This window comes from Microcebus murinus, chromosome 10, assembly GCF_040939455.1.
Source record: "Microcebus murinus isolate Inina chromosome 10, M.murinus_Inina_mat1.0, whole genome shotgun sequence".
Taxonomy (NCBI): Eukaryota; Metazoa; Chordata; class Mammalia; order Primates; family Cheirogaleidae; genus Microcebus; species Microcebus murinus.
Window position 1 is genome coordinate 28,253,847 of NC_134113.1, and position 72,089 is coordinate 28,325,935.

General features: G+C 35.5%; 2 protein-coding genes and 1 non-coding gene across 3 annotated transcripts; all 3 read left to right on the forward strand.

The window, feature by feature from the left end:
* The first annotated feature begins 16,321 nt into the window (after positions 1-16,321).
* EPYC (epiphycan) lies at positions 16,322-45,371 on the forward strand. The gene is made up of 6 exons (XM_020287935.2): positions 16,322-16,499; positions 34,648-34,822; positions 39,483-39,641; positions 40,420-40,622; positions 41,895-41,990; positions 44,722-45,371. The coding sequence occupies exons 1-6, from the start codon at positions 16,335-16,337 to the stop codon at positions 44,890-44,892; spliced, it is 969 nt and encodes a 322-aa protein (XP_020143524.1). The 5' UTR covers positions 16,322-16,334; the 3' UTR covers positions 44,893-45,371.
* Positions 45,372-54,540: 9,169 nt separating this feature from the next.
* On the forward strand, positions 54,541-61,088 carry LOC105865378 (uncharacterized). The gene is made up of 3 exons (XR_012921417.1): positions 54,541-54,592; positions 56,766-56,906; positions 60,956-61,088. It is a non-coding gene; the product is annotated as an uncharacterized LOC105865378 (transcript).
* Positions 54,934-56,359, forward strand: CCER1 (coiled-coil glutamate rich protein 1). The gene has a single exon (XM_076006794.1). The coding sequence runs from the start codon at positions 54,934-54,936 to the stop codon at positions 56,176-56,178; it is 1,245 nt and encodes a 414-aa protein (XP_075862909.1). The 3' UTR covers positions 56,179-56,359.
* Positions 61,089-72,089: the final 11,001 nt, after the last annotated feature.

A 72,089-nucleotide genomic window follows, 5' to 3' on the forward strand; every position in this document is an offset into this window, starting at 1 on the left:
TTTTTATAAGTGAGGTTATTGTATTCCTAGGAGAAATATGGAAAGAAATATTGGACATTAACAGAAGAAAAAGAAGGGAACCATACTCTATAGTTCCTAATTCAGATTCTGACAATGATTATGTTGCTGTTCAGATCATTTTCCACTGAGCACCATCATAGTCTGGCATGGATACACTTTTCTAAAATGCAGCTTTCTCTTCATAGTCTTATATGTGCTTATGAGCATCACACTGTACAAAACTAGGTGTACAGGGAATTCCTGTAATAAAAACCCTGAGTGGGAATGTTTTCCTTATAAGTGATTCAGGGCTTGGCAGGTATCATAATTGCCATAGCGAGTTAAGTGACTATTATTTCAGATACAGAAAGTCAATTGGTTATATTTCTATCATAAACTCCAAATGTCTCACATTTATTTTAATTTATATATAATAGGTTTATAAATTATTGTTTTAACTCTTAATAAAATGACAACTATAAGACATTGGCATTTTTATAAATATAACAATATGTCATATAGTTCTATTTGATTAGGCTTAATATTAATATTTAGGGAGACTAGAAAGGTAAGAAGACAGTCATAAACAACAAATTGTCTCTTAAAGAGGAACTATTTCAATCCCTAGATTGACTATGATTCATTTCATAAAATTAAACAATTCCAGAACTATAAATCTTTGTTGAAACCAAATGTTTATGCAAAAATGACCACTTAGTCATGGAAAGGGATATAACTAATTCAACCCAGAATGATTATTATATTATTTTTACTAAATTCCAATGTACCTTTAAGTTCTGACTGTCCTTATAACTACATCTTTTAGTGTTCAAAGACAAGTATGTCAATATTTAAATTACATCAGCTAATATTTATTGGAAACATAAATATCTTAAACATAGAACTGAGTATCATCGCATAGTAGAAAAAATACATATAAAAATTAAATAAGGAGAAAAAATACAATATTTGACTGGTTTGAATGAAAAATAGGATGCCAACTGTACACAATTATGATTGCTATCTTTTTAAGTATTTTCAGCAAAACACTTAGGACCTACATGATTTGAATGCCAAGCCATATAAAAAGTAATATTCCATTCAGAAAACAAAACAACAAAACAGAACAAATCTTCCATTCCTTCCTTTCTATCCCTAAACCTAGGAAGTGCTTATCTTTGAAATCTAAATTATAAATTAAATATTCAATAATTCTGAATTTCTTGGTAAAATTAAAAGGAAATTCTTTTTCCTCAACTAAGTATTCTGCATGCATTCCTCACAATAAAAGTTACGGTTGGACTGATTTACTCACTAATCATAAACACTTGTGTAAACACAATTTTTTCCTAAAGTTCACAAAAAGTTCACCCTACTTCTCAATCTTACTCCACATGTCTGAAACGTTCCACAGCCCTTACCTTAGTGGGAAATAGCAACAGAAGAATCAAACTGTCACTATAAACTTTCCCCACAATGTTTTTAAGTTTGCATGTCCAATACAACTCCTTTAAAACAGTAGCAGTGCTACATTCATCATTTGGTTTCTTAGATGTAAAATCTGGAAAGTACTCATCTAGGAGTTACATATAATTATCTTCCACAAAGGAGAAATAAAAAATTATTTCTGAATAGATGAAGGCTTTAAGTCAACAAATAGCCCAGAATCCATTTGCTGTATTGACATCCTTAAAGGTAATATTGGTGATAAATTTATTTTCACCTAAACCCTGATCTTCTACTTCATTTCATTTTATGAAATTCTTGCTCTGATTTTGCAGTTTAAGGAACAAAAGATCTTGCAACTCAAGTCAGGAATGTCTATGAACAAGAACATGTATATTCATATGCATGTTCATATTGGGACATATATATTTTTTTGAAAATTTGTAACAAATTTTAATGTGAAACTTTACAAACTTAAAGAAAACTAATAAAAATAAAACATTGTTTATCCATATTATTTTGTGTTACTTAAAATTCACCCTGCTCTCAGGTTCTCTGTAGCAACTCTTTTCTTAAGATTTCATGAAAATTTTGTCCTCATATACTTATTACACTTCATTTCACTTTACCTTCAGTAACTCTAATTTGACTCCTGGTCCTACCATATTACTGAAACTGATATTTGCCAGTATCACCAGGGACATTCTTGTTGCAAATTTCAATCATTAACTTAACCTATGAGGCCATATTAAATCCTTCTCCAATATCCATGATCTCCTGTACAAATAGAATCTCAGTTTTCTTTGGTATAGCAATGTCCTAGCATGAACGTACCCCCAACACACATATATGTGCGTGAACACACAAGCACACAACTATATTTCCTGGCTTTCAATACAATGTCTACTATTCATGTGATAAATCTGCCAAGTGAGATGCAAATTAAAGACTACAGGAGATTTCAGAGTAGGTCTAGATTTACTGATGTAGGAACCACATCCATTGTTTGGCTGCTTCCATCTTTTCTGCTTGTAAAATGGATAGAAAGTTAGAGATAGAAGGCAAGTTTCTGACTATAGCTTGAACAGCAATTTTTTTTTCATATATAATATAACCTTAACTGATATAATTTCTTTGCTTAATTTATCATTTACAATGTCCTTTTGCTCTCAGTCACCTCAGCTAAAGGCATGCATCTGAAACCTCTCCCACATTTTCTTCTATTCTTCTATACCTCCTTTCTTTCCCTCTCAAAGGATGAATTATTTATCTGATGGTCACATTTCAGGATAATGCCTGGGATTACTCAAAAGTCTTACCAAAGATTTCAGGAAGTAGATCAATTAATAATAAAGTTGTATTTAATTTCTTATTTCTTGATGTTCCTTGTATGTGGAAGTCCCTTAGAAAACCTACCCGGAAGAGGAATAAGGGTCAATACCGAATGTTAGCATTTCTTGGTATCTAGCTGGGGTGTAGTGGTTAATTTTAGGTGTCAAATAGGCTAGACTAGGGTGCTCTGTAGTTGCTGTGAAGGTATTTTGTAGACATGATAAAATTCTACAATCAGTTGGCTTTACATAAAAAAGATTATTCTCGATAATGTAGATAGGGTTTATATAATCAGTTGAAGGCCTTAAAAGAGAAAACTGAAGTTTGCTAATGAAGGAGGAATTCTGTGTGAACACTATAATATAAAATTCTGCCTCAGTTTCCAGTTAATAGCCTGCCTTAGGAATTTGGAACTTGCCAGCCTCCACAACAGTGTAAGCTAATTCCTTCAAACAAAATTATGTAGGATATATACATATATTCTGTAAGTTTTGTTTCTTTGGAAAACTGGACTGATACAGGAGGCATTCATACTTACCCTGAGTTACATCATGTACTTAGCTAATTCTTACAGCAGGGTATTTGTCATAAATCTGCTTAAAATAGATTTTGTTGTAACAGAACTCACAAATGTCTTCTTATGTTACATACTGACTCATGCTGGCCACTGTAAACGAAAGAAAATTCTTTACCCACACTTTTCAGAAATGCTAGTCTCTGCTATGTTTTGAAACTACACTTGCCTTTTAAGGCCGGGGGTCCCCAAACTATGGTGAGTTGCATAATGATTTCATTATATATCACAATGTAATATAATATAAATAAAGTGCATAATAAATGTAATGCCCTTGAATCATCCTGAAACCGTCCCTCCACCCACCCTGGTCCATGGAAAAATTGTCTTCCATGAAAATAGTCCCTGATGCCAAAAAGGTTGGGGACTACTGCTAAGGTTTTAGATTTCAGGCAACTTGAAGGGTATCACCTAGGATTTCAGAGGATAAATTAACCTCTCCTGGCTCACTCCCATAGCCCCAAGGCTCTACAACATATGCCACCAAATCCTCCTGAATTATTTTATATTTTAATTCCCTAGATGAACTTTAAATTCCATGCAATTCTAGGTATCAAAGATTTCGAAGATTCTATGATCAATCTTTGTAATGATTTGTTGGGGCATGAGGAGATTCATTCTTCCTCTTTCCTATTCAAGTTCTGAACTAATTAGAGTCAACAGTAAAATGCAGAAAGTTCAATTAATTTGAATTTCAGGTAAGTAATGAGTAATATCACATGTAACAGTTATAATAAAAATTGTCATTTATTTGAAAATCAAATTTCACTGAGTGTGCTGTATTTTTTTGCTAAACCTAGCAATACTTGTTAGTAACTGAAAATACAATTACAGAGTAAATCAAATAGGAGAGTAAAATATTACATTTGCTATTGATATGATAATTAATATTGATAAAGTATTAATATTTGCCAGAGAGTTTTGACTTTAGTACTGCTATGAATACTATTATGAATAATAATCACAAAAACTGATTCAAAGAGCTTTGGTTTTTCCAGGTAGCACAGTTCAATAGATAATTTACTCAGATCTAGAGATGTTTGATAGTAGATAAAACTTTTTTTATAAGTACTCAAAGCTTTGAAAACTGGAAATTGTATAAAAATAAAGAAAAATGGTGTTACTTGTAATTTTAAAGCATATGCACACTATTAACATCTAGGTGTATTTCTTCATGTCGTGTGTGTGTGTATGTGCAGGTGTATATGTATGTACATTTATAGAATGAGATATAGATATACATATTTGAAATGAAGAATTGGTATCATATTCTCTTCTGCCTCCTGCCAGCCTTTTTTTCTAGCTCTGAAGCTTACCATGTTCATTCATTTTTGATCATTAATACCTATTAGTGACTGACATGTCAACATTCAATAAAAACTTCTTAAAGGAATAAAGTAAGAACAGTTATAAAACGATGAGTAGGAGAAAAGTTAGGGAAACTCAAAGTAATTACTCACTGAGTGGCTAGAATGTTACTTCATATTATCAAGTAAGTCTCAGTAAAATGTACTGAATAATCACCAGGACCAATTACTGTTTTCATAATAGAGGCTTCAAGCATATCAGGAAACAGTGATCTTAGTGGGCTTTCTGAATTTTATTTGGAGTGATGTATTTCTTTACTAATTACAATCAATGAAACTGAATTGAAACTATAAATTATTCATTAAACAAACATTGATTTGAGTCCTTTTTTGTCCCACAGACAGAGGTAGGCACTGGGTACCCAAAGGTGAGAAAATAAAACATGGTTTTTGCCTCATAGAATTCCACTTTTATGGAAATTAAACTAGATAATAATTAAACATAAAATATTCAATAAAATATATGGAAAAATAAATCAGGATGCTATGGAGGATAATAACAGGAAACATATTTTAGTTAGGAAGAAGCATTAAAGACCTCTCTGAGATGTAAAGGATTGCTGATGGTATTTTGCAAAATTAGAAAAAAACACATACACAACAAAGGGAAAGACATAGATGAAGAACCTGAAGTGGGAAAGAATTGGTTTATTGAAGGGAGTAGAAGACTAGTGTGACGCAACATATGGAATGTGAGGTGAGTGACAGGGTAAGATGAGGTTGGAAAGGTAGAGAAAACACAGTTTAAGCTATTTTCAGAAATTTCTGTTTAATTCTAAGCACATAATAGAGTCATTGCTTTGTTGTAAATGACTCATTGCTTTGTTGTAAATAAGTAACAATGTCAATAGAGGACTTAGTTTTTTACTAACAGCAGTATAAAATGATACACTGTAGACTACTTAAAGAAGCTAAGACCAGATCCAGTGCCTTAAGTAGACATATAAAATTGAAAATTTTACATGGAAAATTTCTCTGGACAAACAGAATTTCTAAATTTTCCTAACAGAAGCATTTCTGATTTTTTGACGTGTTTACTTGGTGTCTATGTTACCCAAGGCACCATATAGTCACATTTTCAAATATTTAGGTAAATATTTATAAAGCTACTAAAATCTCATTTTAAACTCTTACATATATGTATTTTCATTATCTAACATTATTAGCAATGTTGACAATATTTTTAAACTGAAGCTTAAAAATTACTACAAGTGAACAAACTTATGAGATAAAGACAAGAAAAACTTACTAGCAAAATGTAATAACTGTATGAAATGCTCTTAAGCTGCAAACACAGGTTAAAATTAATAGTTGAGGTGTAGAAAGAGTGAAAGTTGGATAATGTTTTGGGATCAGAATCAAACTTAGAGCAAACAGCCAAATTCACCTATACCAGCTGTCAAAGCCAAGATGAAAAACATACCATTTTGTAAATAAGTGCATGAATGAAATTATTTAATTCAGAACAAGTGATTTAACTAACTTAGGCAACATAAAGAAACTTCAGCCAAGAGAAGAATCACAACAGAGCCAATAAACATCAGAGTTAGAAAACTTGGGAGCTAAGTGCTAAGACTGCTGACATTTATATGCATGTGCAAACTTTAAAAGTTAGAAGTCAGAGAATATTCTGTAGTAAGAACACTGTAAATGTTCTGGTGATACAGTTTCCTGCTCTGGTAAAAGCCTCTTTTGATTTCAAATGTTTTCCTTAGCAAAAAGTATTTGCTAAAGGAGACAAAACTTATTGAGTCTATGTACAATGTACATAGTGTGCTGTTACCCTTGCAGAGTAATGCAAGGACCCATCCATAACTAGAAGTAGTAACAGTGAGAGAGATAGTACACCTAAGAAAAATTACTTCATTTTAAGATGTAGTCTATCCTTAATCCAGTCTGATATTCTATATTTGGTCTATAGTCTCACTATACCATTAAACTTTCATAAGGTCTTGTGCCCCAAGTACAGTATCTGTGATATTGTAGGTAAGGCAAATTAGTGAACAAATGGATGTGTTAGTCTTTATTATTGGTATCCAATGAAAATATTGCTTTTTTTAGAACAGTCTTAGATTTACCCAAAAATTGAGTAGGCAGTACAGAGATTCCCACAATAGCCTACCCCCTCTTGCATATCCTTCCCCTATTGTTGATATCTTGCATTAGTGGGACATTTGTTATAATTAATGAACCAATGATTAATACATTATTACTGAGTAAGGTCCAGAGTTTATATTAAAGTTCATTATTTTGTTCTATGGCTAAATCCATGTTATGGATCCACCATTACTGTATTATACAGAACAGTTTCACTGCCCTACAAATCCCCTGTGCTTTACCTAGTCATCTCTACCCATGTCTTCTGAACCTCTGGCAACCATTGATCCTTTTATTATCTCTATAATTATGCCTTTTTCATAATGTAATATGGTTGAAATCATCCAACATGTAGACTTTTCAGATTGGCTTCTTTCATTTAGCAATATGTATAAAATTTCCAAGTACTTTGTGGCTTGATAGCTCTTTTTTTTAAATTTCTGAATAATATGCCATTGTATGGATATACTACTCTTTGTTTACCCATTCATTTATTGAAAAATATCTTCATCGCTTCTAGTTTTTGGCAATTATGAATAAAACTACTATAAACAGTATTCACCATTCCCCCCTCCCATCCCTTATAACATTGTCACCATGCATTTCACTCATCCATATGTTATAATTGCCCAATATATTGTTACTATTATCATTTTGAACAAATTACTATTTACTAAATAAATTAAGAAAAAGAGAAATACAAGATTTTGTTTTACCTTCATTTATTCTTTCTCTGTATTCTTCTTTTTGTTTATGTAGATCTAAGTTTCTGACCTATATCATTCTCCTACTCTCTAAAGAAATTTTAACATTTCTTGCAAGGCAGATTTACTGTTGAAAAATTCCCTCACTTTATGTTTGTCTGAATGAGTCTTTATTTCTCCATCACTTTTGAAAGATAATGCCAAATTCTTTTTCTTATGCTTCTAAAGAGAAGGCTTTCTTGCTCAGCCTGGATCCTTTAAAGATTTTCTTTGCCTCTGGTTTCCTGCAGTTGGCATACAATATACCTAGGTGTATATTTTTCATATTTATTCTACTTGGTTTCCTGGATCTTCAGCTTGCTGTCATTAATTTTGGAAAATATTGTTATTATTTTTTCAGATATTTCTTCTGTTCCTTTCTTTCTTGTACTTCTGGTATTTCCATTATGCATGTCTTACATCTATTGTAATTGTCTCACATTTCTTAAATATTCTGTTATCTTCCTAAAAATTTTTCCTTTCCTTGTATTTCACTTTTTGAAGTTTCTACTGACTTACCTTCAAGCTCATTGGTTCTTTCTTTGACCATGTTCAGTCGACTGGTGAGAGCATCAAAAACATTTTTTTATTTGTATTATAGTATCTTTTGGTTTCTAGAATTTCCTGTTGATTCTTTCTTAGAGTTTCCATCTTTCTGCTTAAATTATCCATCTATTCTTGTGTTTTTGTCTGCTTATTCATTATAGTTTTTAACAGGTTAGTCATAATTGTTTTAAATTTTCTATCCGATAATTCCAAAATTGCATCATATCTAAGTCATGTTCTGATACTTGCTTTGCCTCTTCAATCTGTTTATTTTTTTCTTGCCTTTTAGCATGCTATGTAGTTTTTTTGGTGAAAACTTAGCATGGCATATTGGATAATAGGTACGGAAGGTAATCAGGATTTTAGTGTGAAGTTTTATGTTATTTGGAGAGAGATGGGTTCCCCTAAGAGCTCCATATTAAATAGTCTGTGTCTTGAAGCTCTCTTAGTTTTCATCCATTGTTTTTATACTGAAGTCCTGTTGAAATAGCCAATGCATACCATTCATATGAGATTTCTTTTTCTGTAAAAGGGGACATAGAAATGGGACAGTAGTAGAATGAAAATGTGGAGTCTGAGGGCCATTATTTTTTTTAATGGAGCATAATTAAAGAAGTCAAAATTGAAGGATTATGACAAAATCAAAGCTGGAGATGCATTTTTGGATTATACAATATTTTAAAATAATTTTATTTTGCATTGCTTTAGACTTAGCATGTGCTAAGTTGCTGCTTTCTATTGGCTTTCATGGAGCTCACATGGTTTATATATTAATAGAATACCTGCCTGACCCTGTGCCCAGAGGATGTATGTATGCACATGGCATTGATCTAGTAGAGGGGGAGATACTCAGAAGGAGAAGATAACTGAATAAATATAGATTCTGAGAAGAGAAAACAGAATAAAATCTTTGGTATCATTTGGGGAATACCTTTTTAACTTCTACCATCGTCACATATCAGAAGTCAAAAAAGATGTATGTAAGTGCAGGTGGATTTGATGGTGGAAAGTTATTTGAGCATTTCTCTGATGATTTCTACCCTTTAAGTGAAGAGACAAAGAATACAAGATGTTTGAAGACAGAGGCTATGCAACAAAATAGTCATCTTAGTCGTGGGAAGGGAATCTGCCTCTGAAGCTTACTGGATCTGCCAGCTAGGGTTGAAACTTATCTTCAAGAATTTGAAGTAAAACCAATTGCCATCATGTGTGATTTTCACTAGTAAGATGCCGCTTTTCACATGCGGGAGGGGAAAGATTTGGGAGTTGTGCTCAACCAAAGTTGAAGTTTTCCCAGGTGAATATGATAGAAGGGAAAAGAAGAAAGCAAGCAAAAGTGTTTGAAAGGGAGTAATTAATGATAATGGCCCATAGGATTTAAGGATAAGGAGGAAGTAAACATAGGTGATTTAATGGATAGTAAAAAATATGACATATGACGAGGTCTATAGAATGAAGGTCTCATGAGGCCAGGGCAAATGGTTACAGTGCCCTACCAGTAAGTTATGCAATGCCTGGTAATAACAAGCTAGCGGGTTCTACAATGACGGTGGGCGGCTGAGTAGGAGTATAGTAACATTATTAAACATGAGAAGATAAAGCAACCACCAGGCCACTAAATACCGTGTTTTCCCTGAAAATAAGACCTACCCATAAAATAAGCCCTAGCAGGATTTCTAAGCATTTGGGCAATATAAGCCCTACCCTGAAAATAAGACCTAGTGATGGGCATGGCTACACAGTGTATCTGCACAACCCATGCATTTCGTCGAGGAGCGGTAAAGAAGACAAGCAGCCCTTCTCATCTGCCCCATCGTGACAGCTACTATCCCACAGGTGACCAGAAAGGTGCGGGCAGCCCCACCAACAAGGTCGGCTCCCCCTGTCAGTTCCTGGCCATCCTGTGCCTGCTGCAAGCCAAGGCTTTGAGGGGAAAGTCTCCTCAGGGAAGTGAGGAACGGGATGCACTGGTTTAGTTATTGTGTGTCCCCAGGGGGAAGAAGGAAAGCTGTGGCTGCCATTTTAATATGATGATGTTCCAGAAGAAGACTACTTCACTATATTTGAATAAATGTAGATTGTTGTACCATACTTAAAACAAAATAACACATCCCCTGAAAATAAGCTCTAGGGTGTCTCTTGAGGAAAACTAAATATAAGACACTGTTTTATTTTCAGAGAAACACTGTAGATAGATCATTCATATGGAGGTTCACATCAGTGGGAATGATGACAGGATCATGTGTGGAGGGAATAAGTGACCAGGGACAAAAATCATCAACTACAGGAGGGCATGGTGAGCAGTTCAAGCTGCTGATGACAGGGAAGAGGTTGTGGGTCACTAAGCCAAATGCCATGAGTTACAGGATAGATGAAGCTTTTGAAAAAATAAAGAGAAGAAATAATTTGGGAGAGAAAATGTAGAGCAAGAAAAACTCCTCCATCCTTGAATTATCTGACTGAAAAGAAACAATCACACACCACCTTCAAAGGATGGCAGAGGAAGACCTTTGTCAGAAGACACCCAGATTCTTTTAAGGCAAAGGAATTAAAGGAACATTTTCCAAAATAAAATGAGCACAACTACTGATGTAGTTTGTAGACTGCAGATCAAACTTAAAATATTCTTGGAGAAGAAGATTGGAGAAGATTAGGGGACACATATAAAACTCATTGGAAATCAAATAAGTGAGCGTGGGGAGGAGGGGATGAGTAAATTCCCACCTAACCGGTACAATGCCCACTATCTGGGTGATGGGCACACTTATAACATTGACTCAAACCATTCAAAAGCAATTTATGTAACCAGAATGCTTATACCCATGTGATATTCTGAAATAAAATAAAATAAAAACAAAAAGATTAGAAGTTGCCAGCAGCACAGTAACATGTACTTACGGTGAAACTGAAAGCATGGAGCTTTGTACTTCTGCTCAGTAGAAATCCTCTGAGGCAACATGGGATTTATCCTAGTAGTTCTTTATATCAATAGGAAGATAGCTAATCATTTCAGGCAATGCTTTTATTCCTTATAATCAGTGGGGTGGGGCATCTATACTCTCTTGCCACTCTTAATGGTGTGACAGCCTTTTGTGGCTGGGGCATGGGCAGGCAGCCACAGCCTATCCTCAGAGTGCCTGCCACTCTCTGCCCACCACTGCCACAGAACAGAGAGAAAGCAATCATTCGGAGAAGATTTTGCTTTGTTTAAAATCAATTCTTTGTAAGCAAGCAGGACAGTGTTTAATTAATTTTGCAAAGAGTAGTAGCCAAAAAGTTTTGTAACGTGTCTGGGGGCTTACAGGGATAAAGCCACAAAGCTTCAGTTACTAGATAACCCCAGGAGTCATAATAACTGATCCCCTGAGGGTTTCTAATAACCCAGCCTGGGCTCTATTAAGAAAATTATCAAGAGACTAGAAGATATTTACCAACGATAAGAGAGGCTGGGACTGGCAATTAATCCTTCCTCACTGCTCAGTGGTGATTAGGTCCTCATGGGATTGTTATTACAAACCTGAGCTCTGACAGTTTAAAATATATTTTGAAATATTGCAAAAGGTCCAAATAAGACCAAGAGAAATTATTTAATAAATAGTCAATTACTATAAGGAAAGGGGAAAGTCTTATTTATTTGGAGGAAGAAAAGTTTCCCAAATGATAATTTATGCTTTCAATCCTATGCTAAGACAATTAGTTTGGCTTTTAAATTGTCACAAAAATTGGATTTCAACTGCATTAGTAGATAGTGTTCTGAATCCTGAGGAAGATATCATTTAAACACCAACAATTCTACAAAGGATAGTGTGAGAATATTATTTCTGAAAATAGTCTTATAGGTTTCACCAGAACCTTCCAGAAAGCAAGGGACTAGGTAGATGCCACTTCTCTGTCACCTGACAAAGTGTGCAGAGTACTAGATTAAATAATGAAGGAAGAGGAAGAAATGGTAGATATTGTCACAGATATTCTATTAATCTATTCTTCTTTTAAAGTAGGGGTCCTCAAACTTTTTAAACAGGGGACCAGTTCACTGTCCCTCAGACTGTTGAAGGGGCGGACTATAGTTTTAAAAAAACTATGAACAAATTCCTATGCACACTGCACATATCTTATTTTGAAGTAAAAAAACAAATGGCCAAAAACACCCACATGTGGCCCTCGGGGCCGTAGTTTGAGGGTGCCTGTTCTAAAGCATCTGAAAAAGCCGCCAAACTATGGGAGGACACAAAAAGGCAACAGTGGGTCTTGGTTCCTTAGATTCTCTTTCAAAGCCTGCCAGGCAAACAGGCTCAGATGGGCTCAGTAATGTCTGGAGACCTGAACCAGAGACAATCCAATTTGATTTTCAGTGTGTGTGTGTGTGTGTGTGTGTGTGTGTGTGTGTGTGTGTGTGTGTCATGCGTGATTCTGGATCATTTAACATCTGAGTCTCATTTTTCCTTGAATAGTGACAACCACACTGCTTAAGAATGTCCTGAGATAATTAACAATAATATATGAAATCACCTATTACCCAATATAGGACCTTACTGCTAACCAGAGCTAGCGTAGGAATCCCAGCTGGATTCAGACCTCTTCCCAGTGCCGCATCTTAAAGGAGCCTCTATATGATGAGGAGAGACTTCAAACACGCCAAGAAGTCCCTACCTCCAAGATGGCCTCTCTACTTAGGTCTTAGTAGACTTCATACCTTACCCACTATGCTGCCGCTTCTGTTCCAAATAAAGCCGGTCTCATGAAAAATAATGCACTCTGAGAACAAATTGTTTGCAAGCAAGTGAAGATAAAGAGGATGAATGAGGCTTCCCTGAATAAACTAGATGGGTGAAAACATTTGTTGGGGAGGAAAGGTGGAGAAGGCAAAAAGAGGAGTGAGAGAATTTTGAAGACAGACCTCGTCCTCCATTATTTTGTCCAGGACCCACCCTGTTTTTAAGTTCAATGCAGCTATTCACTTCTGGTCATGGAAGAAAGCTTCCTGGTGCACAAGTGAGAACCAGACTCCTAAATTTCTATAAAGCAAATTAGAATACATGATGCAAGTTTCATCTTTCTCTATAACTTTTATAGTGCAAAAATAGGGAATGGAAATTTAATACATATATATTTTCTCTCCATACCTGTAATAAAAGTCAGTTTCACAAATCATTTCGGGTACCAAGAGCCTAAAATAAATCTTACATTCTAGGGGAAAAATATTTTTATGTAACTGGATTTGTTTGACTTTGACAGATAAAAGAACAAAAAAAAGCCCCTTTCCTTCAAAACACTAAGATCATATTTATGCATTATTGCTGAACATATTTTTTCAAAAAATTTTAGGCAAAGGGTTCATTGTTCATTGCTATCAAAGCATTCCAAGCAATCAAAATAATTTGGATATCTTTTTTCACTTACTCAACATTAAAGAGGTAAGGTTTTTGCAACATTGACCAAATTTCAGTTAGCATTAATGAAAAGTGAAGAAAGTAATCAAGACATGCAAGATTTGGGTAAATTTTTTCTTATTAGAACATTTCTGAAATATTCATCTATAGTATCACTGTGTACATTAACTTCTTTTCTTAATTGGTGAATTTGTTGCAGATATGTTAAAACCAACTTTTTTATTTAAAATTTTTAAGGTGACACACTGGCAATTATAAGTCCATTAACATAATTTTAAGAGTTTTACATACTATGTAATTTGGATTCCACTGCCTAGTTTGGGTGACTATAAAATAATTTGGGGTTTTTAAAGACTGAGAAGTATTTCTCAAGGTTAGCTTTTCCAAACAGAAAGTTGAGTGTTATAAATTCCACCTCCCACAGACCAGAATTCACATCCATTGGTCAGGGGCAAATACCACTGGCTCTGCGTCCTCAGTCACTTTGTGCCATTTCACCAAGTCGGAGCCAAAGGTAAGTTTTTATACTTGCTTTCTTCTTGGGTTAGAGACTTTTTCCCCAACTATAACAACCTTTAAAAATAATTCAACTTGCTTTAATATCTCCTGATGAACTTTGATTTAATGGATATGGTTTAATTTTGCTATTGACTTTATATTATTCTTGCATAATCCAAAATTCTCAATTAGCTTAGGAATTAATAACATTCTGCAGAGTAGTTGATCTCAATAGTCATGTCATGACAGATGCCAATAAAATTATTGTAGTTTCCAATATATGCCTTAAATCAAGTGCCCTGACACAGACCACATCCTTTGCCAGTAGAGACAGGCACTATTGATTAATATTGAATGAAATATTATGCAAAGGGAGAAAATAGTGAAATTTCAGGTGTTTAAAAATATCCCAATGATCATTAAATTATGCATTTGGAATGTCTTTTGGGGTTATGTATTTTAAAGTTTTAAATAGACATATATTTTCAAAATATCATGAAATGGTATCAAGAGGACAAAAATTCAAAGATTCAACTAACAAACTCTATTAAGTACTGGTATCATTGTTTGAAGGATGGAACATAATTTTTTAACTAAACATAGATTTTTCTCACTATTTTAAGGTTCACACAGACTGCCTTATTGCTGATAGCATTAGAAACTATGCCAAATGCAAGTAAACTCTGATATGTAACCATTTGTAATCAAATATAGAATATGAAATAAGAAAAAGTATTATCAAATACATGATTTTTTGGAATAATGGAAGTTGCCAGAAATATACAAGGAAAATATTTTTTTAGGTTGGTAGTGGCCCCTGTTAATGCTTCCCACTTGAATGTGGAAGGATGGTTCCTGGAAGATTTGCAAATCACACTGTTTTATTAAGAAGGACTTTGTTGGTAATTGCCTAGAACAGTTCCAAATCTGCAATCCTGCAAAGACCTCTGCAAAAGCAAGTAAAATAGAGGCTTAGTTTATCCAGTGTGAATAAGAAATTTTATTTGAAGAAAGCATAAGAGGGAATAAAAAGGAGCTCCTTGTACTGCTTCTTATTCTCAGAGGAATTCATATCCTTCTACCTAAACCTGCTTCATAAAGACCTTCTTTCAAGTGGCTGAAGGTCAGTGTGTCTGCCACTGCATTCAAGTTTAAAAGTAATATTTATCATGAATTCCCTTTTATATGTGTGCATAGGTACCAACACCATACATACCATTCTTGAAGTTAACCCAAGAAGCATATCGAAAATATAAAACATTCTAAAATTACACAAGCTTGATAAAAAATACTTTGCCTGCTCAATAAATGATCACTAGGTAATATTTTTTGATAGAACCAACTTAACTGTTTAAAATTAAATGTGAAGGTCTTTTTTTCCCTAAAGTGAATATATTCATTGGAGTATATACAGAACTAAAATAATTAAAATTATAAGATCTTGATTAAACCAAAAACAAAATATGATATAATAGAAAATTAGAATTATGTTTGTTGATAATTACAAAACAAATAACTGTGCTAAGACGATGTGTGTGCAAATGCTCCTGAAAGGAAATATTGGAAAATAGTGCTTTTTGACATGTCTTTCTATGGATTGAGTTCAAATCTTAGATAGCTGTTAAGAATTAAAATAAAATGCTAAGAACTAAATGAAAAAATAATTGTGTTTTCTCTTCCAGTTATGAACATTTTAAAAAATATTGCATGAGATATTAACTTATGTACATATCAAATTATGTATGTATTCAGATACCCAGAGGCAACAAGGAAGTAGCAGAAAAAATAAAAATTCATTATTTTGTTCTGTAGAAAGCTTTAGGCTTCTGTGTACAAGAAACAGTCATGAGTCCTACTGGTATTGCTAGCCAACTTTGTCTCAGTTTCCTCATCTGTAAAATGATGTGACAGTTGTAGTCATCATCAACATGAGCTCTATATCCCAGAGTTGACATAAGAATAGTAATGCTCATTAAATGGTAAAACTCTTAGACAATCAGAGCTGTTTGTGAATAAGTGTATCACAATCTTTCTTCATTCTGTTTTCTCCATTTTTTCTCTATAAAATAAAGTCAGTTTCACTGTAATTAAAATATCCACTGTAAAAACATGGATTAGTGTGTGAATTAATTTGGACATCTGGTAGCAATGGCCTCAGAAGCCATGTAATTTCTTGTCTGTTATGTTTGTAAATTAATTATCCATATAAGGAAAGCCACCAGCTTGAATTCTTCGAGGTTGACATTGATTTATCAGTTCTATTTAGTAAAAACTATTCATAAGTTATTATCAGTTAAGTATTTATGTATTTTAATATTTTATGATTAGGAAAGTTTGAAAAATGAAGACATTAGCAAGATTTGTTCTGGGCCTTGTCATCTTGGATGCTGCTGTGGCTGCACCAACTCTAGAGTCCATCAACTATGACTCAGAAACCTATGATGCCACCTTGGAAGACCTGGATAATTTATACAACTATGAAAACATCCCTATTGATCAAGCTGAGGTAATTGATTCCTTCCACTCTTGAGACTTTTTAAAGCATGGCCTGGAGGATGATTGGGGTTTATTCTCTTCAAATAACTTTTTTTCCCTTATTTATAAGTTGAGAGGTTTTATTTTAATAAAACTACTTCTCTTTAGAACATGTTCAATCTTTGGAAGTTAATACTAGGTCAGTCTTTTGTTTCTTAGAGTTTATATTATTTCCTTCAAATTTCTTTACCAAATTGAAGACAAAAATGAATGTCTATCAAATTAAAACAAAGAAAATTAAAGGAAAAGGCAAACAGCCAGGAAGAGTTATTCATGCCATGATAAGGAAAGTTTGGGCCAAAGGAGAAAGATGTGAGATTAAAATGAATTAGTAGAAAATAAAAAAGAATGTAGAGAAAGGACAAGGGGCAGGAACTTCAGTATGTCCCAAGAGTGAATGTGCTTCCTCTGAGTGACTAATAATTTCTCAGACACTAATGTAGAAATTGGCAACTTTGTAGCCCATTACATAAATCTGATATGATGTGTTCCTAACCAAATGCTAGGCTTTTTACATAACTAAAGGATACAGGCTGATTTGTATGAATAAGAAAGCAAACAGACCTTGAAATGCTAGAGTGTTAACTAATGTGCAACATTGACAAAGACTAAATAAATAAACAACAAAAAGTTACATCATCTTTAAAGGATCATAACATGTTTTGGGCAGACTATCAAGCATGCATCTTCCTGGAATAACTACTTTTGTTAACCAGGACTATGAAATATGTAGACAAAATCATACATTTAACTTGCAATAAACTTAAATATATCTTTATTAAGAAGATAGCAAAAATTTTCAATATTGTTTGTTGCCTTATAAAATCCAAGAGTCAGATTTTCACAATAATGATAGTTTTCACAAGTCTTCTCCCCTCTTGCCTTTCTCTCTCCCTCTCCTTTGCCTCTCTGTCTCCCTCTCGCTCTCTTCTGCCCTCACCCCCTTCACTCTCTCCCCAACTCTATCTCTCCATCTCCCTTTCCTTCTTTTTAATAAAGTTTTAGGCTCCACAACAGATCACTTTTCTTCTGCACATTTGATTGTGACTCTATTTTCTAAGTCTTTACTATATTTACTGTTTGATTCATTCCACTGTATGGGCTCTGTTATGATAAGGGGATTTTCTGTTGGGAACTATGGTCATTAACACCAATCTTGCTCTACATGACTTCTATATCTCCAACCTAATGCACCAATACAGAGTATAAGATGAAATTTGTCCAGTAGTTAACTCATCTACTCTTTTCCAACTTGCATAAATACATTTTTTAAAAAAGTTCTGTCATCTTGCTCTTTTTCCATCTTGTACAAATATATATTTTAAAAAGTTTTAGGCCATATCTGAATTTATCTGCCAAATTAAATATTTTAGTACAAAATATTTGTCATTTCCCCCCCCCCAAAATACTCCATAGGATCAAAGAGATGTAACAATTACCAAAAGTGAACCCCATATTTTGAGTACGGTTGAGGAATGGATTCAAAGGTTCTGTTTATTCCTTTCACAATACCAAATTCACAATAGAAAAAAATAATATTTGAGACCAAGACTTCTCTAGGGAAAATTGTAAAGAAGATGAGCTATATTACCAGAATGCTTTTGAGCCATTCTTTGCTGTCAGGATCCTTTTCTTTGCCTATAAAGCCCTAGACATTTTCATGAAGTTCTGAAGCTTTTCCTAGTATCAAGAAATTTAAACTAAAAGACATATCTATATAAAGATGATTTAATATACAACCTTTCCTCAATATTTACATATTCTGGAATAAGAACTTCCTGCGAAATACCAAATATGTGGCACTGTATCTTTATGCTAACATCCCTAGTTTTCCACAGACTTCTTTCTAAACAATTCTAGTTCCATTAAATCAGTATCTTGATGTCAGGGACAAAATTTGGATCATGAGAGAGATTCAGTGCAAAATAAAATGCCTGCTGCTAGCTTTAAAGATAGATGGGTCCATGTGGCAAGGAATGCAGGAGGCCTCTAGATGCTGAGAGAAACTGACAGCCAGAAAGCATTGGGGGACCTCGGTCCCATAGATGAAGAACCCTGAGCTCCACAGAAGATCACAGCACTGGCTATCACCTTGATTTGGGTCTCATGAGATGTTGAGCAGAGAACCCAGTCAGGCCACCTCTGGATTTTTGAGCCACAAAAATTGTGAACTAAAAAATGGGTATAGTATTAAGCTGTTAACTTTATGGCAATTTGTTATGCAGCAATAGAAAATTAATACAACATGTAACAACTAAAACTTTTTATTTCTGAAAAAGATTTGAAATAAACTGCTGCTGCAAATCTGGTACTTGTGAGTCCAGTGATTTAGCTACTTAATAAGATAAACCACTCCAAAACCCAGTGCTAGAATCTCAATTGAGATTTGTTAATTTCTACTGGTGGTGGTATATTCATTGACTCTTCAGTGGTTGAGAAAGGATCACAAAAGTATTTCTATTTTTGAAAACTATATACATTAACAGAATTCCAGACTGATGACTTACTAATTTCTAATGATCTATAATAGAATATCTAGGATCCATCAGATTCTATGTTAGGAGAGGTTTTAGATCCAAAAATTCCATCATAGGTCTAAATATTGCCCTGTAGATAAATTTGTTGGTATGCCATAAAATGGTTACAGTTTTTACTGAGCTTTCATTTTACTTTAATGGTATGAATAGGAATTGGTTATAGGCTGTAAGATTAAAGTATAGACTTTTTTCCCTTTGTGATAAATAATAGCTAACCCTAAGTGAGCAATTTTTATGTGCCAAGTACTATATTCTAGTCATATTACATGTATTATCTCATCTATTGCTCACAACAAACTATGAATTGCTATTATTTTTCCCATTCAGTAGATGAAGATATTGAGAAAAGAATAGTAAATTAAATAATTTGACTAAGACTAACCTTCCTCCATTTTCCATCCTATTCCAAATGCCCTTTTAACTTGATATTGGTTTTAAGTGAACTAGGTGCCAGGTAACCTAACACTCCTAAAAGAGGAAGAACAGCATTCTTCTATGGGTGGATAATGTGAACTAGAAGTTACTTTTATACATAACACACTCTGTTGTCTAATCGTTAAAAAAATGGCTTAAAACTATTTCAAAGAATAATTGTGGATATGTGTTCTTCAATACATATCTAAGTTCTGGACAATAACCTAATTTTATATATATCACATATTTAGTAGTCTAGAGAAACAATCTTTTATTTGCCTTAATCATCAGAAAACTACATTGTTCTAAGGTTGGTATTCTTTGAGTGGCTTAACTTGACATTGTCTTCTTGAGGAAGGTGGTTATTTGAAGTTTCCATTTTCATGGCATAGTTTTGGGTTATTGCTATTTCATTTCCCTTCGGTTAGAGGGGGCTTCACCTTGTTTTCTAAGAAAAAGAGTGGCTCTGCCCATGAGTAATGTTTCTTTCCAGCAAAGTGCTCAGTAGTAATATTAGTGTTTATGTAGGCTCTACAGAATTATGTCAACTTCCATTCTTCCAGTAAAATTTCCTTGACTTCATCCAGGTAATTAGACTTATGCTTGCCTACACTAACTACATCAATTAATTTAGCCTTATAAAATTACTTTTACTTAATTTTACCTGCAGTGCCCCTATGTATTCAATAAAAATCAAGAAATGTTATACTACAGAACACTGTGGAGCTGTTTTGTATTTATTTTAGGATGGTATGAAGGACTCACAATGATACTATGCAATGATCTTTACAAGGATGTGTAGGAGAAATTTCTCTCAGGCCTCCGTGTCAGAATGGGCTGCAACTTTTAAGGAATTTGCTTATTTTCTAGGTTATATATTGTGTAACTCATTGTGTTTGTGATTTTGTCTTGCCTGATCAAAAACCTGAAGCCCAGTTTTTGTGTCATTCTTTCCTGGTTTTATATAACTTCCCCCGGCTTTATTTTCCTGTCACTGGAACTCCTCAGGTAGATTTTTTGAAATATTACTATACGTTGTTTTAAAATTGTTTCATGTTCTTTCTGGAATGAGACAGTGTATGCATTCATATATAAATATTAATAAAAATAGCAATGCATAAAGCAATATCAGTAAAAATTTACCACAGAAATCATCTTGCGCAAGGCATGCTTTAATTGCTACAACTCCTCCATTGATCTTAAAATCGAGGCCAATTTTTCTTTTTCATAAAGAATACAAGTGGCTAGATTGTTTAAGGTCATTCTTATTTAAAAATTGCCATTGAACAAATTGATTCAGCTTGAAAAACATAGCATTTTGAGATGGAGAAGCTATAAGGTTCATCAAAGGAATAAAAATTAAATTTAGCAAAGTTGTAGGAATGGAAGAAAAACTCCATGAAGGCAACTGTATCAATTAACGATTGAGAAAATTTTCTTTTCTATTGTCATCAATGTAATATGGTACCAGGCAAAATAATTTTAGGATATATATTGATGCCCCATAACACCAGAAATTGCTTTAAAAGAATGAAGCTAACTATGGAAAATTTATAGGAACCAATGTCCACTTTAGATGATAATATATAAAAAGGATCTTAACATTAGGTTTTCTAAATATAATAAATTGGTATAGGGTAGTTTGCCTCAAAAATTATCTCTGTGCTTTCTGAACAAAAAATATTTAAATTAGCAATATTTTGACTATTTCTTTACTTTTCTAACAAAAGATACGCAATATGTTTATCTTTGTATTTGAAATCATATCTCACTTTGGCCAATTTATACAGTATATTTTAAAGTTTCAAACATATGGTTTGCACATCAAAAACCTCATAGTGGAAGAAGAGACTTTAACTATATCAGCCTGAATTAAATATTCTTTTCAGGATATGGGAAAAGAATAAAAGCTAATCTCTCTCTTCACTGAAGATTCTCTGGAGGGTGGAAAGAATTTTGCTGATGAGCTTTTAGTATGGTTGTCTGATCTATTTTCCATGATTCTTTTAAAAACAGTGTTCAACCAATTGATCCTTATTTTAAGCTACAGTATTTTTAAATAAAACCTTAAAACATGAAGCAACAAAAAATATACAATCATGGAGGTTTATTGGGGAGAAAATACTGATAGTCTTTGCCAGTGACATCTTTGTGTGTGTTTGTATTATACATTATTTATGAGACCACAAACGTAAGTTTATTCAAACAATTATCCTTGGAAAGAAGATATTACTGTAGCCATTTAATAAGAATAACTGAGGATCAGAATAATTTTGTTCAAGGTTATTCAGCTAGTAGGTTTCAGAGTAAAATTTAAACCAGACTCTTTTAATGCCAAAGCAGAGAGTCTTTGGCACTAAAAGCCTCCATTATTTTTCTGCTACTTCTCTTTAATCTTTACTTCTTTTATCCGTGTCCAATATTGAGGATTCTTTTTCTGAAATTAAGTAATTTGATTATTAGGAATCAGAAAAACAACAATTTTCAAATGATTACAATTAACACAGTATCCAAACATCTCTTTAAGCTGTCAAAGTATTAAAGGGAGCAAGAGGTAAAATGATCCTTTTGAACTGAAAGCTGCTTTGTCAGAAATATGGAGATTGAGCAGTCTTTGCCAAATACATTTCTTCCTCATCCATTTCAAGATAAAATAGAAAAAATAAGATACAGCGTTCATTGCCAAGTGTTCATAGTCACATTCTTTTAGATAATTAATATGGATCACTTAAATAAATGTGAGCACTAGGCTCATGTTTAAAGGAGAATTCTAGTATGCTGAACACATCTACATGCTTGTATGTTAAACTCATAAGAATACATCTTTAGTAACCCTGGCTGAACAGCTCAGAACTTTTTAACACCTCTGGAAGCCAATTTTTGACATAATGGTCACAATGAAGGATAGCTTCAAGATTTATTTATTCAACGATCTAAAACAATTTCAGAAACAAATACAAAATTCCATTTTTTTAAATAAAACCTTAGCTTATTCTTCAGTAAACCATTTTGTATTATAACTCATATGGGTACATATAATATTAAAGGTTTTCTGGGCAATAGTGTTACGTTTTAAGGGACCCCATATATTTGCTTTGTCGATCCCCTATCTAAATCAGGATCAGCTGAGAGACAGAAAAGTGGAGCTCAAAATATCCCCTTCAATACTGATAAAGTCTAGGTTGAAATACAGGACTGAGGTGTGAAGCAACTAAGGGCTTCTTGGTATAAACCTCCAGGTATAAACTGCCATCAGTCACAGGCAATGCTGGCCGACCACAGGCCTCAGGACAGAGCTTACCCAGCATGCATGGAGGGGTAAGACAGACAGGCGATTCCCCCCAAAAGGGAAGGTGAACCACCTAGGCCCAGTTCTTTTTCTCATTCATCAATTCCCCTAGTCATCCTTCCTTCCTTGGGAAGGGTGAATAAAGGGATCAACAAAGGATATGCCACTCCTCAGGATGGTATCCTCTCAGGCCATTAGGCTCAGCCATTAAGTCAGTATGGCTCTCTCTTTCAAGAGAGGAAATCAGCCCATTTTTAGGACAATTATGCTTTCATCTTTATGAAACGTAGGCCCATGCCAACCACCATTCTTTGGTGTATAGCTTTTGCCCCAGAAAGCTCTGAAATGGTCAAAAAGCACATCAATGAATTTCTGCCTAAGGCAACTCTATACCTGAGATTGAAATTTCCTTCTCAGTTCTCTGTTCTACCTCAAATTATACCACGTCACATTATTGAATAGAGTTTATGAGAGGTTCTACATTGAAATCAAATGCTAAGTGAATATATTCCAATAATAAAATTCAAGAAACATGAAGATGGCACAAGTTTCTATATAATTCCCCTACCTCTATGAAGTTTTTAAGGAAAATTTAGAGATTAACACAGTCTAAAATTTTTTAAATCCAAAAGGATAGGAGCACAAAATCAGAATTTCTTGCCTTATGATTTAAAAGTTCAAAGAGTTTGAAGTACAAAATTTCCCTTCCCTAATTCCTTTTGCTTCACCTCAGCTAGATGGTATTTTAGTGCCTGAGTCAAGCTGGATTCTTTCGGTAACTACAATCTGAGTGGACTTCATTCCCAAGCATCCCCTGACCTTCATATTTAACAACAATGAAGCATTAATGTACACACAATATTATCACAATATTGGCCCCACCTTCACCAAATTTAAAGAAAAAGTTAATCCTGAGTACCTAAAAGAATTATTCCAGGGAAAAGTGTATTCCCTAAAGATAATATATGATATTGTCAGAAACTTGAAAAGAGAATTAATGGTACCCGAGGAAAGTCATAAGATGGGAAACATCTTGGTTTAGTCTCATCCAGATATTTGTCAGTTGACATTCATTGCCTCTGGTCTGCCAACTATCATTCAAATACAATTTTGAGAACTCTCCCACTAGGAGTTAAAGTAAAGTTAAACCAAATTGGGGGGGAGGGAGCTGAACATAATGTCTTTTCTCTGAGTAACACTTGAGATCTTCAGGGTTTATAGCGCAGTTTGTAAATATAAAATAGTGGTAGGGTCAGTCACCAGGTCTTACCTGAAGCCTTTGAATGACCATTTTTCTGCTAAGCCCTGTGTCTGTCACACTATGCTGTATTTCATGTGTGTTCTGTCAGGTGATGGACTCTGTTTTGAGCAAGAATTTTCAGCTGGGGGTTTCTCCGGTCTTGATGCTATGTGCTCAGTGGCTTCTTCTCTTGCCTTCTGCTATGGAATTCAAGAGTCTACCACCCAGAGAGTTTTCTCTATTCCCCAGTCTTTCTTTCAGCTGGAGAATCAACTGCAGCAGATTCCTGAACTAAAGCTGCTGTTGATATTTCTGAAGTCTTTCCCACTGAGGGCCTAGTAAAAAACAATCCCTCTATCACATTCTCATCAAGACTGTGCTCAACATTTCAACATCTCCTTCCTACATCCTACTCTGCAGAATAAGTCACTTCTCTGGTGCAATGATTTTCAGCTTTGGCTGCATGTTTGAATCACCTGTAGTGCTTTTAAAAATCCCAGTTCCTAAAACACCCCAGACCACTGAAATCAAAATATTTGTGGCTGAGACCTTTGTTTGGTGTTTGACTTCCCTCAGCTCTCCTGGCAGTGTCATTCAGTGCCTTTCTTTTAAAAAGTCATTTTAATATGCTTCTTAATTTGGTCTCATTAGTTCTTTAGGACTGCATGCTGTAGAAAGAGAGCCTTCCTTTTTCTTAGTTATTTGATATTTTCGTTTTGGTTCACACTTTTGTTTTTCTAACATAGTACTCTAGATTTTGTCTTGTGGCACCTTCCAAAGTAACAGATATAAAATCAGTAAGTTATGAGGCTGCCAAAAGTGATGCTATTCAAAAGAATATTTGGAAATCTCCAAATTTCTGAGTTGGATAATCCTACCTGGATATGTTTTCCCATTGGATTAATTTCTAAGCCAGAATTGGAGTTGACATTTTATTGTCCTAACTCTCCATTAATATGCCTGATGTTCACTGGATCTTCTATAATTGCACAAATTTCTCATTCTTGCACCCCTAGGGCAAGTTCTGGTAAACCCTGCCTCGAATTTTCTAGGGACAGAGAGACTTATCTCCTATGTTTTTTAAGGTGGACACACATACAGGCATCGAAATAATACAAGAATTATTGCTTGGTGATATTGTTATCCATCATCAATTATTGTGATGACTGAATCATGATTATTGTGAATATTATCGTACAATTATTGGTTTATGATGCCAATGCAGCCAAGACAAAATGCAGAGCAAAATGTGAGCTATAAAAGGTAATCACAATGATATCGTGCTAATCTCCTTGCTAACTTTCAATGTGGGCTTCAAAGTGTTAAATGGTATGTATGCAAATAAATATTTATATACTGTATTCCTTGACACATTTGAAAAGATGCACAAAGAAAATATATATAAAAATATTGATGCTTGACCAAATCTTTTCACACGTGTATTCTCTTTGGAGTTTTGATATCAAAAACTCTGATTAATGACCTAGAAATGAAGGAAATCATATCCAAGAAAATTTAAGATAAAAATTCTTCTACTATAACTATATTGAATTTATAAGATATATAAAGAGAGATTGGAAATTGAAGAGGATAGTAAATTTTGGTAGCAGATAAAAATAAAGAACATCTCAGAGGCTAATTTGTCAAGCCAATAAAATTCTATTCAGCAGTCTTCTTTTACTGGCAGGATGATTTCTATTATGCTAATGACTGCAAAAACTTATGATCATTAACAAATGTAAAGATTTTGATCTCTTGGGAAACAGCCCTTCTTTTGCCTTGTGCTATTATAGAGCTGATTTATCTAGAGTTCTTTGTACTGGTTCTATGGTCATCAACACTCTTTTGATTATAATTAGCTTCCCAAGTGGGACTATAGACACAAAATGTGTTGATGGAAATAAGAGGATTCAGGTGAACATTCTGGTGTAATGCAGTCTTTTGAGCTTGCTTGAAATAGTTCTGCCCCTAAGAGATAAAGTTAGCTTTCTAAATTTGTAAAACTTTGCAAGAATCTGCCACTGATATTGGACAGTAGAAAAATTTAAATGTAATAATTATCCCTTGCAAAGGCCATTCAAGGGAGGAGCAGCCTGTTAGCTGCTCCTCCCTGGGACATTCTCTGTAAATGCACATCTTTTCCTATTCAAAATGTCTATTGTTACCCTGTGATAATATAGTCATTATCACTATCATCTTCTTCCTCATGAGTATATAGTAACTTTACACAAAGAAGTTCTACAAATTAAAATGCATAGTTTATTATACTTTGTGCCTCGATAAAGGCTATGTTAGAAAAAACAATTTGTTTTGTGTTGGGATGAAAAATATTGAAATGTAAAAAAAAAAAGAAACAACTAAATTACTCCACCAAAAATAAAGAGCTAGAGTTTGGAAGATTCCAAATATCTTGGTTTTCAGTCCAATGTCTTTGTTTTCAATTACTGTGACTGACTCTCCCGCCCCCATTCTCATGAGATTACTGATTTCAGCCTACACTAAATTATCTAAATTGTCTTTCTGGCATCCTTACATGGAGAGCAAGGGCAGTAAAGGAAAAGGGAACATGAACTGACTTTGCTATTAGATAATGTTTCTAAAGTCTTTGCCAAAGTTCCCTACCAATATTATTTGGAGACATTTAATTAGAACTAGATAATATAATAAGAAGCCTATTACGTTTCTTGAGCCTAAGGAGATGATAGTGAATGGAGTCCTGAATAAACTGGGATAAAGTTGAAGTAGGAAATCTTTCTGGCAACTAAAAATGAAATATTGCCATTTTCTGACAATAAGAAGTAGAAATTAGAAAATAAAGATGTGGGCAAAGAAAATAACACTGTTGTCTCAAAACAAACAAATACAGAAAACCCCAAAGACTAGAGGGTATGAATAAGTGAAACTATTAAATGATCTCTTATCTCTTTTGCATTAAATTTTTCACTTAAATATTACATTGAATGCAAAGAAGCATTACCTTTTAGAGTTATGAATTTATGAAGAATAACCATATACTGGGATAGAGTGGGAAAAAAACTAAGAAAGCATTTACATGTTCTAAATTCATGATATCCTAGCAAGTCAATACCAATTATAATAATTTTATTCTATTTGATATAAACAAAAAGCCATTAACTAATTTTGATATTTAAGTTTCAAATATTTATTCATTAATAGCTATACATTTTGGCTTAAGTTAGTAAAATAATGAGATTTAAAAATAAATATATTGAAATAATGATAAATTTACTCAAATTTGTAGGTATAATATTTCAGTAAGTACTACACAAAATAACCAAGATCAAAGAACAGTTGTTTGTGAAAAAGAAATCAGTGAGGATAGAGACAAAAAAAATGTGCAAGTATTTTTTCTAATGTCAATGACATGTGCTGCACAAATCAACCTATAACATAAAAATTGCTCTTTCCATATAATTAGAAAATAGATAAAAAACCAAATATTGAAAATCAAAAATGTTGGAGCAAGTTACACTAGTAGCTGTAACAAATAACTCCAAAATCTCAGTGACTGAACACAGTAAAAGTTTATATCTTGCTGACATGACTGTCCAGTGCAGGTCAAAGGATACTACTTTGCACTACTTTCCTCTTTGTAGTTACTCTTGTACACATTCAGGGAACACCATTCACATAGAATACCACATGATTAGTGCCTCTCAAAGTGTGCAATAGAATTGCTCTACCTCTGGGTGTATATTTCCATTTTACCTCAAATATAGAATATACCTAACTCACATTCTTAAATCAGCAATAGATTCAAAGCCAGTTTCATCAAAAGAAGTCAAAGCACACATCTTTAATTTCCTTTCACAATATATTTGCCCCTACAATGATGGTCCATTGGCAGGCATGGAACTGTCTGAGCCTTAACTAATTGATTTTCACACCTGGTCTCTTATGTACCTTTAACCATGTTACAATATTTTCTTTTTTGTTTCTTACCCTGATGTACAAAACAATCCTCTAATGTGTCAAAAATCTCCATTGTTTACCTGTACTGATTCAACAATATATATCAGAAGGCCTACTAACAGCTAGGCACATTGGGGCAAGATCTGGGAATATAATGGCAAAAAAAAAGAGAGAGATATAATATCTACCCTCATGAGGAGATAGATATAATTAAATATTCACATGTGCATCATAAAATCAGTATCAGTTTTTGCTCTATAACAGACAATTTCAAATTTTTGTGACTTAAAACAACCATTTGTTTAGCTCATGGTTTTTTAATCCTGCCATTTGGGCTCTGCTGTACTTTTCTGGTTTGGACAAGGTTCACTCAGATACCTGCAATCGGTCGCTGAGTTGGTTAAGGGCTGGCTGGGCTAGGCTGGCCTCGGCTGAGATGGTTTCCTCTCCATGATGTGCTCCTCACCTTCCAACAGGCTGACCACACTCTGTTTATGATGACTATACAGGAGGATTCCTAGAAAGCAAATGGAAATTTGCAATGTTTATGGAGGAAAAACCCTCAAAATTGACATAACATTAGCACATTCTATTGACTAAAACAAATTAGGGGGCTGGTATAAACTCAAACTTCAAGGGATGAGAAATTAGGCTCTCCCCTGTGATTACAGTTGGAAAGTCATATTGCAAAAAGGCATGGATCCAAGGAAAAGAATAACTGCAACAATTTTTAAAAATCTGCCACAAATGCAGATTGATGCAGGCTGATATGCTAACAGGAAGTATACAATGCTGTGAGAACCACCAAACATATTTGTCTGAGTCAGCTAGATCATGAGAAGTTTCTCTGAGGAAGTGACACTGGAATTGAATAGAAAGAACAAATAAGCAGTTAATTAGAAAGCCAAGGAGAGAAGAGAATTCCAGGCAGAAAGACAAGTGCATGCAACTGTCCTATAGGATGGGCATTGAGAGCATAAGAAACTAAAGACAGCCATTGCAGCCTAAGTAGACAGCAAAAGAGCACAATTGGTCTGAGATGGAGGATGAGGACACTTAGAAAGGACAAACTGTGTCCCGTACATCAAATATTTTTAAACTTATTCTAAAAATAATGAGACATTTTTGATTCTTTAATCTTTCATTTTTAATTATTATGGGCACATAATAGTTGTACATATTTATAGGGTACCTGTGATGCTTTGATATAGGCACACAATGTATATTAATCAAATCAGTGTAACTGGGGTATCCATAACCTCAGGCATTTATCATTTATTTGTATTAGGCACATTCCAATACTCCTCTTTTAGTTATTTTAAAGTATACCCTAACTTATTGATTATAAGTCATTTCATTGTACTATCAAATATTGTTCATTTTATCTAACTATCTAACCTTTTATGGTACTTACATTATTTTAAATATTTTACATGTTTTATATTTTAATCCTAACACAGCTGAACTATTTATACCAGATTTTACAAATAGAGAAACTGAGGGTCAAGGAGGTAAATTAACTTATCCAAGGTCTCACAGTGAGGTTAGATTCAAATTCATCTAGCATGAATCCTTCTGCTTAAACAATATGCTATCATGTTTCTGCAAAGCCATTGTTCTTGTGGCTATTAACAACAATAAAAATCCATTGAAGAAATTTAAACAGGGTTGATATGATTAGGTTGTTTTTTTAGAAGTTTATTCTCCACTAATCATCAGGGAAATGCAAAGTAAAACCATAATGAAATATCACCTTACACCTGCTAGAAAAGCTATCTTCAAAAAGATAAAAGATAAAAAATGTTGGTGAGAATGTGGAGAAAAGGGAAACCTTACACACTGTTGTGGGAATGTAACTTAGCCATTAAGAAAAAAATATTATTTTTTTAAATTAAAAGTTGAACCACCTTATGATCCAGCAATCTCACTACTGGGTATATATATTCAAAGGAAATTAAATCAGTATGTCAAAGAGATATCAGCATCCCTGTGTTTACTACAGCATTATTTACAATGGGCAAAATATAGAATCAACCTATAAGTCATCTATCACTGGATGAATGAATGAAAAAACTTTGGAATGTCTACATATGGAGTACTATTCAGCCATAAAAAGAATGAAATCCTGTCATTTGAGAGAACATGAAGGACATTACTTTAAGTGATATAAGCCAGATGTAGAAAGATAAATACTGCATAATCTCCCTCATACGTGGAATCTAAAAGCTGATCTCATGGAAGGACAAACTAGAACAGTGGTTACCAGGGGATTAGGTGGTTAGGGAGAAAAAGAGGATGGGGAGATGTTGATCAAAGTATATAAAGTTACAGTTACACAGGAGCAGGAAAAGGCCTAGAATAGGTGAATATAGAGATTATAGGCAAATATACAGAGACAGAAAATTTATTAAGTGATTGCCTGGAGCCAGCGGTCAGGAGGAGGAGAGGCTCTGGGAGAGAATTTGGGAATGACTGCTAATGGTTATGGAATTTCTGTCTTGGGTGATGAAAATGCTATAAAATTTATTGTGTTGATGGTTGCCTAACTCTGGGAATATACCAAAAAACCATTGGCTTGTACACTTAAAATTGGTGAATTGCATGATACATGAATTATATCTCAATAAAGCTGTTAAGAAGAAAATAAAGAGTTGATTCTCACTGCATGTATACTGGAGGACATTCCAACTTCCTGTAAGTAGACTATTGCTATATACCAGGCAAGAGAGGATAGTAATTTAGATTAAGGTGAAGGTGGTAGATAGGAGGCACAAATAATGGTATTGAGAGATATTTAGAAAATAATATCCGCAAGTATTAATAAAATGGACAGTGGATCATAACTTAACCATAATGCCTGGCATAGACATTCAGTCTGGTTGATTAGATACTTATAAAGACTGGCAAACTTTCTAACATATCTAAATTCATTCATTCACTCAGTGATCCTTCTATTCATTCATAAAGGTAAGGATCAAATCTGAGTAACTATATACCTTCATAGCACTTTTTCCATCACATATATATTACATTTCATTGAAATTCACTGAAATTTCACTTAAAACTTAGCTGTAGATTGGGTGCTGAGATTTTTTAAAAATCAAAATATCACAAAAAAAACAGATTGAGTTTTATTAATTCAAACACAATGCTGAATGGCAGCAAATGGTTTGTGATCACCATAGACAGGTATAATTAACATGCTCAACAAGAAGTCTGTACTAAAAGGACTCAGTGGCACATGAAGCAATGAGTAAGAAGTATGACTTCTGTTTCTAAACACAACAATTCTTCATAATTTTATACTGAAATTGAGACAAATAAATTAAGGAGTCTTAATAGTAGCAATATAGTTATACATATCATTTAAATGTACTTTTTGCTAAAGGACGAATGGATTTCATCAAAATTATTTTTAACCAAATGTTACTGTCATTTAAAATGGTACTGAGTGCTTTTATAGAGAGATTCGTCTATGGACAACAATGCTGATTATTGGAAAATGAAGGTCTTAAATTGTTTTGCAGTATTATTAACAACATAAATATTGCTAGCAAAAGTTTCAGTTCAATCTGATACAAGAAATGTAAGAAGATTATTTTCTATTGAGAGTCTTTATTTCTCCAGGGAGCAGAAACTTAATCTGAGACATTTCAGGGTCATTCTAGCCCCTTTACCCTGAGATTGCATTGAGATGCCGGGCTGCTGACATGGAGTCAAGGCTGCACAGGGTGCAGAGGCTGAGGCAGATGTAAAGACTTTTTTCCTTGGCAATTATCTCTCCAGGCTGACATCTGCTGAGACCTCACTCTACCCAGGTCACTGCAGACTATGCATTTGTCATCTCTGGCATAGATTTACTCTTTCAGGACTTAGATTGTACGTCTAAGCACAGTCTACCATGACATAAATTATCTACAGTTCTAAGGCCAGGAAAACAAAAGAATAGAAATAAACAATGTACTGCAAACCAATCAAATCAAAGATGTACTCTGCTGGTACTAGGTCAAGACAATGTGCAAATGCAGTGATGATTAAGATCAAAGTCACTTCTGTATTATGTTGTTATGTTTTAGTGTAATATAATGAACAGGTTAAAAAGTGCATTCAGTAGGAAGCAAGTCAGAGTAAAACAAGGAGGTAAAGGAAAAAGAATGGACAAAAACTCTGGAAGAATTTATGAATATTTATATGTGTCTCCATTATATTTTCTTTTGAGTATTGCCAATTGTAGCTAGAGAAAAAAGGGGCAGGGATATTTTCTGGCCATTTGTGTTTACATTCAAATTTAGTTTTCTGCGACATAAGCATAAAAGTCTGCCACACAGACAGCCAGGTGGTTATGTTTCCCTGGCCTCATTATTTTGTATGCGTTGCTTCACAACTTCATATCACAGTATGAAGACTGTTAAAAAAGGGAAAAAGACAGAAGCCTAAATCACTTCTATTTAATAGTGAGAATAAATGTGTCTACAAAGCAAAAGGCTCTCCAGGCACAGTACTTTGAGGTTACAGCTCTGCAATTGTGCTGAACTGAAAAGGCATTCCATTTTCTTAGTTTTCAAAGTTGTTTCAGCATTCACATTTTATTTGCAAGTAAGCATGAACAAAACAGTTTCTGATAAACATAAAAAACGTTTTTGCCTCATTATATTAGATGACAAGTGAGATCTTACAGCTTCACACCAAATCAGTGGAAAAACAATTATCTGTAAAAAGTATGTGCAAACATTTTTCTTACAAAGCTAAAGATTCAAGGCAACGTGTCTGGAATTTGTTTCTCCCTTTAGGCTGCCTCCATTCCATGAAACATCTGTCTCAATTTCCGCTCTTCCTGGAGCCTCCTTTTGGTCTCTTTGCAAATCCGTTCCTTCTGAATCCGCCTCATTCTAACCCTACAGATGGAAACCGTATGTCTTTCTGTTTAAGGAAATGTGCCCAATCTTCTCAGCTGGAGATTTCTGGCCAAGCTTTATAGTATCTTCATGTATGGTTTCTAATGTACCCGATTCAGTATATTCTGCTTTGGGTTTGATTTCATGCTTTAAATGATTTAAAGTAAGCATTAGCACATTCATTGATTCTTCTCAGAAACTCTCTGAAGCATAGAGCTGTGAATTAGATATATTTTGGAAAGTGAACTTTAAAAAAAAATTATACTTCAATAGTACTTGTTGATTGCCAGTAGTACTTGTTTCAGCCTAGAGGTACACAGATAAAAGACATAGCTCAAGAGTTTACCATCTAATAGGCTTTGATAGGCACAAAACTGATACAATACAGTGTAGGAAAAGCCGAAATAAAGAGACTGTATGGAAGCACAGAAGAAAGCACAATTCAGAAATGTCAACTAACAAGAGAGTTTAGTGTCTCTTAAAAAGGACAATTTTCATCTGTGATTTGCAATGTATTCAAATATATCAAAAGTGACACTATTATAATAATAAATCTATCTTTAAAATCTTAGGGTTATCTGAAACATCTAGAAAATATCTGGTCTAATTACATAACTATTTTAGAAATGAAAGGAATAGTTTATAAATTATTATGCCGTTAAGTAATTTACAAAGTAACTTGTGTGTTTCTTTGCAATTTTAATGAAAACAAATAAAGAAGGGTAGAAAGGAGCAAGAAGCAATATCGATGTGGTCAAAGGAGAACCTGGGATTTCTGGGGATACCGTGAGGATGTGGACCACAGGGCGTGGGTGCCTGAGGTGGGCACCCCTATCAACTAGAGCACATTTCCAGCCCAAGCTTACAAGGTCAGCAGGGAGGTAGACATTTACTAAGTAACACAAAGGAAAGACATTGAGACAAAGGAGGGAAGATGAAAGTAAGGGTTTGTTCTAAATCCAAAAAGTATTATTAGAAGCAACGACTCATTACTTAAAATGAGCAAATAAGAAAGACAGAAAACAGAGTGAAATCCAAAATATAATCTCTGCAAAAAAAATCTTTGAATAATTTTGCTATTTTATAAATGCTTCCTAGTGTCAACACTCTCCAAAAGGTCAATTTTAACATAACCAAATATCGTTGCCAATATTTATTATTCAAATAATAGTGATAGCATATGAGAAATAGCATATCATAATCAAATCATACAGTTTTTATGTCATTATAATTTTATTTTAGTAAAAAGAATACTTTTTAGTAAAATGCCAGTAGAAGAAATATGAGTTGTTGGTAAGTAACAGAAATATTTGAATCTAGGAAATCAAGGATTGAAAGGACAGGAAAATACACATCAATTTATTAGTTATTATCTTCAATGGGAGTAAAATTAGGGCTGGAGAGTTGAAAGGGACTTCTGGAGTTTACTCTGGATACTTCTGGATTAATTTGAATCTTTCATAACAATAATGTATTCTCACAATGCTATGTAGTGTTAGAAAACAACATGTAAGGCTTTTTAAACCCATGAAATGAACAAACATAATATGATGTTAAAAGACCAAGAAGACAAAAAAAGAAAAAGGGTATTAGAAACAATTTCTGAGATTCCAGAAACAGAATTAATTAAAACCAACAACAATTACTATAACCGTGTATGCGCGCCCCCAAGCGAAGAGGACAGGCACATTGTGTTGAACCTCAGGACAGGACTGACCTCTTGTGGCAAATGTGGGTACATTTTAAATCTGTGTCACCGCCACCCAGGGTGATTGAGAAGGTTGCCTGATGACACTCTGCCTTTTTTTCAGATTGAAATAGCGACAGTGATGCCTTCAGGGAACAGAGAGCTCCTCACTCCACCCCCACAGCCCAAAGAAGCCCAGGAGGAGGAGGGGGAGGAAGAATCCACCCCCAGGCTGATCGATGGCTCTTCCCCACAGGAGCCCGAATTCACGGGGGTTCTGGGCCCCCACACCAATGAAGGTCTGTACATCAGCGCTGAATTATAATTGAGTTCGCTTGATCATCCCTCAAACCTGCCAAGCTCCAACTCCACAGGGAACCCACACGACCCAAGGAGAAAGTTCTGGAATAGGCTAGGTTTGAAGCAGGAGTTACACACATATTCTAGATCGAAACATAAAGCAGTTTTAATAATTCAATTTTGGCCTGATGGAAATGATCAAATAACCAAAGATTTGGAATGGAAATATTTGTCTGGCATCATGACACAAAACTTTTGGGTGGAATGCATTTCTAGAACAAAGGGTTTTCTATGAGCAAGATGGAATCTATGTCTCTGAGATCAGGCTGCAGCAGTTCAAAGCGATAAGGTGAGAAGGAATGATGATGATAATAGTGGCAATTGTCATAACAATATTTTACATCGATTGAGCACATACTACCTGTGGACCTAATATCCAGCACTTCACATTATCTCACTTGACTATTACAATCTTCCTGTAAGGATGTTAATATTATTCTTTTCATTATCACTGAGAAAACTATAACTCAAAGAGGATTGTAACTTGCCAGAGATTACAAAGCTATCTGTACACCGGGTTTGAAGCGAGCCTGTTCAGATTCTTGTCTGTGTGTTTATTGGAAAAACATCCTTCTCCTCCTCACTTAATCCTAGAAAACAACAGGGAGAGGAAAAGAGAAAAATATTCCATAACATCAGATACCATTTTGCATAGCCTGAAGATGATCCAAACCAGGGCCTTTAGTTAATGAGAAGGAATTCCTGGTGCTAAATGTGATTCTATGATTTGTCTATATTTATTATTAGAATCTGTCACTGTCAGCCTCAGGGGTACTCAAGAGGACTCACACCAGAACACTTTTACAGAAAACAACATAGTAAGGGAATATAGAAAAATGAGGCATAGTAAGGGAGTATAGAAATTTGAGGTGGGTTCCCATTGCAACGGTCTAGTGAATGAATATTGAATGTCTCTGTACGGCACAAGGAAAATGTGTTGAGTCAAAAATGGATAAACTCTTCTATCAATAATAAACTCTAAATAATAACTAACATTTCTTATACTCACTATGTGCCATGAATTACATTTATTCCTTTAATCCTGACATCAACGCTGTAAGGTAAGGTAAATTCTAGTAACTTAGAACTTATTTTTCTGTAGATACAAAACATTTTTAAATGGCTACTGTTCTTGGATATTTCTGTCTAGTACAGGGAGAGAAACATCTAAACAAATTTAGAGGCAATACTGTGTTTTGCAAAAAGTCTGTACAGAACATATTGGGAGACAAAAGAGAGGGAAGAGCAATATAACATAAGGCAAGACTGAGTAAGAATAAGAGTACAGGAGTCAAAACTGAGACACAACAGCCAAACCATATGTATCTGAATCCCAGCCCTGAGGCTTGCTGGATGTACACTCCTGAGCAAGGCGTTCAATATTTCTTGTGCCTTAGTTTCCTCATCTAAAAAAAGTAGATAATAAATAATAGACTTAATTTCTACAGTTGTTGTCAGAATTAAATGAATGAATATACTGCCTAGCCTATAGTAGGTATAATAAATATTAGTTATTATCAAGATTCTATTAGTGATAGCTTATCCATTTTTTTTTACTCTTAACAAATTTTCAGTGTACCATACAGTATTGTTAACTATAAATACTATGTTGTATAGCAGATCTCTACACCTTATTCATCCTGCATAACTGAAACTTTACATTCCTTGAATAACACCTCTCCTCTTCCCCTCCATGATAACGTTTGGTAACCACTATTCTACACTTTGCTTCTGTGAGTTTTTAACTGTTCACTAATAAGTAATATTAAAAGTTGCCTTTTATCAAATGCTTCCTATATGCCAGTCAGTTAAAGTGTTTTATGTATATTAACTCTCTGAAGAGAGTCACAACAACACTATGTACTAGGTACTATTTTCTCCATTTTATAAGTAAGAAAAAATAAAACTCCAACATAGTATAAAATTTGTCTAAGATCATGGAGGTGGTAGCTAGTGGTCCTGGTATGCAAATACAGAATACTACATCCTAAGTCGGTGTCTTTACAAAAAGAGGTAGGAAGATACACGCACAGTGAGAAGGAAATGTAAATATCCAGCAGAAATTACCCCAAATAGGAAAATTAAATATCCCTAAAACATTATTTACTTTTAAAAAATTTTACATCCTTCGAAAGTTGACCCATCTGGCATCAATATCTGGGGTCTTTCATCCGATCAGGAATAGCGGAGAAGCATAATGCCCAATAGTTTTAAAAGCTTTAATCAAGTGATGGCTCAATAATGTCAGTTTTAAAACAACAATACAAAAATATGAATTTTTTCTTTTAATTTTTGTCTCTAAAGTAGTCCAAGGATGAATAATAATATTTAAACTCTGATTCATAATTTAATTTTCAGAGAGGAAGCATAAATTCATCAGTTAGTTTTGAAACATTTAAAACATTTAAAAATATATAATATTAACCTTTCATATAAATTTCTAAAATAATATTCTAGAGCCATGTAATGTAGGCTTGAGTTGTGAGGGAAAAAAACTAGAATTAAATTATAACCAATGCAAATATACATAAATTACTATAGGCAATTATTGCTAAATTAGAAAGACCATGAATAGATAGAAGAATAAAATGTCTTACCTCCTACAATTTTTGTGATGGGTAGGACATATTAATTTATAACAATTGGAGAAAGTAGTATTAAATATTTTATAGCTCCCCCTTAAAATTATTTTCCTGACTTTTCATTCTTAAAATAGTTTTCATTCTTGAAGTAGTTATTGTAAATGAGTTTGCTATTTAATGATAGCAATAAGACTTTAGTTGGTGCATTGTTAGTTCTTGATCACAAACCACCAATAGGTCCTCTTACGAGGGTAACCAATGTCCTGGTTTGTCTCGGTGTGAGGAGCTTGGGAAATGAGTGTCTTTCAGTGCTAAAGTCAGGAAATTCCCAGGTAAACCAAGATGAACTGATCACTGAGCAATTCCAAGACATTTTGAAATTCCACCAATCTCTCCTCTTCTAATTTCTGTCATGGCTATTTCACTTTCTCCATGCATCGCTCATCTCACTACCCATCTCTACCTCCTCCCCTAGAGCTCTCACCTCATCAGATAACCTAATCTCCTACTGCACAGAGAAAGTGCAATCTCCCAGTCACCAGGTCCTGCAGCTTTGTGTTTCCAGACATATAATCTACCTACATCTAGATCAGTGCACTCTATTGTCCTCTCCTCCTAAGACACAGAGACACTATCTGTCCTTCCACATGTGGGATGTGTATCCTTTCTATGTGCTTTGAGTTCTATTTCCCACTGCCATCTCATGGTCCCTTTTATATTCAACTCTCCTCCTCTGGATCCCTCCCACTTTAATGGCACCCATTATAAAAACACAAACATGTTTTCTTGCAGTTATAGCTATCTTTCTTTCCTCATTCTTCACCAACATTTCAAGAGCATTTTCTGTATTTGCTGTAATTTTTCCCTGACCTTCAACTTCTCCCTTAGCTGACTGTTATCTGGCTTCCAACCCCATCACTCCACAGATCTTGAAAGTTCTCTGATAATCATTGTAACAATTAATCTAAGAATATTTTTCAGTTAACTGATCTGACATCTCAGCAGCCTTAGGCTATTGACTATTTCCTTAAAACTATCTCTCTACTTGGGCTCCATATCATTGCCTTATCTCGTTTTTCCTCCTTTCCTCTGGTCACTGATTCCTTATCTTCTTTTGAAGCCCACTGTCCTCTATATGACCATTAAACAGAAAGTGAAGGAGGGGGAGGGGCATGTGTGTGTTTGTGACAGAGAGAAAAAAGAAAAGAAAAAGAAAAAGCCTCACTAATATCATTGGCCCTGTTGCCTTCTCTATCACCATTACCCTAGCCAAGCTACCATCTTTAATCTAGACTATAGCTTACCTCCACTCTTCTCACTGCCCTCCCTGAGTCTTCCAACACATCTTTTAGCACAGTGATCTCCTGGCATGCAAATCAGATCGTGTAATATCTCTGCCCATCCTTAGCAAAAGGAATAAAACTCATAGCACAGCCTACACAACCCCTGCAGGTGTACCAAATAGTCCAATGCCTTCTGTGTTTTTGTCACATGGACCATCTTTCAGTTCCTCCAATGTGAGAGACTTGGCACATGCTGCTTTCTCTGCCTGGCATACTTTTTCCTTCCTACCTGCGTAGCCAATTCCTTCTCTTCCTACAGATCTCAACCCAGTTGTCACCTCCTTAAAGAGCCCTTCCATGACTCCCAGACTGGGTCAAATCCCCCTGTGTTATGCTCATATGATAATTCATGATATTTATCTCATTCATAATTATATTTCTGTGATTAACCTTCATCTCATGTAGCATATCATAAAAAGAACTTTTTCTCTTTGTGCTCACCAGTGTTTTACCAGCTATCATGGTGTCATTTATATAGAAAGGATTCAATAATATGTATTTGATATATTTGCTTTTAATATTGCATTTGCAGAAAACTTTATAAGAAAATATAAATTATACTAATGTGGTCTGCATGACACTCTAATCTTGTTTACCAAATCTTCTTAACTACATTATCTCTTAGAAATTGTTTTTGTTACTTACATATAATTTTATTTAACTCTCTCTTTTAGACTTTCCGACCTGCCTTCTGTGTACCTGTATAAGTACCACCGTATACTGTGATGACCACGAACTTGATGCTATTCCTCCATTACCCAAGAACACTGCTTATTTCTATTCCCGCTTTAACAGAATAAAAAAGATCAACAGAAACGACTTTGCAAGCTTAAGTATGGATGACAGTATTAATGTCCTTCTCTTCTTTACAGACTTTTAAAAAATTTTTACAGTGTAAAGTGTTGGTACTAAGAATTAAACTGGAATGAGGAAATATGGCTCATAAATCAATTAGTTTTTCTTCTTTAATTATAAGGATTTGCTTCAATAATGATAAACAAAAAATTAAATATAAACACATAAATAATTATATTTTATATTCTAGGACTTTTATCATGGTAATGACATTAAGAGTAAAATGTTATGGTCATATATTTATGAAGAGTTGGCTTTTTTGAATAAGCTTTCATTAAACCATCGTTGCTCTGTGATTAATGAATGTAAGCCTAAATTCTGACTTTATAGTTATTGCCAACTGAGAAGAATTTTGGTATGTGTCTCCATAAAGTGTTTTAATCATTTGAAGATATTTTTAAATGCCTGTGTCTTTGACTATTAGAAAATACAACACTCTCTCATTAATGAGAAAAACATTTTTAAATAGTAGAATCCAAAGTTTATGAAAAATATGGAGAAAAGACCAGTTATTTTAAATATAATGTGCCAATTTCTTAGCTAACGTTACAGTTTTTATAAGTGCATAAATATGAATAGTGTTAGAAATAAATGATTTTTTATCAAATAGTTAAAAGATAATTATTTAATTAACTGTCCATTGTTAATTAAATTCATATTTATATTTGCTATATATGGGAATATTTATATTTAAATTTTATGTGAGCAAACATATACAAGAATATTTAACTTCTTCTTTTCATTGTTTTCTTCTAGATGATTTAAGAAGGATTGATATGACATCAAATTTAATATCTGAGATTGATGAAGATGCATTCCGAAAGCTGCCTCAACTTCGAGAGCTTGTTTTGCGTGACAACAAAATACGGCAGCTCCCAGAATTGCCAACCACTTTGACATTTATTGATATTAGCAACAATAGACTTGGAAGAAAAGGGATAAAGCAAGAGGCATTTAAAGTAAATTTGAAATTTTATATGAAAGACTTTCATCTTCCCATTTCATTCACTAGCCTTTTATATTTCTATAAGAGGATTTAATTTAATGAGATTTTTAACTTCCAAAATAAATGTCACAACCATATCTATCATACTTTTGAGAAATAACATGTTCCGGTACATCCTGAGGTTGGTCAAGCACCAAGAACAGAGAGTACAGCTGGAATAAGAAGTAGGTGTCTGCCTGGAGCACCAGGCTACAAGGAGCATCTGCAAGTGGTGCAAGCCAGAGACTTTGTGTTTACCAAGCCTTCCACTCAGGAAAAGTACTTTATGTGGTTAATAGGATCATGTTTGGGCAGGGTGCAGGTGACATCCTGAGGACAGAAGCCCCTAAAAGACCTTGTAAAGGGGATAGGTTCGGAGAACGTTAGGGATTTTATTTTCTAAGTGAAGGAAGCAGGTTTGGGGCTAGTGGACTTGATTGGAACAACAGCATAGAGTCTACGGCCAGTAACTAACTGGTTTTCTTACCCATCCTTATAGCATTCAAGCTATTCTTTCAAATATACATTGAACAAACAATTTAAAAATATTCTTTGAAGGGATATGAAATTATTCCCAGGGATGTCACAGGAATGAGTATGGACTTATTACCACCAGGTCATGGTGAAAGTCCTGTCTCTTTGCTAGGCCTCCTATGACACCACCAATGTTGGCTCAGGCTACCTCATTATATCCTGGCAAGGGTCAAAGTCTAGTCTGTCCACCTCACCCCTCTTGGCATAGGTGGTGGGGAGTGACAGTTTATTCTGGTGTGTTGGCTAGAATAGACCTGTTATTGTCTGTATGTTTTCTGTCTTGGTATGTTACCCCTTTTCTGGTACTTGGGATACCAAGCTGCTGTTGATGAGAAAGTCTCATTTCTCTATGTTTATGAAATAAGGCAAATTCTTGCTATGTCTTACCAGAATCGTCAAAATCTCACTGCAGAAAATCTTCCATTGGAAGAAGCTACCTTCCTAGGATTGACAATAACTGAACAAAATAAGGGTCTGCATGGAGATTGAGAACACATTTCATTTTCATAAAGAAATATTTGCTGATGGCCAATTTTTTTCAAAACTTATTTGAATTGCCTAGGAACTTTGAAAACCAATCTGCCTCAACTTTGTAAAGCAAGACTTGGACAGGCACATGTTATTTTATAAATATTTGCTTGGAGAGGGAATGGAAAATATAACTGTGGCACCATTAATTTGTATTAAGTCCCTACATTTGGAATGTTTACAGGATATGTATGATCTCCATCATCTATACCTCACTGATAACAACTTGGACCACATTCCTCTGCCCCTCCCAGAAAACCTACGGGCCCTTCACCTCCAGGTAGGGTTCTACTCATAAGGTGTGCCGAAAAGCTTTAGGGAAAACAAAACCAAACAGAGGAAGTCAGGACACAAAAATCTGTTTATTATGGCATATTGACATACTATGACAATTTCGCTTCTTTTTCTCCTATCTCTCTCATTCATTCTCTCTCTCAATCTGACTACAAGGTATTTATACATTCATAGGCCTATCTCTCTTGATTTATTTCTGATAATCTTAGTCTTTATTTTTATTCATTTCAAATCAAAATGCATACTCGTAGTAAACAAAGCTTCTTTCGCAATAAATCAAAATCTTTACTTGACAAAGAAATATGTATGGATTAAAAATGGAAGAGAAAAGGGAGAAAGAAAAGTTTAATTTGGCTTCTGGCATTCAGGGCAGAAAAATGTCAATTTCAAGTTTTGATTTTAGATTTTATGTATTGAATTAAATTAAATTCTAAGGCATTCCTATGTGCTGAGAGATGACAAGCCTCCATCTCTCTGGACAAAGAGAGTGCAGTTGCTATTTTTTTTAACCAACATACTTGGAAGTTTGAGTTATTTTAAATCCTATCATACCACATTTTATCTTTGAAGTAATTGAATAAAAACACATTTTTCAAAATTGTTATGATCTAATAGTTTCTAAATATATTTAATTTTCATCCACGTGATTAAAAATTGTTCATTAAACAAACATTTTTGTTGCAACAAAGAAAGATAAATTATTTCTTATTTCAGATGGGATAATGTTTGGTCTACAGCTGTAATCAGCTTTCTCTAAGTTTCATCTGCTATATGGAATAAAATGTAGAGAACACATACATTTTATGCACAGAGAAATAATGTCATAGTCCAATATTAAAAATGTTTAGTAGAAAAAGTGCAAACCACTACAAGAAGTGATTTTGCTATGTAAGAGCACGTCTCTGATTCATGTGTTTATCTTTGTGGATTTTGTAAATATTTACCTCTGTGTCTTTTCTTCCTATGAAAATACATTTCCTATACTTTTTGGTTTATTTCTGGGTATATCTGTCTGAGTCTTGGATATCTATTTTTTTGCAAGTTTTTCTGACTGTATTTATTCCTTAATGTCTATATCCTTTCAAGCTCTCATGATGTTTCTGGATGGCTTTCTCTTTGTCTCTTTTTTTCTAGGAATAAATTCCTGTGCATATGAATATTTCTTGCCTTGTTTATGATTGGAGGGAGAATTTTAAAGGGAATCCTTGAAGAAATTTTGAATTTATTTTTCCAATTATGAATTAACTTTTATTACTATTTTCAGGGATGATATTGGTCCCACAAAGTAAGCCGGTCTCTGATGTTATATTTAAACGCAATGTTCCTGGATATAAAATGAGGTTTTTTTTTTTTTTTAATTAATTGGCTTTACATTCCTCCTCTAAATTTTGAAAATCATCAAGTGTAACTTTTAAAATATTTTTCTGTTGAGGCTACCTCACCAACAACATTCAGTATATGACTGTTTTTAACTTATACCTACTTGGTTGGCTAAAATAGATAATTACAGATGTTGGTTACGATGCAGAGAGAATGAAAATCTTCATATACTACAAGTGAAAGTATAAAATGGTACAGCTATTTTGGAAAATAGTTTAACAATTCCTCAAAATGTTAAACATAGATTTACTATATTGCTCAGTAATTCAATGTCCAGCTGTATACACAAAAGAACTGAACACATATGTCCACACAAAACTTGTATGCAAATGTCCATAGAAGCATTATTCATAAGAGCCAAAATCTGGATTTGGAAACCATCTAAATTTCCATTAACTGATGAATGGATAAACAAATTTTGTTATATCTATACAATGGAATACTAATGGACAATGAAAAAGAATGAAATACCAATATATGCCACAACATGTATGAACTTTGAGAACATGATGCTAAGTGAAAGAATTTAGTCACAAAAGATAATATAAGATTCTATTTATGTGAAATGTGCAGAATAGGAAAGTCCATAGAAACAGAAAATAGACTAGCAGTTGCCAGGGCTTAGGGAGATGGGAATGTGTATGTTTTTTCTCTGGGGAGTGTTGAAAATGTTCTAAAAGTAGATTGCAGTGATGCTTGCACAACTCTGGATATATTAAATATCATTGAGCTATACAATTTAAGTGGCTAAATTTCATGGTATGTGAAACATATTGAGTAAAACTATTTAAAAATTCAGCCCTGGGCCCTGTTTATCTTTCTAATATTTGCTCCCTCCCTCCTTCACTTCACTTCAGCCACATTGACTTGAATAGTGAATGCTGAGGAAGTGATATTCCATGATAATTCCTCAGGACTTTGAACTTGATGTTCTCTCTGCCTAGGATGTTCTTCCCTGGGTCTTTTCATGCCCCTGTCTTCTTGTCATTCCATTCTCAGTTCAATTACAACCTCTTAAGATAATTTTTCACAGTCACCATCCTTTCTTCATAATGCTCACCATTTTTGTAAATACCATTTTTAAAGATTTATTTTATTACCTCTTTATCTTATATTTCCCCTACTGAAGTGTAAGCTCTATTAGGGCAAGACCATGTCTATTTTTTCTTAATTGATTTATCTCCATTGCCTAGAATACTTGGCATATAGATTATGTAATATTGATTGAGGGAAGGAACAAAAGAATAAAAACAAGGATGAAGCAAAATGAAATAGGGTATCAATCAGTACTAGGAATATGTTATATGTTTTCTTATATTTATTTTCATCTCTTTTAGAATAACAACATTCTGGAGATGCATGAAGATACATTCTGCAATGTTAAAAATTTGACTTATATTCGTAAGGCACTAGAGGACATTCGATTGGATGGAAACCCTATCAATCTCAGCAAAACTCCTCAAGCATACTTGTGTCTACCTCGTTTGCCTATTGGGAGCCTTGTCTAATTTCAGATAATGGTTAGCATTATGAGGCCTACCATAGCAAAACAATTCTTACTGCTTTCTTCAAAAACAAAACTCAGCATGATACTTTCAAATCATGTTCTGAAAGATGAAAATAATTACATGAAATATTTAATACAACTAAAAGTGTTAAATTCTGATGAAAATTTAATAATTTAAGAAAACACTAAATGGGGTAAGAATAAATTTACAAGATGTACAGAAAGAACAAAACTAAGTGATACAAAATATTTCACAGATATTCTTATAAATCACATATAACTTGCAAATTTTAGGGGTTCATATCCTATATAATTTCAAGTTAAGTCTGTAATAAAGAAAAGTTTTAAAACACTTCAGCTATTTTGCCAAGATTTAGATGTTTTTAATTAAACCTTTGTATTCCTTTTTTTCACTAAAGCATGTTTTTTTCCCCTAATTCATTAAAGCATGAAGAAAAGAATAAATGTATTTGAAAATTACAATGGCCTTGTGGGGAAATATTCATTATAATCACACTATGAAAATAACCATATACCACAATAATACACATAACTTTCACCTTTTGAATGATAACATTTTATCATCTTAAAGACCTATCAACTTCTTTTAGACCTTTGGTAAACTTATTTGTTACTTGGTGTATTTATGCAAAAAATAAAATAAAATATGGAAAATAGAAAATATAGAAGATAATATGATACCTACATTAGAGAAGATGTTAAGGAATATCTTCTAAGAAGAGTTGATCTTTCCAAAATGTTTAATCATAATACAGGCACATGGTTAAAAACTGAATGACTAAAGAGTAACCAATGAAAGGTGAATTTCCTTCCAGCTGTAAGAGCCCAAGTTCTACTCCCTAGAAATAATGTTTTCTTGTATACCTTTATGTAGTTTTCCATGATAAAAAAAACTAACATATATGTAATTTCTTTTTTACACAAATATAAATGTGCAAGTGCTACACATATATACATTTCACTATTATGTATGTATCTATACATAAAAACATGCATTCTTAAGTACAAACAATAATCATTATTCTGAACCTTTCTTGTTTCACTTAAAAATATTTCTTGGTGATCTTTCCATATCAGCACATACAGCTCTATCGATTCTGAAAACCACATATCAGTATATCACATGGATGCACAATTTTTGTACTTATGCCAAAACTACACAGAATAACCTTGCTTTTAAAAATATATATATATATACATATATATATATATATATATATATATATATATGAAAGTAAAAGAGTTTATTGTATCCTTTTAGAAGGACAGAGAGAAAAAGAGACAAAGAAAAGGATGGAGACAGATGACATGGCATCCCAAAGAAAGAGAAGGAAGTTGCCAGCCAGAATACTCTTGCTTGAACATAAATAACTTTGTGGACATGTGAGAGAATGTCTACGCAAAATTTCATAGAAGTAGAATTATGGGTCAAATATTATTATTTTAAATTTTAATAAATGTTACTAAATTTCCCTTCCAAGGTATTATACCCACTTAAACTTTCACCGACAGTGTGGGAGAGTACACAATTCTCTACAATCTCACTAAGATGAAAAGTTTGTTATTAAATCTATCTCTGAATTAATATATATATTAAAAAATGAGACAATTGGCAATACACTTCCTTTAATATTTAAAAATACTACATGTACATATTTCAATTATATATTTAAATCAAATATATTTCTACATCTAAATTATCTGAATTTTTTCTCATTGCTCCACACCATTTATTATACTATGGACAAATCCAAAACTTCTAAAATAAAATGATTAGGGAGCATGATTCTAATATGTCTACATGTAAGATGCATAAGCATTTTCCTGTGTCGATTTAGAAGTGAAAACATTAATATCTTTAATAACAAAAAGTATATATTAATTTGCTTGAGACCTATTGAGCATTCCAGCATGCATTTAATCAGAGTCTGTATATCCCAAGTTGAAAAGCTTAAAATAGAATAACCATCCAACCATCAACTGCCACAAACCAGTGTCATTTAAAAATATGTTGAGTTTTTGTTTTGACTTTTAGATACACTCCCTCATAACTACATAACTGGGAACCAGATTGAAAGTAAAATTTTATTCAAATGTTGTATATCTACATTAGATTTCTATTGATGCTAGAAAAAAATTGCCCCCAAATTAGCAGCTAAAACAACACCTATTTATTATCTCACAGTTTCTCTAGATCAGAAGTTACCCATGACTCACTTAGGTCCTGCACTTAAGATTTCACAAGACTAAAATCCAGGTGTTACTGGCTAGGCTCTTACCTGATGGAAATAATCCACTTCCAAGCTTATTCAGTTTGTTGGAAGAATTTTTTCCTTGTGATTTTAGGACTGAGGTCCTCAATTCCTGGTTGTCCATCAGGGGCCCCTCACATCTTCTGGAGGATGCCCACATTCCTCATTACATGACCCCTTCCATTTTCAAAGCCAACAATGGCATGTGAAATCCTTTTTGCTTTTATTTTTTTTTTTTTTTGTTTATGCAATCTTTTTTTTTTTTTTATTTCGGCATATTATGGGGGTACAGATTTTAAGGTTTCAATAAATGCCCATTTCCCCCCTCCCCCCAAAAGTCTGAGTCTCCATCATGACCATCCCCCAGATGGTGCGCATTTCACTCATTATGTATGTATATACCCGCCCCCCTCCCCCTTCCCACCTGCCCAATACCCTATTACTGTAGTACCTATGTGTCCACTTAGGTGCTACTCAGTTAATACCAGTTTGCTGGAGAATATATCTGGTGCTTGTTTTTCCATTCTTGGGATACTTCAGTATATGTATACCATGGAGTACTATTCAGCTCTAAGAAACAACGGTGATATAGCACATCTTATATTTTCCTGGTTAGAGCTGGAACCCATACTACTAAGTGAAGTATCCTTTTTGCTTTTAATATCTATTTCCTTTTCTGCTGCTATCCAGAGAAAATTAAAATCTGCTGTTAAAGTGCTCATTGGATAGGTCAGGCCCACCTGACTAACCTCCATATGTTAAGATCACATGATTTGTGACTTTAATTACATCTGAAAAAATTTTAAAGACAATACTATTTAAAGGAATGTTTGAATAACCAGAGGGCAAGAATCACAAACAGCCATTTTAAAATTCTACCTACCACAATCTCAAGTCCTAATAGTATGATTTTTATTTTAGAAAATAATATGTATATATGTGTGTGTGTGTGTGTGTATATATATATATATATATACCTATCACAGCCTACAAAAAAAGCCCTAATAGTATTAAACAAATGGTGATTCCCTGTAGATGATGACTTTTCTTCTCTACTCTTAAACAGATAGAAAATAGAGATGGTACCTTAGTAACATTTAATAAAGCCAATTTACTGTTATATCTCAGACATAGAATAGTTATTCTTTGGTCATGTCTCCATGTGGACAAATAAACAGACAAAGAGTATCCCTGACTTTTCTAGTTCTGATTTTCAAGGAGGCAGCCAAATGGATGATTTGGTTTTGATTCATTTGTTACAGTTTAAGAGAAAGAATTGCAATGGTCCTTCAAAAAATTCAGTTATTTTAAACATATAAACATATGTTTAGCCAACACTACCTTCAATTGTTACTTTTGTTAGCATTCATGGGAAATACAAAGAAAATTAACATGGGAAAAAGCAAAATCACCTGTTTTTTTTTCTTACTGTGTTTGCATTTTAATTAGGTTAAATGATTAATACTGTCAGTGGACAAATTGGTAGCTCCCAGAATGTCCATAGAGTTATTATTAGAACTTTACACAAGATTAAGTTATTTAGAATAATAAGAACTACACCACATCATTGCTATAGAATAGAAGATGGTAAAATACAAGAGACCACAAGAGAGTATATTTCAGTGGATAGTGTCAGAAAATCCTTTTTAGGCCATGAGACTAACTTTGAAGCATACCAAATGCTATCTTAAAGTTAATCCATTGTTACAATAGCAACCAATTATTGGGCACAAACTATGTGCCAGGCACTCTGCTCAAGTGTTCAGTATGTATTAATTCACAGTATCCTAGGAGCCAGAGATAATAATTATTCCAACTCACAAAGCAGAAGAGAGAGCTTAAATAATTTGCCAGAGGCCAACAGCTGACTCCCACATCCTGTGCTATTCTACTCCTTTGTTGTACCTCAGATACCACAGGCATGCCTTTTTCCTGTTTTGTAATACAAGAAAATTGTGGACAGGCTGGACAGAGATGCAAAGGTCAGCACTGTATTTTTGTATGCGACAGTGACTTCCAAATGACCAAGGGCCTTCTTTCATGTCACAATGGAGGAACAATTTAAAATACCTGGCCTCCAAAAAATTAGCAGAAAGGCGGATTAAGATCCTTAGGGCCATGGGGTTAAAAGTTTAGGGCCCACAATAATTGTTGGAACCTATGAAAATGTTTAACTTTTTTAAAAATAAAAACAGAACATGGTAATAATAAAGATAATAAATATGCAATAATCAGCATGGATTATTTTCTTTGTTACAGCAACAAACCATATAATATTATTATTACTATTTTTTTAATGGAGGCAGGTGCCTAGGACAGTCATAATGAGGCCCTGCATGCAAGAACAGTATGGATTATATCAGATCCCCCCATGAATGGCATAGAATATCTTTCTGTTCTCACAGCCTTCTCAGTATAGCATTATTACAAAATCTAGGGGATAGGAGGGGATATTTGTAGCAATGAATTATGAAAAGAAAAGAGTAAAATAGTAGGATGAAAAAGGTTCATTATGGAAATGTTATGGTGCTAATTGACATTCTCACAGGTGTAATGATGACTATTCACAAGGTTACTTACCAGAGGTAGTTCACCATGAACTCTAGGACAAAAAGGACTACTGTAAAACTGAAAATGTGATGATGACAATTTAGCAATCCTGCTAACTGTAACATATTTAAATGGCCATTTCAGATGCTTCATATTCTTAATTGACAGCTCTAATTTTAAAACTGACCTCTGATTAAGCACTATATATATATATATATATATATATATTTAATAATCCAACATTTTTCCCTATTCGATAGCCACTCATGTTTATTTTTTCTAAATATTACAAGTTATTTGCCAAGAAAAAAACTCTGCATTCTATTGCTCCAGAATATATTGTACATTAAAATTATTTATAACCACACATGTCTAGGTTAACAATACCTATCAAAGCATTACCGAGTATACATGTTTTTCAGACGTCATCACTACAATATGTTGTGTTAATCCTCTGGAAATCTTGACTGCTATAGGATTAATAATATTTTCAAAAAGTGACAACAAATAATACCTACACATAGTACTATTATGAGTGGAAAATTGACATTCTTCTCTTTAAATCTATAGAAACATTGTCTTTGTCATTATAGTTCACTACCTCTTCATAATTTGCTTTAAATGATTTGAGGATTCATAAATGGACAAATGCCACAACTGTATTCCATTATATACAACATATTTCACAAATTTTCAAGCTAACCCTACAATTTCTTAAATTATTAAGACAAAGTGATAAGTAATTTTGAATCTCCTTATTTCATCTTTGAAAACCTAAAAAGGCTTAATATTAAATACTCTGTACTTAGACGCTGTGACCACAAGATGGCGCTGACCTTTTTGGTTTTAAAATCCTATGTGTAGATGTCTTTGCCCAAAAAGGCAAGTCTTTGAGGGTGCATAACATGCATTGTTTTTTGTCTTTGTGTTGTTTTGTTTTTGGAATCCTAGCACCGCATTTGTTACATAGATGAATCTAAAAACTATCTGCTGAATTTCATTTATCTGACCATATCAGGCGTATCCAACTTCTCTCTGAAGAATTTTATTTACCAGTTTAACTAGCTAAGGTTCATTTCATAAAAGCCAATCAAAAAAGGTTAAAATCTAATATATATACCCAATTGTACTGCATCAGAATAATGGGCAATTAAGATTGGCAATCTGGAATAGTTTAAAACTGGAATTTGTGATAAAACACAGAAACAAGGTGTTTAGTTCTGTTTTGCATAAGGATGCTTGCTGACTGAATTTTGAATGAGCTACTACTGCCATCAAGTGTTAGAATTCATTCTTTTCAAGTAACACAAATGCACAAAAAAACCTCCACCAAAACTGCAACATATTTTCAACATAAGAACATAATGCTCTGTACAACATAAAACATAACATATTAATAACCTATGCCATCATATGGCATTTACTGGAATTTCAAAATGACAACACTGTCATTCAAATCTTCCAAAAACAGTTTTAACTAGTGAATATGAGGATGTATTAAATTATTAAATTTACTTATATATGTGGGAAACAAAATCTAAGGTGACTCCTCAATAATTTCACACCTCCTGGTCTCCTAGTGTTCATATGTTTGTGTAACGCTCCCTGCCCCCACCGTGTGTGCTTCTGGGACGGGCCTAGCTTCTAACCAATAGAATATGGCAAAGGTGATGGAAGACATAAATGTAAAGGCATGACATACACACATAATATATGTATATCTATATCTATACATGTACCTGTATCTACATCTTGCTAGGAAGAACTAGAGACATTTTCTTTGCTGGTTTGATGAAGTGAGCAGCCAGGCTGAGGAAGCCCATAGTAAGAAACAGTGGGCAGCATCTAGAAGCTGCCCTTGGTCCCTGGGACACATGGGTGGGCTCTAAGTCCTGAAGGTAGACTGCAGCCAATAGAGAGAATTAAGTCAGGGCCCTCAGTCATAGATCCACAGGAAATGAATCCTGCCAGTAACATGAATGATCTTGGGAGTGGATTTTCCAGAATGGAGCTCATGGAGAATCCAAACCAGCCAACACATTGCTTATAGCCTGTTGAGATCCTGAGCAACAGATACAACTAAACTGTTCCTTAACCCCTGATCCCTGAAAGCATTGAGATAATAAATGTATGTGGTTTTAAGTAACCAAGTTTGTGGTAATTTGTTATGCAGCAACAGAAAACTAATATAATATATAACATGGTAATGTGTTATATTATTCAATCAGAATATTTTATTTTACAGCATTTAAAGACTATGGACCAATTACAAATGTCTTTATTTTGGTCAATGGGAACAAAGTTACAGTTAGATAGGAGGAATAAGTTCTGGTATTCTATTGTACACCAAGGTGACTGTAGTTAACACTAACATATTGTATATTTCAAAATAGCTAAAAGAGAGGATTTTAAATGTTCTCACCACAAAGAAATGATAAATATTTGAGGTGATATATATGCTAATTAGCTTGATTTGATCATTCCACAATGTATCCATGTCTTGAAACATCGCATTGTACCCCATAAATATATACAATTATTATTTGCCAATTAAAAATAAAACTATAAAAATGAGTCTTTACAAATTCTTAAATTGAGTATCTGACTATAGTATTTAATATGCCTTGGTAGTAAATTTTCTTGGATGGTTTACCATTGTATAAAAAAATCGTATTATAATTCCAGCCTTAGATAAATGAAAAATCATAAATCATAATCGAAATCATAAATTGCTGCTTCCCTTAAGAAGACTTGGTCAAAACAATACTGCGTCATTGTTTTTTAATAGAGAGAATAAATATTCTCACCACAGAAAAAGTGTATAAAGCCAATATTATTTGTATAAAGATCACATCAACTGATCAAAAAAATGATGTCCTGTAAAATGAGTTAACCATCTTTTTTAAAACAAAATAATATTTATGGGAATACCACTATAGCAATAGGGTCAATTTCTAAAGTTCTCAATTAAAACCCAGTATTGTATATCACATATATCCTTAGAAAAATAAGTCTAGACTATCATCATTCCATTTTGAGCTAAGAAGAGCAGGGTTAGTGTAACAGCCAAAGGTATGAGTCTCTATCTAGAAAGGAATATTGGAGACTACAAGTTTTGAGTCAAGCAAACTCCAGAGCAAATGAATTGAATGACGCCTGTGAAGTCTACAGGTCCCAAGGCAAGAGTTGGAGTCCTGATCCAAGAACCTCTGCACTTTTCTCATTTTTCAGCCGGGAATGCATAAATGACCTTTGCTAGCTTCAGGGCTGCTTTTGCACATTTTGCTTCTCTGGCATTTAATGGAGACTTGTAAAGACTGAAGTTCCCAGTGGGCAGTGTCCCATTTTTCACAGTTCCAGTCAGCACAGGAAAGTAATAAAGGGATATACTCCAAGATGATTTTCTCTAGGATCAAGCCTGGTAGCACTTGGTGTTTCTACAAACTGGGACAAGAAAAGGATATGAGAGCAGGGATGCCTATTTTTGTATCTTTACATCCCTTAAAAGTCCTAAAATATTTAAGTATGATAATGATGATAGTTACTGAGTACTTACAGGGTACCTGCTTTAAGTAATTACAGTAAGTCCTCACTTAACACCATAGCTAAGTTCTTGGAAACTGCTATTCTAAGCAAAATGATTTATAATGAAACCAATGTTTTTTCCTCATCAACGTTATAAGGAAATGACATTGAAATGTTATTCAATGACCTGCAGTATACAGTTTCCAAGAACCTATCCAGAATATTAAGTCCCTTACTATACCCTATTTAATACTTATGGAATAGGTACTAAAACTATACTCATGGTATGGGTAAGGAACCTGAGGCTTAGTAATCGGTGAGTTGAAGTTGAATCACATCTATTTAAATCAAAACCCATATGCTTAAAAACTTTAAAAACTCACAATGTATGTGTTGCATGGTCAGTGAAGGGACAAAAGAAAAGATATAATCAGAATATTCCTATTCTCACGGACAAACCCAGAGTATTCATCCTGGTAATAACGTTACTTTAATCAACAGACATATGTACGGTATATTACAACTAGCAAAGTACTTTCCCATATGTATGTCACTTATTTATCACAAGAATCCTATTTAAGTCAGGTTGGTAGTACCTATAGCAACGCAGTTAAGAACATCTTTGTTCTGAGGTTTAGGCTTAAATACTATCCCTGAAATTCCTTAGCCCCACAACCTTGGACAAATTAACCTTTCAGTTCCGAAATCTGTGAAACGTGGTAAGAATACCTATTTCTCAGGGTAGCTGTGAGGATTATTGGCATGAGCCCACCTGTGTGCGACTAGCATACGCAATAAATATTTGTGGTCTTGTTTTACGTATATGATGAATCCTGACTCCCAGGAGTGACAACGGCGGGCACCGACCATAAGGTAAGGAGTAGGGCCCAGTTTTCTGACTCTAGGAACCTTTCTTTGCCCCATAGATACCCCCCCCAAAGGTGGAGAATGTGGGTTTTTCAATACACAAGTTCTGCCAGCCCACCGGGGTTCAGCTGAAGGCCCATGTTCCAAATCTCCCACCTCAAGGTGATACAAAGGGTTCAGATAAACTGCTTCAAGCTTTTGTCTGAATTGGTCAGCCCAAACCCAGCCCCAACCCCTCTTCGCGCCCCTCCCCCACCCCCACCTGCGTCACAAGCCCCTGAGAACGTTCACTGGCCCCCGGTTCTGGCCGGAACCCGGCCTCTAGCACAAGGAGGACGATCTCGACCCCAATTGGCTGTCACCATGGGCAACCAAGGACGCGGTGGGCACGCGGGGGCCCAGCGGGTATTTAAAGGCGGCCGCTGCCAGGGGCCACCTCAGTCCGGCCAGGACGGCGACGCGCCCAGGTTGAAAGGGAGCAGCCAGGTAACGCGCAACCCCTGCCTCCCCGTCCCCAGCCCGTGCCTCTGCCGAGGCGGGTGTGTGTGGGACCCGGGAGCAGGTCTCACTGCGTGTCGCCCACCAACACCCTCCTCCCCCACCATCCTTACCCAGCCCCAGTCCCACCCAACCCACCTGGGCGAGACAACCCGGGGGGCGAAGGACAAGAGATTGTGACAGACCAGCGCGCGAGCAGGGAAGAGAGAGGCCTCCTGGAGAGGAAGGCTTGCTCCCAGGGACAGACAAGTGGCGCTTCGGGAGAGAGGCTCTAAAGACCGTCCGATCTGGCCAAACTTCCATTTAGACCTCTCGGAACTCCCTGAACCATGACCCAGACCCTCAACACAAGGGAGGACCCTCTTAACCTGGCCGGCGGCTGGGCACCCTCAGCCCCCTTACGCACATGGTCGTCCTGCCAGCGAAGGCGCAGGAGTGCCCCAATTTACAAGCGACGACACCGCTATGGCCCCAAGGCAGAGTATGAGCCCCCAAGGAAACAGCCAAGGCAGCAATACGGCCCGGGTTCTTGGTTCCAACCACCACCCCGGCGGCCCAACTGGGCCGTGTGTTCTAACTGGGGAAGCTGGGGAGGGCCTTGGCACCCACCTCCGGGCGGATTCTGGAAGCCCCCCGTCCCGATGCAAGTGATCCGGGTGTACGGCCTGCACCCGTTCTGCCTCTGCTGCTGCCCCTGCTGGCGGGGGCCCTGGAACCCCGGCTGGGCGAGGCCTCCAAGCAGGAAGAAGCGCTGGGGCCGCAGGGGCCGCCGCCACCCTCGCCGCTCCTCCCCGAGGAGCCCCCCTGTGGATCTGAGCACGCTGCTGCGGCCGGTCAACCTGTACGGGTGGCGGGCGCCCGGCATGCGAGCGCCCCAAAACACCACGCAGTTCATCATGAACCAGATCTACGAGGACATGCGGCAGCAAGAGGAGCTGGAGCGCCAGCAGGAGGCGCTGCGGGTGGAGCAGGCCGAGGCCGGCGGCCAGGCCTCCCCGAACGGCTCCTCGGGAAACGACGCGCCCCCCAGCGGCGCCGAGGATGACCCGGAGCTGCCGGAGGCTCTGTATGGCTTCGTGCAGAATCCAGCTCTAGCATTCAGTCCTGTCCCAGAGGAGGAAAATCAGTCTCCCGCCGCGCAGCTGGTGGAGGAAGAGGAAGAGGAGAAAAATGATGACGAGGAGGAGTGTGATGAAGATGTGTGTGATGGAGAGGAGGAGGAGAGTGAGGAGGAAGAGGCAGAAGAAGAGGAGGAGGAGGAAGAGGAGGAGGAAGAAGAGGAGGAAGAGGAGGAGGAGGAGATGGAAGAGGCTGACTACTTGGAGGAGGGGGAGGAGGGGGAGGAGGAGGAAGAGGACGAAGAGGAAGAGCTAGAAGAGGAAGAGGAGGAGCTGGAGGAGGATGAGCAGAGAGGGGAAGAAAATCACTTGCCATTGGAAATGCCTTTATCAATTCTAGTAGGGGCCGAAGAAGAGAGAGAGAACTATATAAATTGTACTTACTTAAGCTCTGAACAGATAATTCCCGAAGTGCCACAGGAAGCTCTACTCATGGTACAGGACATTAACTGTTAAACATCAGGAAAGGGATTGAGGAATGGGATGGAACTGATTTGAGGCTAAAATGGATTAGCAACTTATTAAAAACTGATTAAAAAGTGAGTTCCATTAAATAAACATATCTATGTAAACCCCTTCTTTGGCCATTATAAAATACTTAAACGTTGGTGTGTTTGTGTATGACTGTGGGTGGGGGTTGGGGAAACTTTCAAATATAATTTAATTGGAAATAATTAAAGACCAACTATTTTATTACTACAGTTTGAATATTTTCATTTGGTGTTCTCCCCTCTAGACAATTGAGTTTGTTCTGTTTTGTTTTGTTTTAACTCTGGCAATGCTGAAAAAGTGTCTCTTTTTGTAACAAATTTATGTACCTTTAGATATTTTGACTGCTAGATGCTTAAGAAGCATATGCCATGACGATTGAATGTATGCCAGTGCTCTTAACATAATCGAAGCCATTTTAAAACCCATTATTTTTCTAAAATATTTTTCCTTATAGATTTTTCACCTTCAGAGTTCATTTTTGAGGGTTGTATTTTGGTAACCCCATTTGCAGTCTTTTGTGGCATCGCTCATTTATATTCCTTGTTCCACAGTGCTATGGATCTTCCTCAGAAGAACATGAAGTTGCTTCTGTGGAACTGGTTCTCTGCCATGGCCTCAACAATCCATAATCCATGCATGGAGAGGATTCCCCATGGTCAGAAGTCAACTTGCACATCTAGTTAAAATCCAAGGTAACTGCAAACAATGGAACATAGCTTAGGTTTTGACGCCTTGTTCCTTGATATAGTCCTTGTCATAAGTTCAGAGAAACCATAAAAATTGTTTTTGCAGAATGGATTTTTTTTTAAAAAAAAAGATTATTGGCCTTTTGTGGGTGGAATATCTTCTTTCCCAGTTTGTCCTCCTTATAAAGGAGGGTAAAAGATGTGTAAGTGTGAACTAGTGTCTCTGATAATATCTAAACAATTGCCTTTGGAGAATACATCATTTAAAATTGCTTTTGTTCAAACATTTTTAGAAAGTAATAATACATTTCTTCCTGGGCCCTTAATAAAAGGTTCCATCCATAGCATATTTCCAGAATATCCCTAGATGAAGAAGTTGAACCTGCCTTCTCAAAAATTATATCTTTTGCCTTTGAATCACAACTTGGTACTTATTTGTTGAGGAGAAGACTATATGACGATATCTTATCTGTATATGGATTTTTACTCATATATCTCACTCCAGTGTATTTCAGCTTTCAAGATGATAAGTTTAAGCTGTTAAATTAAAAAAATAAGTAATTAAAGTATTAAATAAAAGTACCTTGTCTCTCATTTCTCATTATTTGAACATCAGAGATCTATGCAGCAATGAAGTCAGTGGCCAAAAGGATAAACATAAAAAGTGGGGGAAAAACTAGCACAGACATTGTAGGAATTTTAAAATAACACCAAACATTCCAAACTGCAGCAGAGAATAACCAAACATTTAATTTTACTCTTAATAAATCAATACTTCCCTACAAGATGCAATTTCTGAATGACCTGTAAAAGTCATTTAAAATTGGCCATCCATATGAGTTTCTATTACTGTTCTAATGTGTGTATATAGAGATAATCAAAAATCCTGCTCCTGATATTGGTCAATCAATCCTTACAAGTCATGGCCTTTAAATACTAAAATCACTCAAAATAATCACTAACCCAAACTTAAGTAGTTTCTCAGTAAAGAAACCATTTCATTTATGATTGAATTTCTTCACAATCTCACCTAGACAATTCACAATTTCTTCCTTTAAAAGATTCTACTTTTAAACTTAGAGATTCAACACATATTTATTGCCTCTATATGTACAAAGCATTATTCATTTTCATTATTCATTCATTTCATTATTAATCATTCATTATTCATTCATTATTTTATTACTCATTATTCATTCATTGTAAGGGATATAAACATGAACAATGCCTCAGGAGCTGACACTCTAGTTCCTGTACCATTATGCAGTATATTTACTGAACTACCTGGGACCAAGCACTGTGAATAGTGATAAGGCTACAATGGTGACAACATCCCTACTCTCATGTTTACAGTTCATTAGAAAAGCCTGACAAGTGAAGAGTTAGACAAATTGGTCACCATAAGTATTCTGAAGGAAATGTACCACTATAAAAACATATCACAAGGGAACTCAAGAGTGAAGTTGGGATGTTTGCTGTGAGCAGAGGGACCCCTGAATCTAAAGGCCAAGAGCTGAGAGGAACTTGGTGCCATTGAGAACTGAGGACATAAAGACCAAAGTGTCTGAAAGGAGCAGCCAATGACAAGTGAGAGAGGTAGGCAGAAGCCATGTTATCCATTCATTCCTGTGCCTACATATCTTCTGAAATAGACACCAGCAAAAATAAAGGAAAAAACTATTATTCATCACTGATTTTCTATCTGAGCTTATTTTTTTATTAGCTAAATAATGTTATGGTCCCTTTACTAATCCCAAAGGCAAATGTAAAATGATTAAGCCATGTTGAGGTTTGGAGGGATTGGTCATCCCAGTACACCTATCGACAGAATTTTCCCAGACCTCCCCAACCACTGTCACATGAGGAAGGGGGAATACTAGGGTTTCTTGCTCAGCATGATTGGAGCACCATAATTCTTAACTCCCTTGGAGAACTTCTTGCACAGTTTATTCAGTACAACTTGATGGTTCAGGAGACTAAAGTATTAGTATGGCTCAGAATAAACACAGTCTTTAGCTTTAGAAGAAAGTGTGCACTTGAAGAAAAAATACAATTTTCCAAAATAAGTATATTATTATTATTAAAGTAAATTCAAAACTTTATAGGGTGAACACAGTGATAATGATGTGCCACCAAGGCTTTTCTTTCAAGAATGGAGCTATTATTTTGTCAATTGTCAGAAAAATAACATTATAAATCATCATAGACTTGTTTAGAAGGCCCAGACTTGATAACCATCTTTGCTGTCTATTCTGAAGTGTTATTACACGTAGAGATGATGGTATTTTCCTCTCCTAGTGACTGACAGCAATTCTTGAATTATCTTCATTACTTTGTCTTCCCAGTAACTCAGAGGGATTCTTTTCTATGAAAATATTAGTCCTCTAAAGGTGGTAAATACACTTGACATTTAGAGATCAACCCTGAGCTCTGAGTATGGTTTCATAAAACTTTGGTACATCTGTATATGAAAAAGACAATATTTCCAACATATTTAGTTACATTAACATAAATGCAAGAGGTGAAATAATCTCTTGCCAGCTACCCCAAACCTATAGATCTGGGAAGTAAATGATATAAATACTAACATCATCCCATAGGTGATCTTGGGGTGAGGGAGTGGATAAGACAAGAAAACTGCTTCTTTACATTTATTTTATTTTAGCAGCATAAGTAATATATAGGCAGTTATGTTGTTTGTATTCAGACAAGTTCACACATTAATTAAACAATTGAAAGTTACTCTTAATGCTTCCAAATCACTTTGGCTTAGATTATCTTGAGTGATTAAAGCAAAATCAGAATGTGGTTGTGTCTTAGCTGTTTCAATACTAGTATTTTTTGTTTTGGGATCTATTCAGTTTTGGCTAATTAGTGGAACAGCCCAATGTCAATGTCAGCTGATGGAAAAGAAGAAAAAGATATAGATATGGGATGGGAAGACCTGGATGTGTGTTGCCCTGCTGCCTTGGTGACCTGTGGTGGTAGCCACTTGCCTTGGGTTTCTGTTTCCTAAAGGCAGTAATCATACTCCATTAGCACATAGGCTTATTGTGAAGACCAAATATCCACTATTAAAGAAGAATTGTATCACAGACTATACATCATTTTTGATGATTATAAATGCAGCTTTAATGACTGCATTTTATAAAGTTAGAATCTCACTTAAATTTTAAACATTAGATCAGTCTAGATTTATTAGCATGGCCAGGAAATCTTATCTCATTGCACTTATGTGGATTGAGGTATCCAGATATTTCAGTTGTTACCACTGAACTAAGCATAAAACAACTTGTCCTTGAAATTTAGTTTGGGCTTCCGGTAAAACAGTGTGCAAATGTGCACTGTGCACATTGTCTAGTGCCTTCATATTGAAAGTGTGGCCTATGAACCAGCAGCGTTGACACGACCTGAGAGCTTGTTTGAAATGCTGAAGCTGAGGCTTCCCTCAGACCTATTGAATTGGAATATGCTTTCTAACAAGGTCTCTAAGTGATATACACGCATGTTACAGACCTAGAAGCTCTGTAGTTTAGGGGTTGGATCCATTGCAGAGGTCTCATGGGAATTTAATGATTAAGATTATGGTTCATGTATTGAAAACTTTTATCATTTATTACTTGTGTGATCTTAGGCATGTTACTGAAATTTTGGCTTTTCATTTTCCTCGTCTATAATATCAACCTCATGAACTAAAGATTATGAAGATTAAGTGGGCAGATAGCTACCCAACACTCTGAATAGTGGCATTCAATACCTCCTAGCTATAATAATAAGTATTTAATAAATATACAAATGAGGTCATAGACATATTATCTGGCGTCTAAAAGTTACTTGTTAGTGAGGAGAGCAATTATAAATGTCAAATCTCCCAAAATAATGAACAAAATGATTCATTAACTCTTTCCTGATTTCCCCAGGATAACCACAGTTGCATTACTTTGAGCTGCACATACCGTTGTGCAAACTATGAGAACTAGTTAAATCTCTTGAGCTAAACTCATTCCCAAGATAAGATTTTTTTGTCCCTTATCTCTCCCTCTGCTCTTGCCCAGGTCAATGAAGTTTCCTTTCTTCCTGTGACTGACGTGAACACCCTAATGGCTGGTGCTAAGAATTACCCATTCATTCCCATATAAGCAATGGATATTTGAATGTATCTTTTCAAAATCAAAATATATGCAACTGTAATAATTTAAGAAACCATTTTTGTTAGTAGTTGTTTGATATTTTATATAAATGATATGATAACAATCTAACACATTGAATGATGTATGTATGTATATCAATATACACACATGGTGGGAAAAATAACCTGAGTGGGATAAATTGGTCTAAATGTTGTGTTGCTTCTCATCTGTAATTAAAGTAAATTCAATATTATACTTTAGAAAAATATTCATAAGAATTTATAGGCAATTTTACAGTTATGTAAGATAACTGGATATCATTTATAATATTAATATTACCACTTTATTGATGGTTCTGGTTTTTGCTATACTTAAAGCCAAGCTCATTATAGATAAAAATATGGATATATGAAAATGCCAAACAATATTTAATACCTTTCATAAGACACCTTTGTAAAAATACTTGCTCAGAACATAAACCTTAGATTTCAAAAAAAAATTTGAGCATACACAAGATTGTTAACATACGTTATCACATTTAAACATATAACTACCCTGTGAGCTAATCTGTATTTTCCTTTTACAGATGAATGACCTCAAATTCAAAGAATTGTTTCAGAATCCAAGTCCTCTAATGTTAGTTCAAAGTTATAGATACACTCTGTTTCTTGAACACAGTTTTTTTTATTTAAGACAATCTACCCAGAAACAAAATTTCCTTTAATAAATTTGACCCGAGTTCCAAGGAAGGTAGGAAGACTATAGTCTCTTCAATGTGAGATCAATAATAGAGGCACCTGAGGAAAACTTACTGATATCCCTGTCTCAATGATAATTTTTATGCTGGCTCATACAAAGTCAAAGGTGTGAAATGCAAGACTGATTCACCCTTGCCAGGCCACTGAGCTGGGATCAATTGTCTTAGAGTAGGAATACTTTTCATGTGGTCAAGAGGAGTTAAAAGTGATTTATTTGGAGAGACCAAGACACTGAAGGACATCTTAGAATACACTGCCATACCTATATATTGCTGCATAGTAGTATGTTGTAGCCGTTCTACTACTAGGGCGGGGTGGGAGGTAGGGAGACAGTCTGTAACACACATGTATTCCTGGAACAAACTATATTTAAATACCTCTCTGGAAATGTCTCAAATCAAGCATACTTTCACTTCAAAATGTATTCAGTAATGATGGGTATAACAAGTGCAGAATTTAGCTTTTAGATGTCAACCATTTAGAAAATCTGCTTACATATAAATACATACATAAATACAGGCACATGACACAGTTCCTCTAACAGAAAAATCCTATATTCAGAAGGATTCCCAAGAGGAGGGACTGACAATCACCACCCCCTCCCCTTGAGTAATGGGCAGCTATAGGATGTTACATAATAGAACTACAATGTTCTATGTAACTATGGACACTAGCTCCTAATGCCTTGTAACTTAAAGCCCTCGCGAATGTCAGCAGCTTGTCAGGGTTGTTTCTCCACTGCAGATACTCCAGGGGTTCTACCTTACAATGACAAACTGATTTCCAACATGTAGACCATGCATGGATTTCTAACTCTGGTTTCCATCTACTAGAGTAGCTATAGTTATCACTGTTATTGTAAGTTTTAAAAATATAAACGGTTTCAATCAAAGGCTTATAGACTTTGTGTATTGAAGTCATCAGCTCAAATCTCTTCATACCCCCTTCATTTTATACAAACAGTATTTGAACGCTTCCTATGTGAAGATCACATGTAAAACTATTATTTACATCTTAGAATCCATGGTGCTATTTCCAACAACAAATAGTTCCAGTTTTAAGGATTTTTAAAAATTGACCTGTGACCACCAGCTGGACCTAAAGTTTGCACTAAAGGAAAAATTAAAAACAAAAAAACATAATATATCCCAAACACAGAAAGGACTTGGATGTATTTGGACATTCTTTTGGTGAAGCACCTCTAATTCTTTACACAATCGCTCATGTTACATAGCTTACATACCATCCTGGTAGGCTGCTTCATTCTAAATCTTTTTTTTTTTTTAGACGTTTCTTGTAAAATGGATTATTCTCAATTTAAGACATCAATCACAGACTACAAGCTCACTAGTGTACTTTTCTCATGATCTGGACACTGTATTTTTTTCTTTCTTTTTCTTTTTTTCATTTCAGCATATTATGGGGGTACAAATGTTAAGGTTACATATATTGCCCATGCCCCCCCCCTTGAGTCAGAGCTTCAAGCGTGACCATCTCCCAAATGTTGTACATCTCACTCGCTGTGTTTTCATATACCCATCCCCTCCTCCCCCCTCCCACCTTCCCAACACCCGATAAATGTTATTCCACTATATGTCCACTTAGGACACTGTGTTTTTATTCATCTTTATATCACTGCATCACACTATTAAGCTTGTGCTACCTAAATTCAATAGTGTGATTTTTAATAAATAAAATGTAAAGCCAAGAGTTGTAATAAAAATTTAATGGTAACTGCCATGTTATTTTGCTTTTTTATTTCTTTCAAATTCTATTGGTGGTATTTTGTAATCCCAGTAAAGTTACTTTGAGTAAACTTTTAACATCTAAGAATAGAAATCTATATTTCTCTTTAAAAGTTTGGAATTGACATTAGCTAATATTTTTAGCTGTTAAGTAAGCTATTATTATTGGCATCATCTGATATTTTCATATGGCATTTGATATTTTTAAGATTGATAGTTCTGTTATCATGCATTATTGAGCATTATCGCTTATGAATATATTAAGATTTTTAGCATGTCATTTGTAGTCCTAGCAATTTAAGACTCTTAACCGGTGTTAATTTGCCATTTCTCACAACAGTCACTATTTGACTAGACATTTTTGTTTTATATCACATTTATCAAATTTAATGCCAAAAGATGAATTTCAGTGCTGCCATATATAATTGCAGGTTTTTATTTTTACTAATTTTCATTAATTATAGAATTTCCTTGAACTGGAGATTATAATATAGAATGGCAAACTGAGGTCAAGATTCAGTGGCTATGTTTTCTTCCCCCTCCCCAGTGGATTTTCCAAAGTAAATGTTCACCTTTTTAAAAAACCAAAAGGAAGGGGGGGCGGAGCAAGATGGCGGACGAATAACACCGCCAGACAGAGGGTCTCTACAGAAAAGACCGATTCTAGCAGAAACTAGAGGAAAGAAGCAAGAAGACGAGCATACAGCGGACAAGGGCCGGAAGGAGGGGTACCTGAGACCCCGGGAGACTCCACGGGAGGAGGCTGCGGAGGAGAACTGGAGGCTGAGACCACCGGAGCAGCCCGGAGACCAGCGGCAAGGGTAGGTGGAATTGCTGTTTCCCCTCCCCTGCATTCGGGACTGCTGGCGGGCTCCCCAGTGGGTGGAGAGACCTGCGGACATCAGCCCAGAGACTGCCGCCGCTTGCCAACGGTGAGCCTGTAGCAGACGTGGCACCAGGTTCCCAACTTCCTCCGGGCACCTCCGTGTGCACGGACCCGAGCCGCGCGGCAGGCGCCATATTGCCTCCTCCTCCCCTCTGCCGACCCTACCCGCGGCTGCCCAGAGAGACAATACAGCCACCAGCCCGAGGCACCTCCAGGGAACGGGACCTTCCCGTTTGGGACCCCGCCCGCCCTCCCAGGTGCTGCTGGCACCGTGTTCCCAGGAAAACGGTGCCGACTCAGAGGCTGAGAGACATAGATCCAGCTTGGGCTCCCTGTGGGTGAATTAGGACCGGAAATCCTCTCCCTGGTGGGAATACAGTTTGAACTCTGGGACCCAGAGGTCGGACCTGCAGACCAGATCCCCTGCACCGAGGGCTAGCATTGCCCCGGGCACAGAAGGATTATACGCAAACAGCCTACTGAGGGCTGTGTGCCTCCAGGGGCGGATCGGCGTCCTAGAGGGCAACCCTCCTCCCAGGAGGAGGCCGTGCGCCCAACCCAGGTGGCGTTCCTGTGCAGGGAACCTCCCCGCCGGCACCACAGTCCGGGGAGGCCTGGTGGCTTGTGGTCTGGCCTGCTGGCAGAGGCCCAGGAGTAGCTGAAGAGTTGGGGAGGGTGGAAAGAAGCGAGGCCTGCTGCAGACTGCGGGTCTCAGACAGCCCCACCCCCACCTCCAGACTTTCTGGCTGAGCGGGACCATTCCAGCCCTGCCCTGACAGCTTTCCCTGTAAGCTGAGAACAGAACTTTGACCCCTGCTAACGGCCTGAGGGCAGGCTTACCCAACCCAGCTCCGCCCAGAACGAGAGCTGATAACAGGACTCAAAATCAACACCATAGCCTGTTCCTCCAAGCAAACGCCACCTACTGACAGGGGCGGCATCTTGCACAGCCTTGCCACGGCATCCACTGACTCAATATACAGGGAGTGGTCCAATTTCACCCACAGGCACCACCTAACGCCTCAGAAACTAAACAAGGTGTGTGAATACCCAAACAATAACCTAAGGAAAGAAACAACAACTGATCGACATGGGAAGAAGTCAGCGAAAGAACTCAGGAAATATGAAGAACCAAACGGAAAACACACCCCCAAGGAGGAGCACCAGCCCCCTAGAAACGGACACCGACCAAAATCAGGCAATCAATATGACAGAAAAGGAATTTCGTATGTGGATCATAAGAACACTCACCCAGCTGCAACAACAACTCAATAACCAACACCAAGAAAACACAAAAAACCTCCAAGAAATGGAACAAAGGTTCAACAAAGAGATTGACACAGTGAAGAAAACTTTAACCGAAGTCCTGGAGATGAAGAATCAACTCAGAGAACTACAAAATACTGTGGAAAGTCTCAAGAACAGGGTAGATCAAGCAGAAGAAAGAATCTCAGAGCTTGAAGATAACACCTTCCAATTAAATAAATCAGTCACAGAAATACAGCAGAGAAACAAGAGAAAAGACCAAAGCCTACAAGAGCTGTGGGATTATGTGAAAAAACCTAACGTGAGGGTCATAGGTTTAGCCGAAGGGGAGGAAGACAACACTCAAGGGCTGGACAAGGTTTTTGAAGATATAATAGAGGAAAATTTCCCAGGCCTTGCTCAAAATCTCGATATACAAGTTCAAGAAGCCCAGAGGACCCCTGGGAGATTCAATGCAAACAGGAAGACGTCACGTCATGCAGTCATCAGACTGACCAAAGTATCAACTAAAGAGGCCCTTCTAAGAGCTGTAAGACAAAAGAAGCAAGTGACATACAAGGGAAAGCCAATTCGAATAACATCAGACTTCTCTAATGAGACTTTACAAGCAAGGAGAGACTGGGGCCCCATTCTCACTCTTTTGAAACAAAACAATGCCCAGCCTAGAATATTATTCCCTGCAAAACTAAGCTTCATATATGAAGGAGAAATAAAAACATTCTCAGACAAGCAAAGGCTCAGAGAATTCACCAAGACAAGACCAGCCCTACAAGAAGTACTTAAAACAGCGTTACGCACGGAACATCATAATAATAATCCACGGATATAAAAACAACCAAAACCCAAAGATATTAAAGGCCAGATATTACAATGGCTCAAGACAGAAATCATAGCAACAACATCCAACCCAACAGAATGATCAGTAATCTACCTTACCTATCAGTTCTCTCAATAAATGTGAATGGCTTAAACTCTCCACTCAAGAGACATAGGCTGGCTGAATGGATAAGAAAATACAGGCCAAGTATATGCTGTCTTCAGGAAACACATTTAACCTGCAAGGATGCACATAGACTAAAAATAAAAGGGTGGAGATCAATATTCCAAGCAAATAGAAACCAAAAGAAGGCTGGTGTGGCAGTTCTAATTTCAGACGATTTAGTTTTTAAACCAACAAAAGTAGTAAAAGACAAAGAGGGTCATTATATAATGGTGAAGGGCACAGTCCAACAAGAGGAGATAACAATTTTAAATATATATGCACCCAACTTAGGTGCACCCAGATTCATAAAGCAAACCTTACTGGAGCTAAGCAAATGGATTAATAGCAACTCCATAATCGCCGGAGATTTCAACACCCCACTGACGGCACGAGACAGATCCTCCAAACAGAAAATTAATAAAGAAATAATGGACTTAAACAAAACTCTAGAACAATTGGGTCTGACAGACATCTACAGAACATTCTACCCAAAATCCACTGAATATACGTTCTTCTCATCAGCTCACCGGACATTCTCTAAGATTGACCATATCCTAGGACACAAAGAAAATCTCAAGAAATTTAAAAAAATAGAAATCATACCATGTACTTTCTCAGATCACAGTGGAATAAAACTAGAAATCAACCCTAACAGAAACTCACATTTCTACACAAAAACGTGGAAATTAAACAACCTCCTACTAAATGATTACTTCGTAAATGAAGAAATCAAGACGGAAATAAAAAAGTTCTATGAAGAAAACGACAATGGAGAGACAAGTTATCAACTCCTCTGGGACACAGCTAAAGCAGTTCTGAGAGGAAAGTTTATCTCCATAAATGCCTATAACCAAAAGGCAAGAAGATCACAAATAGACAATCTAATGAAACGACTCAAAGAGCTGGAAAAAGAAGAACAGACCAACCCCAAACCCAGCAGAAGAAGTGAAATCAACAAGATCAAATCAGAACTAAACGAAATTGAAAACAGGAAAGCTATTCAGGAGATTAATAAAACAAAAAGTTGGTTCTTTGAAAAAATAAACAAAATTGACACGCCATTGGCTAAGCTAACGAAAAGCAGAAAAGAGAAATCTCTAATAAGCTCCATCAGGAATGAAAAAGGAGATATCACAACTGATCCCAAAGAGATACAAGATACAATTTATGAATACTACAAAAATCTTTATGCACACAAACTGGAAAATGTGGAGGAAATGGACAAATTTCTAGAAACACACAGCCTCCCTAGGCTCAACCAGGAAGAAATAGATTCCCTGAACAGACCAATCTCAACAGCTGAAATAGAAACAGCAATTAAAAATCTCCCTAAAAAGAAAAGTCCCGGTCCAGATGGCTTCACACCTGAATTTTACCATACTTACAAAGAAGAACTAGTACCTATCTTGCAGAAACTATTCCACAACATCGAGAAGAACGGAAACCTCCCCGACACCTTTTATGAAGCGAATATTACTCTGATACCAAAACCAGGAAAGGATGCAACAAAAAAAGAAAACTACAGACCAATATCCCTAATGAATATAGATGCAAAAATTTTCAACAAAATCTTAGCTAACCGAATCCAGACACTTATCAAAAAAATAATCCACCACGACCAAGTGGGCTTCATCCCAGGGATGCAGGGATGGTTCAACATACGTAAATCTATAAATGCAATTCACCACATCAACAGAAGCAAAAACAAAGACCACATGATTCTTTCAATAGATGCAGAAAAAGCTTTTGACAAAATTCAACACCCTTTCATGATACGAACACTTAAGAAAATAGGCATAGAAGGGACATACCTAAAAATGATACAAGCCATATATGACAGACCCGTAGCCAACATCATACTGAATGGGGAAAGACTGAAATCATTCCCACTTAGAACTGGAACCAGACAAGGCTGCCCACTATCTCCACTTCTATTCAACATAGTGCTGGAAGTCTTGGCTACAGCAATCAGACAGGAAAATGGAATCAAAGGTATCCAAATAGGGGCAGAAGAGATCAAACTTTCACTGTTTGCTGATGATATGATATTGTATCTAGAAAACCCCAAGGATTCAACCAAGAAACTCCTGGAACTGATCAATGAATTTAGTAAAGTCTCAGGATACAAAATTAATACACAGAAATCAGAGGCATTCATATACGCCAACAACAATCTAATTGAGAACCAAATCAAAGACTCAATTCCCTTCACAATAGCAACAAAGAAATTAAAGTACCTAGGAATATATTTAACCAAAGAGGTAAAAGACCTCTACAGGGAGAACTATGAAACACTGAGGAAGGAAATAGCAGAGGATGTAAACAGATGGAAATCCATACCATGCTCGTGGATCGGCAGACTCAATATCGTCAAAATGTCTATACTACCCAAACTGATCTACAGATTCAATGCAATACCTATTAAAATCCCATCAGCATTCTTCACAGATATAGAAAAAATAATTTTACGCTTCGTATGGAACCAAAGAAGACCCCGAATATCAAGAGCAATTCTAGGCAACAAAAACAAAATGGGAGGCATTAATATGCCAGATATTAAACTATACTACAAAGCTGTAGTAATTAAAACAATATGGTATTGGCACAAAAACAGGAATATTGACCAGTGGAACAGATGTGAGAATCCTGATATAAAACCATCCTCATATAGCCGTCTCATCTTTGACAAAGCAGACAAAAACATACGCTGGGGAAAAGAATCCCTCTTCAATAAATGGTGCTGGGAAAACTGGATAGCCACCTGTAGAAGGCTAAAACAGGACCCACACCTTTCACCTCTCACAAAAACCAACTCACGCTGGATAACAGACTTAAACCTAAGATATGAAACTATTAGAACTCTAGAGGAAAAAGTTGGAAACACTCTCCTAGACATTGGCCTGGGCAAAGAGTTTATGAAGAAGTCCCCAAAGGCAATCACAGCAGCAACAAAAATAAATAAATGGGACATGATCAAACTACAAAGCTTCTGCACAGCCAAAGAAATAGTCATGAAAGTAAACAGACAACCTACAGAATGGGAGAAAATTTTTGCATCCTATGCATCCGATAAGGGACTGATAACTAGAATATACTTAGAACTCACGAAAATTAGGAAGAAAAAATCAAATAACCCCATTAAAAAGTGGGCAAAGGACTTGAACAGAAATTTTTCTAAAGAAGACAGAAGAATGGCCAACAAACATATGAAGAAATGCTCAACATCTCTAATCATCAGGGAAATGCAAATCAAAACCACAATGAGATATCACTTAACCCCAGTGAGAATGGCCTTTATCAAAAAATCTCCAAACAATAAATGCTGGCGTGGTTGCGGAGAGAGAGGAACACTCCTACACTGCTGGTGGGACTGCAAACTAGTTCAACCTCTGTGGAAAGCAATATGGAGATACCTTAAAGCGATACAAGTGAATCTACCATTTGATCCAGCAATCCCATTGCTGGGCATCTACCCAAATGATCCAGTGACACTCTACAAAAAAGACACCTGCACTCGAATGTTTATAGCAGCACAATTCATAATTGCAAGGCTGTGGAAACAGCCCAAGTGCCCATCAATCAAAGAATGGATTAATAAAATGTGGTATATGTACACCATGGAGTACTATTCAGCTCTAAGAAACAATGGTGATATAGCACACCTTATATTTTCCTGGTTAGAGCTGGAACCCATACTACTAAGTGAAGTATCCCAAGAATGGAAAAACAAGCACCAGATATATTCTCCAGCAAACTGGTATTAACTGAGTAGCACCTAAGTGGACACATAGGTGCTACAGTAATAGGGTATTGGGCAGGTGGGAGGGGGGAGGGGTCGGGTATATACATACATAGTGAGTGAGATGTGCACCATCTGGGGGATGGTCATGATGGAGACTCAGACTTTTGGGGGGAGGGGGGGAAATGGGCATTTATTGAAACCTTAAAATCTGTACCCCCATAATATGCCAAAATAAAAAAAAAATAATTAAAAAAAAATATGCAAATAAAAAAAAATATGCAAAAAAAAAAAGAAAAAAACCAAAAGGAATAAAGTTTTTCTTTTTTTGAAAAAAGTTTTCTGAATTCTACACTGTTTCCTGAACAAATATTTAAATGCATGAAAGTTTATGAAACTAGCTTTCCTTTCTCTTCTTTATTCTTTTGTTTGCCTTCCTACAGCAGAATTTTTGCTCTGTAACTACCAATATGTTGGTGCCCCCTAGTGGTAAAGGTAAAGCATTTAACTGTGACTAATGATCACTGTGTTCCTGTTGCATTTACAGATGCATTTTTTGGAAGACATAATACACTAATACATATAAAAAGGGTGTTACAATGGTGTTGGCATAAGCAGCATATTAAGATATTTAAACTATTTAAATGTATTTTCATGCGGCTCAGTGTTTAATAATTAGTATCTTTTTGATCTACAAGACTAAACTATAAACTATAGAGGTGTGTAAAGGAAAGAGAGAAAACATAGGCTGAGTTCTTGGATTTTTGTGGATTATTATTTTTATATAGATATAATAATTTTATATTGTTAATTATATTTTATCTAAAGGCATTTCTCCAACAAATATATTTTGAATTCCTATTGACATTAACACCACTAGTTAACATCAACGATCTGCATTGACAGTGTTGTCTTGCTTTTAATACTGACAATAAAGAGGACAATTAACAATTTTGTGAATTATATGCTCAAATTTTAAATCCAAATTGCTAAAACTAATGCTTGACACTTGAATCCTCAGAAATAGAAATGAAAATATATGTCCCTCAGCCTAGTTTAATCAGCAACACTTGTGATGATCAATCCCCTCCTGGGACTAGAGCGCTGTTTAATTTATTAACGATCATGGCCACTAATTAGAGTATATATTGTTAGGGGAAGAAGCAAACCTGTGTGTCTTCTGGTCTGGCATCCAGAGAATAATTAATATTTTTATCACTGCCCTATTCCTAGTTCTTTCCAGCTGCTTAACAACTTATATTGGGAGAATAAATCTGAGAGGCAGTTTCTTCATTTACAACTATCTTAGTAACACATATAGCATTTGCTCCAGACCACTTCTAGAAAGAGTAGATACTCCTGTGTTGTACTTCCTTCACACTTCACTCTACTGATACTTTCATTATGCTTTTTTAATTATAGTTAGTTGCCTGTGGTTCTCTTCTGCCTAGAAAACCCTACAGGGTAAAGAATCAATCATCTCTCTATTTCCAGTACATAGTCTTGCACATTAGAAGCCTTCATTAAATAATTTAATATTAAGAAAACAATTAATAAAATAAAAATAAATCTATGAAATGAACTATGATTATTAGGTAGTTCTAACAGAAGAGCACAGTGACTTATCCATATGTTTACTAAAACTACTTTCAGTAGGAAAGCAGACGGAAGAGTAAAGAGGGA

Excerpts from the sequence above, each read along its gene's own strand:
- EPYC (XM_020287935.2), top strand. The coding sequence starts at position 16,335 with ATGAAGACATTAGCAAGATTTGTTCTGGGCCTTGTCATCTTGGATGCT. Across the intron at positions 34,823-39,482 it reads GGGCCCCCACACCAATGAAG|ACTTTCCGACCTGCCTTCTG; the intron begins GTCTGTACATCA and ends TCTCTCTTTTAG. Across the intron at positions 40,623-41,894 it reads TAAAGCAAGAGGCATTTAAA|GATATGTATGATCTCCATCA; the intron begins GTAAATTTGAAA and ends GAATGTTTACAG.
- CCER1 (XM_076006794.1), top strand. The coding sequence starts at position 54,934 with ATGACCCAGACCCTCAACACAAGGGAGGACCCTCTTAACCTGGCCGGC.